The following is a 72,089-nucleotide window of genomic DNA, read 5'->3' as shown; positions in this document are numbered from 1 at the left end:
TTCTTCTTCCCCTTTCAAATAGCAGCTGTGGGACCCTGACCCAGATTGGGACTGAGTGGAGGGGACACTGTGACCCTGCCATTGGGGAGGTCACTGCTTCAGAGTGCAATTTTTTGGCAGGAAAGTGACAGAGGTGCAAAGAGGTAAAACTCTCTCCATCTGCATGATGATCCTGATTAGAATCCTTCCTCTCCTCAGCTAATAGTGGCTGTTATTTAATAGTTTGTGCATGGAACCATTTCTAGGGGTTCAGTTCGGATTCAAACTGAACCACTGGTCCATGAACCGGCGGTCTGGTTTGTTCAGTCGAACCAGGTCAAACTGGTCTGACAGTCTACAAGTAAAGGGGAGTTCTGCCTTTAAAAGGCCTCTCAGAGTGGCCATGGGGTGGGGGGCAGCTAGAGGGCATGTTACTGCTGCCCACTCCTCTATGTATTACTCCCCACCCCAGCAGCACAGCCCATGTGGTGGCGGCTCAGTTCCAGGCTCTGCATGTGTGAAGGCCACACAAATGGCCTCCATGCATTAGGCATGTGCACAAAACCAGTTTGCCCGATTCAATTCAATTAAACTGGGCATTTTCGATTTGGTGAACCCCTAAACCCAACCCCCCCCCAGTTCGGCTTGAGTTCAAGCCTGTCTGGGGTTTGAAATCTTTTTTAAAAAAATTAAAAATACCCCTAGCTGCCAGGTCCAGGTTAACTTTGCTGCCTCCAGGGGGTGCTTCTTTGGCTGGGGGGGGGGCGAGGGGGAGTCACAACCTGGGCATTCAAATAGCTTATACACATGCACTGCAGCCTTCAAAATGGCCACCATGAGATGGGAAACAGCCAGAAAGGCCTGAAAATGGGTCTAACTGGCTCCGTAAAGACTGTGGGAGGCTGGGAGGGGGAGGGGAACATTTTAGAGACCTCCCACAGCTGCAGCAGCACCTACCAAAGGCAGCAGAGTTAACCTGGACCTGGTGATGAGTTTGTTTGTTTGTTTGTTTGTTTGTTTGTTTGTTTTAGATTTCGAACCCCAGACTAGATCTGAGCCAGCCCAGGGGTTTGGCTTGAGGTCGAGCCGAACCAGGCCTGGTCTGGCTCGAGGGTGAACCTTCATGGTGAACTGGCTCAATCTTGAGCCAGTTAGCAGCACATCCCTACCATGCATGTGTGGAGGCCAAAACTGTGCCACCACGGCAGGTGCAGATGCTGAACCCACGCTGCTGGGCAGGAGAACCGGGATTTAGAGGAGCTTCCAGCACTAGTAAAGTGCTCTCTCACCACCACCACCCCAGCCGTCCTTAGAATCCTTTAAAAGGAAGGATTCCCCTTCACTCATAAAGGGAAATCCTCACTGGATTCCCCTTTAAACGCATAGCCCCTCGAACTGTCTAACTAGTTCAAACCGGTCCAAAATGGACCGGACCCAGTTTGGTTTGAACATGGACCGGCAGCCTTTTTTGAGGCTGGTCCAGTTCAAGATTGAAATGGGTCAGTTTGATTCAAACCAGTTCTGCACACCCCTACTACTTGAAAAGAAACATACACACATACACGATGACTTTTTAAATGTATTGTTTAGATTGGTCTTGGATAACTGTTTTTAAACCAGTTACCTTTGATATCAGGACTACATTTTTTAATGGATTATATTGGGAGGCATTTTGAATGTGGGCACACTGCAGTCTTACACTCATGGCAATATACATTTTTTCCCCTTAATCCATTACCAGAACTTTAAAGTGCAGGAAAAGTCCAGTTAATATTGATTCCCAATGTCCCACCCATGCTTTCTCAGTAAAATCCTAGAATGCTTAGAATGTAAGGCTGTGCATTGTTGATTATATATACGGAGGCTATTCATATGATGGAAGAAAATGGGGCTAGCAGAGGCTTAAGCGGGGTTACTCGCTTAAGTAGCCCTGCCCTTAAACTGGGTTTGTCGTGCGGGCGCTCCAGAAACCCGGTTTTTCTAATCGTGTGTTGCTGCAGCATGGCTCCGCGCCACAGCAAATCACGAGTAGACCCCCGACCAGGAGGATCAAAAGCAGCCTCCCTGCTTGGGGGGTTTCTCCAGCATGCCCTGGACGCTTGCGCAGGGCATGCTGGAACTTCCAGGGACCACGCAACCCCCGATCCCCCCAGCCCCTACCGGCTCCATAACGGAGCCAGCAGTCATGTGGGCGGCTGGTTCGGCCACCCAGAGCAGACTGATTGATCGTGTGCGGGGAGAGGAGGCTAATCCCACTATCCCCGCAATCCCTCTGGAGGCGGGTCTCCTTGATCGTGAGACCCGCCTCACTCTGTCAGTGTCAGGCATTAGTGGAGTGAGTTCGGACATGACAGTAGGGAGCCCCAGTAGTCAGAACCTCCAACTGAGACCCCCCACTGTTGTGTCTAAGCTCTGACAGTGTTCAGACATGCTTGTTGGACATATGTTAAATGGCTAGCACAGCACCTCTCAGATGTTGTTGATGCTGAAAAATGTTGGATTTTCAGTCTAACAGGATTCAACCCAACAATTTGTAGGGAGGACATGTCAGACTTTTCCACAATTTCTCTGTCAGTTCAAATCAAATTGGAACCAACATTTTTTAGGCTTTTGTGTTACAGATCCTGCTTCATCCTTATTTCCTCCCTGGAGATGATGCCACCACTGCCATTGCCATTGATCTAGGGAGGGTGGGGGATCAATGCTGTATAAGGGTCTCCTTGTTCCCAAGAAACTTAGAATGGTGGGTGCATCCAATGCGTTAGCTTACTTTTTCAAGTTATATGTCTGCCTCTCTCCTGATCCACTAGAATGCCCCAGAACACAGTTTTGGAATCACTCATTGATGTAAGGACGGTATACAATAAATAAAAATGACTGTTGTCTTCTGAAATTATTCCTTTCTTTCTGAAGAAACCAGAACCCGTTCATGCTTGAAATGCTGTAAATTGTCCAATTAGGTACAATTAGATGTTCCCTTTTCCTTGCCTCTATGTAACCTAAGCTAGATCTGAATGATTGTTATTGAATTAATTTCAACATACAAGGAGTTGAAAGTCACAGGTTATGTATGTTTCTTAAAATACAAAGAAGAACAATCTTATCAATAGCTCACTGCAATGTATCACTGCTTGCTTCGTGTACCTCATCTAATTAAAACACCTCTTCATTCTACTAAGTGGTTAAACCAAATGGATATATATGGTAATGGAACACCAGAGACGTCTACAAGGAACTATATTTAGTTGGCATAGAAAGCATTTAACTCTTACATTTTAAAAAAATACTTATTTTCTGCCAATCATTGTTGTTGCATGAAAAAGAAAGAAACTTCCAGTTTAACAAAAGTATTCCTGATTGTAGCTTAAATACAGAGCTCATACAGGCAGGCAGGTTAGCCTGGGGTGTGCTCCTTTTCACCCTGTGGCAGTTGTGCAACGAGGATATATTGACAGAGGGACTTGCCCTGGGCTCAAAATGAGACAGGTTTAGCAAACAGGTATCAAAATGTATGAAATATTTTGACTGATAACATGTCATAATTACTAATATTTTAATCACTGTATGGAAAAATGAAGCATGTTTTCCAGAAGGCAGATGAAAAGCCAAGAAACCAGCAACTGGGGTACATTGCCAGCTCTCATACATATTGTCAGTGGGCCCCACTCTCAGTGAACAGTCAGACAGGGGAAACTAGGAACTGCATTACCTACAGTTGCACAATAAGAAGGCAGCAATGCAGAGGGGAGAGGAGAAGCTGAAGGCTGGAGCCCAGAGTGACACAGAATAGCAGCAGTCCTCCAGTGGCCCACTGCCAACCTCAACCAGAGCAGCAATCTCCACAACAGCTGCCCAGAAGCCAGTGCAATAAGCCTGGGAAGAGGAATAACTTGGGGAACTCAGCTTTGCCTGAGCAAGTCAGAAGGGGCAGGAGTAGGAGCCCTCTTCCCCAGTGCAGAACAGAGCTAGAAAGAGGCTGCTGATGAACTAGCTCCTAGGAAGGAAGGAAAAATGGCCAGCTGGTATTGAAGCATCAGTTGGGCAGGAGTGGAAGAGGGGGCACTGACATTAATGCAGGGTGCATGGTTGGCTTGCATGCACACAGCAGTGAGGGAGGGGCCACTGGCAGGAGCATGTCCCTGGGTTGCTGGTGAGCTCCCTGAACCCCTGGTGAGAGCGAGGGAGAGAAAGAAAGCACCATTTGTTTGTAAGGATGTGTATGAACGGGTTTGATGCCTCCTCAGGGAAGCACCAAGCCGGCTTGGGTGCCCACAGCTGAACTGGCTCAGTCGGGGAGGGAGCAGCTCCCTGAAGAAGCAGGTAAGCAATACCTGCTCTGCTGCCACCCTGCCACTTTTCTGGGTACAGCACTTACTCTACCAATGGTGCGTGCAGCTGCAGCGCTGTTCCCTGCAGCCTGTGTGTGGCGTCGGTGCAAAAGAAAGATAAGAGGATGCCCTGGGGGAGGGGCAAGAGTGTGCTGTGGCACAACCCGACATACACACAAACATAGGGATAATGGTGGTTACTCCACTGTCTCCAGCATGAGCTATATTCATATCTCTTCAAATAAGCACTGTCCTGGCGGAAAGTGGAGAGTGGTGTGACACTTCCTGCATTTGCTGCCACCATTTATCTTCAATAGTCTTCTTCCATAATATTTACTGCCCTTGATAACAGGGAATGCTATAGGCAGGAGGTATTACTCCAATAGAGAAAGTCAGATAAATAGGACTTGTTTTTTCATATAAACAAGCAAAACAAAAGTTTATTCTTTCCAAGAAATGCAGGGTTCATAGCACAACCAGTAACAGTTGACTATCATTCAGTCTGTGTGCCTTTTGCCCAGCTACCTTCTTGACAGTTACCTTCCAATTGACTCTATGGCCGAATTCGGACAAAACATGAAACCAGAGGTCCGTTCATCTCTGGTATCGATTGCCGAACATCTAGATGCAGGGAACTGGAGTTAAAGTAAAAAATGGACCCACAGTTTTCCTCCCCGGATTCCATTTGTCACCTTCGGTTTGTAGTGAGTTACTTAAACTGTATTTCAGCAGTGCCTTCATTACATCTGGACCGGGAATACAGTTAGCCTTTCCCTCAACCTGGAGTTGAGGGAGGAAGCTCCTCCCTCGCTCTGGCTCCTATTGGCCTTGCAGGCTGTCCTTCAGGAAAGCAGGAAACCTACACAGCCAGCAACCCTGCCTCTCTGAAATCTTGCTAACTGCATGTCAATGAGACTGCAATAGGCCTGGACACGGATGGGAGATGGGTGGAGGGAGCACAGAACCGTGGACCCACAGACCCGTGCTTTCACAGTAGCTCTGAACATGGCCTACAGCATACATGCTGACATCTATAGAATTCTTCCTGTCAATCTAAGTACCTGGCAACAGTTGCCATCTTTACTGCACTTAACTCCTCAGATCAAGCATCTAACACATTTAGTTAGATGCTTAACTAAACCTATTGGTTTTGGGAGTCCATTCCATTTTTCACAGGTGGACTTTCAAATTATGTCAGTGTGGGGATGTGGCTTCCCAGTAGCATTTGTAATTATGCTGGAGCTGCACAACTGGTCCTCCAGCTTTGGACTGCAACCCCCCATCATCTATGACTACTGGTGACTTTGGGTAGGAGTGATGTGAGTTGTAGTCCAGCAACTTCTGGAGGACTGAAATTGTGCAGCCCTGATGTATGCTGTACATGGTTATATCACATCTGATTAGGGCTTATTGGTCGGTCACTCTAAGGCAGGGCTGCACAACTTCAGTCCTCCTGCAGATGCTGGACTACAATTCTCATCATCCCTGACTATTGGCAACTATGACTGGGGATGATGGGAGTTGTAGTCCAACAACAGCTGGAGGGCCAAAGTTGTGCATCCCTGCTCTAAGTTAATGATTTGGGCTCTGGTAGAATTGTCCAAATGTTGAAGAGATCTAATTAATTTATTACCCTTTATACAGAGTTTGATTTAATCCCTTTTATGTATTGGCTGAACGTATGTTCTCTTCCACTGAGTTTCAGTTAACCTTTTGCAGCTTAAAACAAACCCCCAAACCTTCCACTGAATTGCATCCACAGATACAATTAATGTTTGAGCTGCCTGCAACAAATGAAATGCCATCACTGCTAAACAATTAGCTTATGGATCATCTCCCCCCAAAAAGGCATACATGTTTCTGCCTGTAGTAAGTAACTATACTGTGTGATTTCAATTGTATTCAGAGTAAATGGCAATATTCAGTAAATGTGGGTAGTGCATTCTGGGAAATTGTCACCATCATGATTAATAGCCCTATGAAAAACAATTAATTTGGTGTCCTGTTGCTTGATCAACTACAAAGGCTAATTTTCTCGAGGAAAGAAATATGTTTATCAGCATATACATTTTGATGTTTGATTGGAGCCATTAAGAATGTCATTCACTTTAAAAATGTATCAAAGTATTAACTTAGAGGGATGTTTATCTTTCATTAAAATATACCTACTGCCTTCTAGATTTCCAGAACAAGTGGAGTTGAGACAAGTGTGTGAACAGAGAGAGAATGCATCATTATTATAGAAAGTGTGTGTCTGGGAGGGGGGGGCATTTCTTTGCCACTTTTCTGCTAACACTGGAACAATAAAAGCAGCTTACAGTGAAAATTAAAAACCTTAAAAACAGTAAAAACCAATATTAAACAAATAATGGAGGCAACAGCACTATGAACCAAGCATGTAACACAGCAGGCTAAACAAAAAACAAAAAACACCACATAGGCAACTCAGGCCGAATGCCCCATTAAATAATAAAGGTCTTATAACCTGCCAGAAGGCCTGCAGCATGGTGGCAGATCTCAGGGGTTTCCACAGCCTAGGCACCACTGTCAAGAAGAATCTGTCATATGTCACCACTAGACAATAAATACAATTATCTTTGAGAGTTGGTGGTACTTGTAATATGTGTGATAAGATAATAGGTTTTGAATTACAACCTTCTGTAACTATAAAAGAAATTTCAGTTGTTTCCGAACACGTGTGTTAAATAAAGCAACCCTATCATGTCTTGTTGAAGAACACCAGTTTAAAATAACAAGATAAAGAAGAATTTCTTCCACAGGTAACTGTGGGACGAAAGGGACTTCATTTCAAGCTGGTCCCTAGAAAGAAAGGTATTCATTTGTTCTTCTCTCACTAGAGATGGAACTTATTCTATTTCTATTTTGAGCTACTTTCTTTCTCAAGTTTATTTTATATTTCCTCTTGGTGGCAGAGAATCTTGCTGTTATCGCATTCCCTGGAGATCATGCTGAAACGCTTCTTTGTTGTTGTCATCTTGTAGTCAGTTAAATTTGTGGCTAGTCCTGGTCTCTTGCATAACCTTTCTCTGCTCTATTCTATGTAAGTTAACTGAAGTCCTAACCAAGGATTAAAAGTAGGGATGTGTGAATTGATTCAGATTTGAATCAATTTGACTCAAATTTGGCTGATTTGACCAATTTGAATTCGAATAGAATCTGGCTGATTCAATTTGAATTTATTCCACCTGCTTTTAAAATTAAAGCCTGGGGAGAGGGAGTGGGAGGAGAGTCTCCTTTTAAGATGACAGAAAGAGGTGTCGAGGTTCCAGAACCTCACCTTTCAAGTGCAGAGAGTGCAGCAGGGGGGGGGGAGGTGGTTACCCAACCCTCCATCCCTTGGCAGCCCTCTGGCCACTTATTTCAAGAGGAAATAGGCACAGAGCCACCTTTGTACTGCTTCTTGGTGGTGCCAAATTCGAATCGAATCTCAATCTTCATTTCATGCACTTTCCTAGTTAAAAGGATAAATTTATAAATTTATATAGATCTAGACAGAAGTTAATATATATATAAGGGAAAGACATTAACGTCAGATCCCACTAGTCAAGTTCATGTTAAAGGTGATCCTGGATCTAGAGGCTGAAGAAAGTATGGTACTTGGTTTTCCAACAATTATGCAACTAGGCTGAGCAGAACTGTGAGGTTCCATTCAACAACAACAACTATTTATATACTGCTTTTCCAAAAATGTTTCCAAAGCAGTTTACATAGAGAAATAATAAATAAATAAATAAGAAAGATGCAACTAGGTGGAACAGAACTGTGAGGTTCCATTCAAAAACATTTTGTGGGGTCAATTTTGCTCTGCCCAGTCTGTGCAAGTAACCAGAGTAGTTACTTGCTCAGACTGCACTAGACTGTAGGGGCTAGTCCTTTGGGGGAGAAAATGATTTTAATCCACAAGTTAAATACATACATCCAAACCTTGGACTCCACTCTTGTTAGACTGGCCTCCAGCCTAATCTAATCATGAGTTGAAAGAATCATCTGAACTGTCCCAATGTCAATACACAGCAGTCCCCCGGTGTCAAATTCAGCCCTCCTTTGATGAGCCTCTGAGCCTCTTAACTCTCTTTACTCCAGCACACTGAGGAGTTTGATGGTAAACTGAATGAAAATGGGCTAAGTAATTCCACTTCTATCACTAGGATTAGAGGTCCTTTAAAACTCACTATAAATGTAATAATTATTTATTATATATTTAAGAATGTATATACACCATCTTTCTATACGTCATATTTAATGTGGTAGATGAGAGAGAGAGAGAGAGAGAGAGAGAGAGAGAGAGAGAGAGGCTTCATTTACATGATCCTGGTGATCCTGGTCAAAGAGTTAAGGAGGATCACGGAGTCCTACCCAGCTGATTCTGAGAACCCAGAATTTCCATGCCACCCTAGATAAACCACAATGGCTAATACACATTTAATCAGGATAGCTAACGAGGCACTTCACACACAAGCTATGTGAGGCACCAAGTGGAGTTTTGCAGGGAGAGCGGGTTTGACCCACTCTCCCCTCATTCGATCACTCACCCATCACCAGGTGGGTGGATCACCTGCCCAGATGAGTGGTGGCTTGTTTCCAGCGCTTTTGCACCTGGTCATGGCTCACCTGGCAGCTCCAGGTGTCGGATGCAGGGAAGCACTGCCGCACGACGCTCCACCCCCTGGAGCCCCCGTAATGTACCGCATGAGTCCACGGTGCATTTCTGGGAACCCTCTCCCTCCCTCTGAGTGTGTCTGCCATGGCTGCAAGCCATGGCGGTCCATGATCCAGAAAATGATCTAGAAAATGTGGTTAATGGAGTGCTTGCACCGTTAACCTCATTTAAGGGGGTGGCTACTTAGGCCGCCCTCAATCCTGGTAGTTCTTATGAGCAAGTAAAACCGGATTGGGCTCCCTGAACCTGGTTTTGCTTGCTCGTGAGAATAGCTTCAACCAAGACCAGATCCTGGCTATCCATCCTCGTTAAATGCAGGTTAATCTCTTTGGTTTGACCAGGATTGCCCAGAAATTCTGGATTCTTACAATCAGCTGCACAGGCCTCAGCAATCCTGTTTAACTTTTTAGGCAGGATCATTATGACTGTGTGAACACAGCCACAGATAGAATAGAACAGAACTTTATTATGGTCATAGACCAATATACAAAGAAATACAAACAATGCATCATGTGAATAAAATAAAAAAAGAGAAAAGAGAAATGTATAAACTACTTATGAAATGCATTGCTAAAGATAAGATCAAGTTTTGCAGATTATAAAACAAAACCTGGCCACTATATTAATAATTTTTTCATCTGGGTTAAGTAATAAAAACTTCAAATAAAAATCATTAGAGTGTCCTAAAAACTTAGGTAGCCATAGATAGAGATATACAGATTTCTACAATTTGGTATCTGTTATCACCTGATGTATTCAACATTTTTCAAATTCATTTTTATTGTTGTTGTTTAAAAATAGGTAGAATGGTAGTAAGTATTTTAAGTAGACATTATAATATATATAGATGTTCAAACAACAAAACAGCCAATCATGTGTGTGGGAGGGGTGGAGAGGGGGAGTTTCACTTTGTTCAATGTGGTCACTATGGCATTATCAGTGAAAAGTAGAGTCAACATAATCATGTTCACAAGGTTCAATGGAGAAGGAAAATGTATAATAGCAGCAGGCATTTGTGGTCCAGAAGGCAATTTTCATCTCCATCACTGTCCTATCCTATTTTTAATATCCTATAAAAGGAACAAGGTCAATATGGGCTTCTCAGAAATTAAAAAGTAGGAGATTGATATTATAATAATAACTATTAGGCACTGCAGGGTACAGGATGATACATTGGACGTGTAGATTAATGACTCCACAAAGCATGCCCTGTCACTTCAAGGCTACTTAATTATGACATGGCTTCAGAATGCTAGGCAACCTGTGAAGTATTTATTTTAACTCATAGTTCACGTTCATGGCTGCCTATCCCTATATTTTCTTTCATAAGCACGACTCTAGAGGAGCCTGCATCCATCATTTCAAGACATTTCTCTCTAAAGATGCTGATAAAAAGCACATCAGCAGGCATTTGTGCTTAAATAAATAAATAAATAAATAAATAAATAAATAAATAAATAAATAAATAAATGATTTGGGCCACGACTGTTTGCTAGGATGGCTCTTCTTCTATTCTGAAAATTACTGGAAGCCTCCATGATTGTGTACATATTTCCATCTCCCCTTTCTCATGTTAGAGGCCTTAGGCATAGAAATCGAATTGCAGTCCAGAGTGGATTGCAGAATCCATATTGTACCCTGGAGCCTCACACTACTACACTGACTGGCAATGGCTCACCAAGGTTTCAGACAAGGTCTTGCCAGTGCTACATGGAATTGCCAGAGACTAAACCTGAGGCCTTCTGCTTGCAAAGCATGTGCATTACTTTTGAGCTATAGGCCACTCTCAGAAAGATCTCCTGCTTTAGAAAGGTGGTGTGATAAGATTCAAAGTGATGGTATCTATATTTAATGAGCCTTTTCTCATGGTTGGTGAGAAAGAGCTTGAGGGGGCAAAGGAAGGAAGCCTTGAAAAGTTTACCTCCCCTACAGGCGATCCCCTGGTCTTTGCTGGGCAGGCCGATTGACTGCCCCTGACAATTGCTGGCTGCCCCAGCAGTGCGGAGGGTCAGGGGCGAGGATACATTGAGTGCACAGTGCATTATGGGGAATCCCTCAGCACCGGGCAACCGCAGGCCACTGAAACCAGCCAAAACTGCCGTACGATTATCAAAATGGGGCTAAGGGAGCACTTACTTGATCCTTTAACCTCTTTTAAGTGGATGGCTGCCTAGGCAGGTTTGCTGCTGAGGTGGCATCGGGGTCGGGCATGATCCCGGTGGTTCTTATGCACGGGCAAGACTAGGCTTGGCTTCCTTAGTCCAGTTTTGCCTGTGTGTGACAACAGCCTCAATATGTTTCAGTCACACATCTCATTCGAAGTCTATATTTCAGTCACACATTTCATTCAAAGTCTACCAATCTATATGTTCAAACAAATCACATAATATACCTTCCTACAACTGAACTGGTTCAGAACTCAGGAACGGAACTGAATGATAAGATTTCCTTCTGTATCGGAACTGAATGATAAGATTTCCTTCTGTATTTAGAATCTCCTTGTCTTTGAGAAGCTAGTACGTCAACCTAGCCTAGTCTTCTCCATGCTGTACTATTTTTATAAGTGCGGGAATACATATTATACATACACACGGAGGGAGGGAGGGGGTTCAGTCATGAGATTCTTACACGCACTGTGAAATTGTCCGGGGGGGTGGGTGGGTTGTAACATAAACATTTTTCCAAATCATGTGTAGGCTATAGGTATTTTTATTTTTACTATGTTTTTTAAATGATCTGATTATGTGACTCAAGAAATAATATTTTTACCCTTCAAGTAAATTAATAACTATTACATAACCTTTTTAGCCTAGCCTTAGTGATTCATAAATGGTTTTAAACTCTTTTACTTTTAATCAATTTTAATGGGTCATTTTGTTTCTGTTTTTATTTATGTGAACCACTTTGAACCATCGGGATGAGGCAGAATAAAAATCTAATAAATTAATCATCATCGTCATCACACATAACGCCAAACCGGAGGCAAACAAACCAGAGGTTCTATTTTGTGGTTGTCCAAATGCGTGAAAACATGATCATGATTTCGGTACAAAAGTGACCCGAGGCTTCTTCACTCATTAGAGCAGGCTATGTACTCAGTGCAGCTGCTCCCCACAGGCTCTGCCTGAAATGTAGGCGGGCTGGGGGAAGCCATTTTATTTGTTTGTTTGTTTATTTGTTTGTTTAGCTTGCAACCGTGACTGGCAAACCGGGTGGGGGGGATCCCAGTAAAGCACTGTGCACTCACGCGGTGCTTTATTGGGGCTCTAAGGGGTGGGGTGACACGCAATGGCACATCCTGGCACCCCAACCCCAGGAGCTGCAGCGGGAACTGCTGCTCATCTGGGCAGGTGATCCGCCCGCCCAAGGACTGACAACTGATCATCTATAAGGTAAGCTTAACCCCCCGTCTCCGCAGACAGCCCACAAGCTCTCCTCACTGACCATGAGAAGAGCTCTTATGGCTTCTTTCATCCAGCTTTTTTCAAATAAGGGAAATGATTGGAGAAATGTATGAAATTCTTGTGAAAAATTTCACTAGTCTTTGCAAACCCTTTTGGCTCCCCTCTAATATTTTTCATTCGAGACCTTGAAATTCTCTTTGTGAATTGCACTTGAGGAAAATTTGGGGAGAGATTTCTGTCAATTTGCGCTTAATGCCCGGAGAAATCACAAAATCCCTGAGCAATCACAAAATTTTGGCTTCCTTTGAAATTCTTCAAGTATTCCATGTGTGGAGGAACTTCAGAATTTGCTTAGAATTTTATTTTATAAGATATTTCAGTGATATATTTAAAAATGAGCCCTTCCCAAGAAAAGTGAAATGAGCCCTGTTCTCTTTAGTTCTACCCAGTTTTCTATGGCTAGTGGCAGAGCATGGCAGACAGTTCAGTACAGACTCAAGAACCTTGCTAGTCTATGCGCAGCCTGTATGTGAGAAATACTGCTCATACTGAAGATCTGTGCCAGAGTTAGCAGCATCAGAGTGCCCAGTGACTTCTTGTGTCACCATATCTCTTCTTGACAGAAAGCTGCAGTTCTGCTGTCTGGCCATTTGCAGTGGTGGCAGTGTGGTACAGCAGAAATCAAGCCATCAGCTGCCTTGGACTGCAAGATGCCATATTGACACCAGGAACAAAACACCCTGAGCCACACGTTCCCAGTCTGGGACCCCTAGAATATTACTGTTTTATGCATTCAGAGTAATATGTGTACATCTAGAGGAAGTCAAGATTATTCAGGGTTTTTTTAATTGTCTGAAAATGACATTTTCCTCAAGCATGGAACTAAATTCATATACTGCATATAAGTTGACACCTCTGGTGGTCATTTGCTTCCTATCAATCATGTGTGTAAAGGATCTTGTGAAGAATTAAATGTGTAAAAGCATAACTTCATACATGGGAGGGGTGTCTCCTGCTCCCTTTGCTCCTTTTTGAGTGACTGCTCTGTTTTGATTTCTTTTGTTCAGCACTCCTTAAAATATAATATGTATGTTCTTCATGAGGAAAATCTGTCTTCAGATAATTCAGACAGATGTTCAAATTGCCTAGCAGAAAAACACCAGGTTGTATAAGCTACAAAATACTAATTACAGCCCAGAGGAATATTTCCCTAAAAGTTGACCTCATAAATTTTGCTTAAGGGTTCAAAACTTACACTCCTTTGTAGTTTCTGATTAACCATACTGCATGCATGAATAATAATGGATTGGTTACAGTTACTAACAGTTCTATACTTTTAGCTTAATTTCTTACATTATTCATTGCTTGTCCCCACTCCTCTTTTCTAATGGGTAGAAAGGTTAACTTAGAACATTTTGTTGCAATGTTTTTGACTTATTTGGGACTCAACCACATTTAATTAAAATATAATTATGTAGTTTTTCATTGTATCGGTACACCTACTCAATACATGTGGGCATTTGCAGAGAGTTTTAGTGGGGGATCAGGGGCTGTTTCAGGGCTTTCAGTCCTCTGCTACTAGACCTGTGCGGTACTTCAACCTGTAGGAGCACCAGGCCTTGTATTTTGCAAAGGTCATAGCATGATTACAGTCACACTCTGGCAGAAAATGAGCTTTCTTCCCCAGCTACAACTTCAATAGAGTTGGGCACACAGGTCAAATGAGCAGGCACAGATTGTCAATTGACTAGTCAATAGACCACATCTTATTTGACCACAGTCAAAATAATCCATAAACCCAAGAATGTTATTGCAAGGTGACAGCTTACATATATTTTGTTAGGCTGTCTTTTGGTAGCATTTGCAGCAGTGCAACCAAAGGCAAACCTATCAGCAGAAAAAACCTCTCCTATTGGCCACCTGCTATAACTGCAGACATCTCTAAACAGGAAAACAAGCACTTACGGTGTGGAAATGGTCACAGTCTAAGACCACATATGACTCCTTATTTGATGCAGGCATCAGGGAGTATTTCCTGCATGTAATCTGGCTGTCTGTTCTATTATGTTCCTGTGGACTCAGGACTAGAAAAACAGTAGCTGTAGAAAAAATTGAAGAGGGCTGTAGGGATGCCACCATATGCCACCAGTGCCTACTGTAGGTGCTGAAGTAATAGAAAGGTGGAGTTCCATTGGGTTGGAAAATCCTGAGGGATCAGGTGTTCAAGCAGGCCAAGCTGAAGTTGCCTCTCCTTGAGATATGCCTACTAGGGTTGTGCATTTTGTTTGTTTGTTTTTCTGTTTTGTTTTTGGCCTGAATCCGAAACATCCCCATTTTGTTCTTTGTTCGAAAACAGCCAATTGGAAACACTCCAATTTTGTTCTTTGTTTGAAATTGATAAATTTGAATCCGAAACATTTTAGATTTTAAAAAACACCCCCGGGGCAAAACTAGTGGGTGGGGGTGGTAGTGCCTAATGGGTGGTTAAGCTACCACCCAAATTTCAGAGGAATTGGGCAAAGGGCTGATTTTTGGTGAGTTTTTGAAGTTCAAGATTTTTCCCATGGGGAAGAATGGAGGTTTCAGCAAAAGTATAGATTCACATCGGGGGGGAAAGGGTGGCCCAGAGCGAGTGGTGGTGTAGAGCACATAGGGTGCCAACCACCCCCATGGATTGCTAACCCATGGGGTACTGGGTTCTGTTGTTTCTGAGATGCTTTGAGTGTAGATTCTCTGGTAGCATATGAGAGTGGATTCATGATTTGTCGTAGAAAATCTCATATGCTACAAGAGACTCTACACTCAGAATACTTCAGAAACAACAGAACCCAGCACCCAATGGGTTAGCAACCAGCAACCCATGGGGGTGGTTGGCACCCTATATGCACTACACCACCACTTACTCCTGGCTACCCCAGTGCCCCCCAGGTGGAGTTATGAATCTGCTGAAACCTCCATTATTCCCTGGAGGGGGGAACCTTAGAGACACATAAACTTCAACAATTCCTAAGAAATCAGCCCTTTGACCTATTCCTTTGGAATCTGGGTTGCGGCTGGCACTCCTTGGGGCACTGCCACCTAACCCACTCTTTTGACCCTCAAGCTCCCTTTCTGCCCAAAATCTGCCCCAAAGACATGTAAACTTCAGAAATTCTTTAAAAACCAGCCCTTTTCCCAATTCCTTTGGAATCTGGGTGGCAGCAGGCACCCATTGGGGCACTACCACCTGACTCACTCTTATGCCCCCAAAGCCGTTTTTCTGCCCCAAATCCACCCCAAATAACATCAACATCACACATCGACAACAGCAGAGCTGGGGGGGGGAGGAACAGGCAGATTTCCAATGGTCATGCACATGCACATCCCCTCCCCCCAGAAATGCAATTGATCTACACACAACAGTGTGAAACAAGAACAATGAAATGCACACTGCCCCACGCAGTGTGCACACTGCCCCACTCTATAGCTTCTCCAGTGATGCTTTGGTTGTCTTGGGCTATGGGAGAGCGAGATCATGTCTGCGCCAACGCATTATGGATATGGAGAAACAGATGGACAGAAGCCAGATAGAGGTTGGCACCTATATAGGTAATCAAACATCACTGTCTGGCCCAGCAAGATACCTTAATAAAATATTCGTACCTAGTTTCCGGAGGCTCTGATGCTGGCCCGGTGTAATGCCTTAGAAAGGGCTGTCCGGGAGGGGAGATACTGTAAGATCCTCTATAAGGAGTGTGTCTGCCCTTGTGGTTCTGGGGAAGTGGAGTCAACGGCCCATGTTGTCTTGAATTGTCAGTTTTATCGAACTTTGCGGGAAAGATGTGTAAGTTCTTTTTTAACAGCATACCCCAGTTGTTCTGAGCAGTTCTATCTGGAATTACTTTTGACAGACCATTGGGATGTAGTATCTTAAAACGTGGTGAAGGATAATAAGACTAGGATAAGAAACATTGAGAAGCGAGATATGGGGTTGGATTGAATTAAATTTTATATTATTATAATACATGGAGCCCTCTGTTTTATGTAATGGATGAACTCGGGTGTTATGGTTCTGTTTTATGTTTCAACAGTTTATTATCTTATTTGACCAAGTTCGCTTTTATGTAAAACTTTTGTACTTTGTGTTTTGCTGATCAAATGACCGTAACAATAAAGATTTGACACTGCCCCACTGGCCAATGAGGGTAAATGCACATTACCCCACTGGCCAATGAGGGTAAATTTTACCCTCAAATTTCCTTAAAAGGAAAAAGGAGGCTATTGCCAGCAGATCAGCCCATGCTTTCGCTGGCCAATCTGCAGGCAGGAAGTGCTGGAAATTCAAACAGATGTCAAAACTCAAAATGGAGACTGAAGGACAGACTTTTCACGATTGCAAAATGGAGTTCCAAAACAGCTGAAATAACAAAACGTTTTGTATCCGAAACAGGAATGATTTGTTCCGGCTACAAAATTTTCTGTTTTGAGCATTGGGTATTTTGTTTCGGCTACAAAACAACTGAAATGGCCTGTTTTGTGGACAAAACATCTTGTATCTGAAACGAAATGCACACCCCTAATGCCTACCCATTTTGCTCTGGTGGAAGAAAGCTGGTATCTTGCAGCACCTCTCCACAAGAGCAGCCACGGTAGCAGCAGACTGCCGCCCAGAGCCTTCAACAGGGATGTATCACCTGGCCACAGCACTAGAAGGGCCAAGTGCATCCTGCACAACCAGGTGCACCACACAACAGATGGACAGAAATTGAAACTGCTTGGCTGCCCTCATTATGTTTGCAACAGTGTTGGTCACCATGAACCCTTGGTGAAGGTTTGACTTCCCAGACAGCCATCCATCCAGCTGGCAGCTGACAGCTTATCTGCCATGTGGTTAGTGTCTGGCACCTCCTTTGCTGCATGGTAGGGATGTGCACAAACCTGTTAGGAGGCCCTTTTACAGGCCTCCAAACAGGTTCAGACACTGGGTGGTTCAGAGTCTCAGCTTTAAGGGTGCTCTGTTTGTAAAGGCTCCATTGGGGTGGCAGCATACCTTCCTGCCACCCCGTTCTCTCTTTGGCCGTAACTGCCAGGTGTGTATGCCCAAGAACAGGGCGGCAGGGAGGTATGTTGCTGCCCCAACAGAGCCTTTAAAAATGGAGCACAAGTGGGGGAGAGTGGAGGGAGGGGTAAGTACACCCTCCCCCACTCTTAAAGTTGACCCACCTCTGCCTTTGAACCAGCCCCTGCCCGTTCCGCACACATCCCTACTGCATGAGAGGGGCTGGCCACACCACCAACAGCAGATGTCCTCTCATTCTTCTGTCCCCACCAGTGTGTTGTGAGGGACAGGAAAGAAGCTGTCCTCCCACTGCAGCTGGTCCACAGATCCACAGTGAAGTGCGTGCTTGTATCAGGCGCTGCTGCATGAAGCAGTCCCAATATAGCCTCCCTACATGCCAGATACAAGGAGGACATCGCCCACCTGATGAAGGTGGTGCATGAGGGGATCTTGTAGTTAGGGGTCAGAAGTCAGGTCAGAAAGCCAGGTTGGAAGCAGCCAGGAGCAGGGGCAATCCAGGAGCAGCCTATGGAAGCTGGCGTGCTCAGCCACCTGGAATGGTTAGTAATCTAGACCGATCATCTTGGTAATGGCCTGGGTGATGAGATGAGGCTCTGGGTGATCAGTCTGCTTGTCCACTGACTGCACCCATCATGGAGGAAACTTCCCCTCCTTGGTAGCAGGAGCCGCTGTCTTGCTGCCGCTAGTCAAAAGCACACCTGGCCTATTGTTGCCAGCAGGAACAGGGGCCCGCAGGTGCTGCAGCATCCGCAACATCAAAAGGTGCTTGTGGTCCTTCCCCTGCTGAACTATGCCCAGCAGTGGGTGCAGACAGCATGGGTTGGTCACTATTGCAGAGCTCCAAGTGGCCCCACACCATGCTTCCATTGGTCCAGGATCATTTTGATGGTGGTAGTACTACTGGTTCCTTCTGGGGGCCGCTGCCGCTGCTGCCATCAGTTTGGGGCTGAGAATGTCCAGGAAGTAGAAGTACTTTCTCCTGCTCCTCAGTCTCAGATGGGGCAGTTGCACTGCCAGTGGGGATTGGGGAGGATGGAGAGAGTGATCTGGCTGAACTAGCAGCTAGCAACACCTCCTCTTCTGCGGCTTCCCTGACACAGGAGGACCTTCCCCCCAAATTCCACTTCAGCTGCCACAGGAGGCTGCACTGCAGCACCAGGCACCTACAGTCACACCACAGCAATCAGTGGGGATGACTTGGGGAGTAGGCCCCTCTTGCTGGCCAGAAACATCACCCCCCTCTCTGCCTGGCAATCTGCTCCTGGCTCTTACTCACACTCTACCTGGAAATCTTGGTGATTTTTAAATTGAAGCTCAAACTCTGATGGGGGTGGGGAAAGCATCTTTAAGGTGGGTATTTTTCACACTAGTTCACACAGAGAAGCTTTAAAAATTAAATCTCCCCCAAATAAATAAAGCAGCCTTTATTGGGCGGGGGCCTTTGAGGAAAGATGGCAATGGCAAACCCCTTCTGTATTCTACCAAAGACAACCACGGGGCTCTGTGACCTCCAGGAGTCGACACCAGCAGTGAATGACACACTTTACCTTTAAGCAACAATAGGGTGAGTCGAAGGGAAGGGTAAGGCCTCTCTTAAGTTAACCCACTCCTCCTGTCCTACAGCCCTAATGCCTACCTAAAACTATTCCCTTCCCCAAACTAAGCCTTATTTAAATATTAAGTACTCTAAGTTTTCTAATAACCTGACCGGGGGGAGGGGCTTTTCTCCCAGCATCTTCTCTGAGTCTCTTCTGCTGTTGTCTGGCCAGGTGTTGCTCCCTGAGGCACTCAGGCCATGACACAACAGCTGGGGTTGGGGGGGGGGTCGTCAGGTGGATAGCAGTCAGGCACCCACCCGAACAATTGAAAAAAGAGGTGGGAGGAAGGGTCACCAGGGAAACAGAGAGAGCCTGGGCAGGCTGGTCACCAGAAAGATGTCACAACACACTAGCCTTCAAAACAACAACAGCCCAATCCAGGCACACAGCTGCAGTAGCAGCAAAGATGTGCAGCTTGGAGCTGCAAACAAAACCAAACAAACAGTGAGCATAACACCCCGTTATTAAATCCACTGGGGGCTGGCTGGCTACAAGCAAGAAGAAAAAACCCACAGAAGAAAAAGAAATTAAAAGCAGCATCCAGTTATAGCCACTGGGGCTGCTGATACAATTTATTTTTTTAAAAAAAGTGGGAGGAGAAAAGCAGTTGGTGCTGTAAATTAAAAGGAGTGGAGGTGGGAAGAGAAAGAGAAAAACAGATAAGCCACAGGCACTGTCTGCCACTTTCTCCACTGGGCCAGGCAAGGCCACACACCACCACTTTGCTTTCTTCTGCTGCTGTGGTGCTGCAGTGTCTTCTTCCTTTCCTGATTCATCCTTACTCTTCAGGTGGTACTGGCAGACTGTAAAGGCTCCCTCCCTCCTAGGCCCTTAAATACATTTGAAACTCCCTCCTTTGGCCTCCCCCTCCCTCCCCCACAGCCAATTGGTGGAGCCCATTGTTGTCCAGTTGCCCAAGACAACACTGGATTTGGATCATAACAAGCCAACTAAGAAGCAAGGAGATTGCAAGCCATTCAGAAGCCAGTGCCAGAAAACCAATCAGCAAGAGGGGAAAAGCCATCTAAAATAGCATTGGAATCTCTTGAAATGCGGTCGTTTCATTTCCATCTCAAAACAGTTCCTTTATTTTCAGGGCATTTTGTTTTGATCCTGAAACACTCAAAGTAGCCTGTTTTGAGCTCGAATCACTTTGCACATCCCTAATATGGCACAAATCCATGTTATTCTTGAGGCCATACCTTTGAAATGACTTTTCGATTAGGTAGGCACAAGTGCCATTTTATTGCAAGAATATTGTTCCAATGCTTAGGGACAAATGTCCTGAGTGTTGTGTTCATTATTTGACATTTTAATTTAAAAATACTAGCATGTAGGTTAGGTTGCTTATTTTTCAGCTATTACAGTGAACATTTGAAACTCCCCAGTTACAGAAATCTTGGCATTCTCAAAAGAGACAGATAGTTACTAATGAGGTCCTTAATATCTTGCTTACTCAGCAGCTTTCAAACTGAGAAACAAAACTAAGATGAGAAGAAACTTTGCATGTCAAACAATTGGTACTGAAAATATGCTATTTCTAAAACAGAAAGTGTCTGGAAGGCATTTGAAAATTGTGCCATTTTCTACCATACTTAAAATAAGCAATGATGCATAGATAATAGAGAGAAAATTGGTTCACCCCAAACCCAAGTACAAAACTGAGTGCCCATGAAGATGAAATCTGTCTATGAATGATAGCTAGGCCATTTGAAAGGGAGATTATTTCTATTGTAATGCATGATAATAGAAGTAGTAGCAGAAACCACGTAGAAGAATCAGATCCATATTGTCAGTAAGCTGCACTTAGCAATTGCAACCAGAATGGTTTCGTCATTGATTTGGGTCTGCTTACAGAAAGAAAAATAACATTTTAAATGGACTGGCAGCATGGGCACATCAATAGTTTCTCAGTCAGAATGATAAAAGACCAAAACACTCAAATGAAATTTTACATATAAGTAAAATTGTAGTTCCATTAGAAGTGACTATAGAACAAGCTTTCCTAAAAGTTATTTAGATGGCTATACAAAACGTCTGCTGTGCAAATGACACCTGCCCACTTGAACAAACACACTTTTCTGGGTAAAGTGTTGAGTCAATTTTGACTCCTGGTGCCCACAGACCCCTGTGGTTGTCTTTGGTAGAGTACAGGAAGGGTTTACCATTGCCTCCTCCCACGCAGTATGAGATGATGCCTTTCAACATCTTCCTATATAGCTGCTGCCCGATATAGGTGTTTCCCATAGTCTGGGAAACATACCAGTGGGGATTTAAACCGGCAACCTTCTGTTGTTAGTCAAAAGCGGGAGGGGTAAGTGCACCCTCCCCCAACCTTAAAGCAGCACACACACCTGGCTTCGAACTTCACCCCCCCACCCATTGTTTGAACCTGTTCGGAGGCCCATAAAAGGGCCTCTAAACAGGTCCGTGCACATCCCTAGTTTATCCTTGTTGTTGGGTCCTGGGACCTGTGTCTTCACAACAGTTATTGGTGATGGGGTTTTGCCTGGGTCTTGCCCATCAAGATCTGAGTACTGGCTGTTACTCAAGGTTGGGATTGTGACAAAGACAGACTTTTGTTCATCTAGCCTCTGTTCCTCTGTTGCTCCTTTGGTGAGGTAAGGGAGACCAACCAATAGTCAGGAGGACAATAGAACATCTTGCTGTTTTATTCTTGATTTTCCTGTTTAATTGTATTTTTATTCTAACTGTAAGCCACCTTGATGGATCACCAGTTGTGCAGGCCTGTTTAAAAGCTCCTTCTCAAGTTAAAATGAACCCACTATCTTTTGCAGTGTCCTCTTGAGCTTGTAAGCCAGGTCTTCTTGGGTCAGACCGAGATGCATCTGGTCAAACATTCTATTTCTACCAATGGCCAATCAGCTGCCTCTGGCAATTCCTTTATTTGTGGATTTTAATCCATTAAAATATAATTAAACAATAAGATAAACAAAAAAGTATATAATAGTACCAATGACAGGTGTTACTGTTACTCCAGATGTCACTGGAGGCGATATTGGGCTGGATGAGAAATAACAAGCCGAAATTTAATCCTAACAAGACGGAGGTACTATATGTAGGGGGTCGGGATCCAAGAGATTTATTTATTTTAATTTTTTTTTAAATTGTATATCCCGCTCTTCCTCCAGGGAGCCCAGAGAGGTGTACTACATACTTGAGTTTCTCTTTCACAACCCTGTGAATTAGGTTAGGTTGAGAGAGAAGTGACTGGCCCAGAGTCACCCAGCAAGTATCATGGCTGAGTGGGGATTTGAACCTGGGTCTCCCCGCTCCTTGTCCAGCACTCTAACCACTACACCATGATGGTTTAGATCTGCCTGTTTTGGATGGGGTTGCGCTCCCCCTAAAAGATCAGGTTCATAGTCTGGGAGGGCTCCTGGATACCAAACTCTCCCTGGTTTCTCAGGTTGAGGTTGTGGCCAGGAGTGCTTTTTATCAGCTTTGTCTAATACGCCAGATGCATCCATTTCTGGAGACAAATGACCTTAAAACGGTGGTACATCTGCTGGTAACCTCTAGGCTTGACTACTGTAAGGCACTCTACATGGTGCTGCCTTTGTATGTAGTTCAGAAACTACAATCGGAGCCAGCGTGGTGTAGTGGTTAGAGGGCTGGACTAGGACTGGGGAGACCTGAGTTCAAATCCACATTCAGCCATGAGACTAGCTGGGTGACTCTGGGCCAGTCACTTCTCTCTCAGCCTAACCTACTTCACAGGGTTATTGTGAGGAGAAACTCAAGTATGTAGTGCACCGCTCTGGGCTCCTTGGAGGAAGAGAGGGATATAAATGTAATAATAATAATAATAATAATAATAATAATAATAATAATAATAATAATAGAAGAATGCGGCAGCCAGATTGGTCTCTGGGTTTATCCAAAGGGACCATATAACACCGATTCTAAAAGAACTGAACTGGCTGCCAATATGTTTCTGAATGAAATACAAAGTGCTGGTTATTACCTATAAGGCCCTCAATGGCTTAGGTCCAGGGTACTTAAGAGAGTGCCTTCTCCATCATGAACCCTGTCGCCTATTAAGATCATCTGTAGAGGACCGGTTATGGTTGCCGCCAATGCGTTTGGTGACAACTTGGGACTGGGCCTTCTCTGTGACTGCCCCAGGGCTTTGGAATGCACTCCCTGCTAAAATAAGAGCATCTCTGTCTCTGTTTGCTTTTAGGAGGACCCTGAAGTCCTCCTAAATTTTAACTGAAATTTAAATTTTAAATTTTAATGTGTATTTTTATCTACTGTGATCTCTCTCTTTTTCTGAATTTTAAATGTTTTTATATTATGTTTTAATTTGTACACAGCCTAGAGATCTCTATACTAGGTTATACAGAAATGCAATAAATAAATAATAAATAAAATAATACTGTTGCTACTCTTTAAAAGTTTTGTGGTGGCTATGGGGAAAAATAGAGAACACACACACAACACACACACAACACACACACACACACAACACGCACGGACGTACAACCAGCAACCAAAATGAGTTGCTTTCATCCCTGGAGAGAGAGCACCTTGTCACCAGCGGCATATCTACCACTGAGTAGCAATTTTCTTTTGTTTTAAATTAATAATCAGCAATCCACATTTAACAATTACATCTAAATGTGGCCATTCTTATTTATTCCACCTTTCTTCCTGTACTCCATATGTTTGTAGTCTGCATTCGTCGGTCACCATACTCTATTTTTTAAAATCATTATTAAGCAATTAAGCCCAATAGACCATCCGCCTAATTAAATATGAGCTATAGCTATAGAAACCCAGAAAGAGCTATGGAAATACCTGTTCAGCACTAATTCTGAGCACCACTTAGCAAAACCTTGGCTCTTGGAGAAAGGCTACTACCATTCAATAATTCAGACTTCTAATAGCATCCACAATGTAGTGAAAACTAAGCCAGTGAACCAGTTGCATAGTAATTTAAATTAGGAAGAGTAGCAGGATTAAGTGAAGAACCTTCTGCCTAATGCCATTCTATTTGTCTTCCCTGAACAAGGTTAGTGAAAAATGGTTCTGAATAAACAGGATAGGCTAAGTTCATTATTTTTCTTTTGAGTGGCTTCATTGTATTGTTCTAGCAATTAGAGTCAATGCCACATTTGCATTGTTCTCTGTGCTGTGGTGGCTTTGTTAACAGAAGCACACAATGCATTTTGTTCTTAATGCAATTTCCAGAAAATACTGATACAAAATGTGCATCTTGCAGATGCCTGAGCATTACAACCTTTCTAAAATTAAGATACAAGATTACATTTGTATTCATGGTAATTTACTTACTTGGGAAAATATAGGCATGTTACAGAGATAAGAACTACTTCACACAAACTGGAAACATGCTTTTCCCTCACAGTATAAAAACGAGAGATGTACTGTAGGGTACCCCGACTCTGTTACCAGCAAGTAGTGGTTTTGTGAGTGCTTAGTATGGAGTCATGTTCTGGCTAGCAGCATTTCTCATTAGAAACTAGACACTGATGGTGTTCTAAAATCATATTTGTTACTCCCAGGTGATGAATAAGAGTCAAAATGATGGAATAATTCATGTGAAAATGATGTAGCCCTAAAATTTCTTGTGAAGCACCCTTGGGACTTCAGAATTCCTCCTCTTTTTCCCTATAAAAACCAGCACACAGCTGGGAGAGACTTCTGAATGGCTAATAGGAAGCCATATAGTGGTGGTGGGGCTGTCATATCCAGGGCCTCCTCAATGTGGGTACCCTCAGGAACAGTGGGTGCCCCTAGAAGTCTCCCTCTTCCCATCACCTCCAAATTTCCAGAGAAAAGCCAACAAAATTGCTCCTTTAGCTCCAAGGAGAGGGGAGGAGTTATTTTGACAACTTCCTTTCTGGAACTAGAGGGGTGGTAGGAGGCATCAACCCTGCTGAGGGGCATCCACAGGAATAGTGGGTGCCACTTGGGGGGTTCTCCCTTCCTGCAGCCCATCTATTTCCAGAGGCAACCTGTCAAAATCAAAATATGAAATCCTCTGCTCTCCTGGGAGCTCTAGGGAGCACAGAAGAGCGATTTTGACAGCTTGCTTCTGGAAATTGGGAGGCAATGGGAGTAGGAAACCCCCTGAAGGGCACCCACAGGGATAGTGGGTTCCCCCTGGGTGATTGCCTTCCTCCTGCCACCCCCCAGTTTCCAGAGGCAAGCTGTCAAATTTGCTCCCCTGCTGACTTGAAAACTCCTGGATCAGGAGCAATTCTGATAGGAGGGGGGCAACCTTCAAGTGTCACCCACAGGAATAGTGGGTGCCCTGCAGGTAGTCACCACCCTTCTGCTGCCCCCCCCTTCTGCTACTCCTCAATTTCCAGTAAGTAAGCTGTCAATATCTCTTCCCTACTGACTTGAAAGCTCCTGGGTCAGCAGAGAAGTGATTTGACAGCTTTCTTTCTGGAAACCAGGGTGTGGTGGGAGGGGGCACCCCCTTGAAGGGCATCCATTATTGCTGTGGGTGCCCATCAGGTGGTTTATCCCTTCTGCCATCCCCAAATTTCCAGAAAGAATGCTGTTAAATCATTCCTCTGCCAAGGAATAGTGTAGGCTTTGTGCTGACTGGCCACTCCTTCCCCCCAGCTCTATGACCAAGATGGCTGCTGGTAGACCAAGAGCAGCTGCCAGCGGTGTAGAACACAGTGTAGCCACACAGCTGGAAAGTGATGTAGGAGGTGTGTGCTTCTCCTTCTACCTCACTTTAAGCTGGGCAGTTGATCAGGGCTACCCCGGGTAGTAGCGATGGGATTGGAAATGATCCTGGGGCTTCATGCGACCAGCCCTACCTGGACATGCCCTGTCCTACCCAGATAGGGCTGATTGTGAGAATGACCTCAGTGGCTGACACAAAGAAGAAAATTACGCTAAGTAATCCGATTGAAATTAAAACAACAATGCCTAACTTGTTTTTAATTTCAGTGAAATTACTTTGAGCAATTTTCTTCACACTGCCAGCCACTTTAAGCAGGTGATAGGGACCCTTGTGCCTTTTAAAAAATTAAATAACAAGCAGCAAATTAGGTCACCCCATAGATCAGGATCTTAACATTGGGAAAAGAGTTTAACTCTCTGTGGCTGCCAGACTGTGAGGAGCCCAGGGAGGGGAGGGGAGGGGGTATCCCTATGATGCATCACACACTTCCCACTGCCTGGGCACATGGGTGGGGAACCATCTGGGCATGTGGGGAGCACACCCAGCACAGGAGGAGCAATTGTCTGTGGGGAAGGTCTGCCTTCCTCACAGCCCACTCTGGAGCCCTTCTCGCTGCTTGTGAGAAGGGACTAAGTCTTTTTTCACTCTCCAGCAAAAATCTGGGGTTGTGAGCTTGGAAACTGTGAGGTCCCTTTCCTATAAAATGGCTTTCTGCTACCTGCCTACCTACCTACCTACCTACCTATATTTATATTTTTCTATCTAAAGCTGCTTGGGCCTCACTCATTCACTGACATGAAACTCCCAGACCAAAACAAAAAACATCTATCTCATTTTTTTCAGGTAGGTTCCAGACCTCACCCATGCTACCAACCAACCATACTACCAACCAACCAAAAAAGGCACACTCAAAAATCACTACATCCCCAGAAAATGTGGGGAAACTATCCCACTGAAAAACATGGACAATTAAACCTCATAGAGATTGGAAAGTCTAGAGGCACAGAAAGAGAAAAGAGGTTGATATTTGCAAGAATGCTTGCAAACTGCAAGCCCTTTTACTAATACCTCTGGGGTGCAACCTGGGGTACAACCTGACATCTCCAAACATGCCCATTTAATCTGTGTACTTCATACTAGCAGGCAGGTAAGCATGTCTTCATAGAAGACAAAGGAGCCAAAGCTCTCAGTTCTACTTTGGAAAATAGCCGATCACTGTGTGACTATAATTGTATATAATTATATTTATTAGAAGGTGCTAGGTTTCAAGCAGTAAATACAACAAAGGACGCCTGGGAACCACAGAGAGAGGGGAGTGATAGGCCTGCATCTGTGAAAGGTTCTAAATACATGATTGGAAAAATACAGTATACTCTACCCACATTGTTCTGTTCATCTGAATTTGTTTTCCAAGTGGGTATAAAAACCACAGATATACTAAACACACATTTAAAAGTATCATCTGAACTGGCCCATTGTTGTATATGGAATGAAGGGTTTGTAATGGAACAGTACAGGCTTCCTTGTGCTACTCTGTGGGTGTAGTTTTATTGGAGTGCCTAGTGTAAAGTGAGGTAAAGTTAGGAGCAGATGTTATATCTCTGTCTGCAAGCTGGTTATATTTTATTAAATATTGTTTTAGTAAAAGAGAATGCCCCTTGCCTCCTTTGAATAGTGGCCAGAAAGCATGGCCATTTGGGGCATGGAAACCTGAGTGAGTATTCCACCCCTGGGAACCATTGGGAAAGAGTGAATGTTAAAGTCAGTGCAATTTGGCTGCAGAGTTGCTGTCACCAATGTAAATCTGTGCCCAAATAAGTGGCATTAGGGGACTGATATGCAGCATGCTAGACATGAACCAGATGCCGCTAAGCAATATCAGTATAACTCAATCAGTGCACCATTGTTGCCCTGTCTGTCCAGGGCCAGCTTCAGAAGGATGACAAGGTTGGACATTTGCCAGGGTTTCAAGGACACTACCAAACAGTGTCCTCATTCACAATTTGCATGTACTACTTAAGAAGTATCAGAGGCAGCATAGGAGTTTGTTCAGTTTACATATTACTGGTTTCCAGTTCAGAGGGGCCCCTGAGGGTCAGCCTAGGTTTTTTTGGTGGTAGACACATTTGTTGATCATGTTTCTGCACCATTCATATATAAAGTGGGAGGTGGACATGTGAGTGAAAGAAGCTGAACTTCTGTCCCTGCTGTGGTGACAGAAACCTTCCCCTCAGCCTGATTCAAATACTGGAAGTGAACTGGGCTGAGAGAGAATTATGTGGTGGTGGATCACAGGGATACACGGCTGGGGAGCATTCCATTCCTCTCACATGCATGCCCCTTTAATTTAAATAAAAATAAAAATGTTACAATTGGAACCTTTACCCCACTTTGTAAGACACAAAATAAACAAACCTGGCTGCTGCCATTATGCCTAGTTTACTCCTAAGGCTGCCTGGCTCAGTGGCTCCACAACTCTGGTGCAATACTTCCCCTATCTTTACAATCAGGATGTTAAATCTCTTTCTGATGGATTTTTTTGAAGTAAAAACTGTCAATATTTTACACTGCCAACTACATTTTCAAACTGCCCCTCCTACAGTTTGTCAGTTTTATTGTGCTCCCTGTTTTTTCTTTCTTTTCTCTGCTCTGCCACTTCTCCGAGAACCTTATTTATGTTTAATACATGTGCTTAAGGTAATATTTAAAAAGACTTATAGGTAATAGTAACAATAGGAAGACCATGCTGTTTTTCTCAGTAGTAATCTGGTTCCGTCATTGTGATATACTACTTGGCCTTCGGTCTCCTGGTTTCTCCCCTCAACAGGGGGAGAAAAAGATCATTGCCTCATAAAACAGCTCAGCACTTCTAGGTGCTGTTATGGTGTGTTGTGTAAATGATCCACAGATTAAGTACTCCCTCTGAAAGCATTGACATGATAGATTATAATGACTCTGGAAGAGATATTATGGTCTATCATGTTGACTAGCTTCAGACAATGGAAGTCGGCTCAGAGGGATCCATTATGTTTCACTGGGAACACAACTGAGATTCTAGAATGCAAATGACCAAATCTCAGATTACTGTGGTCAGCGCTACAGGCCTAATCTTTATAATCATCCAGACAACATTGCCACATAGGTAATAATGCAGTTTTCAGAACATCAGTGCTTTACAGAACTCTAAGGGAGGACGTTGGTTCATTAAAATGTCTCAGGGTAGAACTACAGTGATGGCAAGCTAGGAAACCTGGTTGCAGTTTCTCTGCTACAAACTTGTGAGTTTCAGCAATTTTCAGTACAAATAGTGGGGAGGTGTGTGTGTGTGTGGTGGGGGTGAGATTGCTTAACCCTTCTGCCTGCCTGCTACTTGGAGAGGAGAGCTGGTCTTGTGGTAGCAAGCATGACTTGTCCACATAGCTAAGCAGGGTCTGCCCTGGTTGCATATGAATGGGAGACTTGATGTGTGAGCACTGCAAGATATTCCCCTTGGGATGAAGCCGCTCTGGGAAGAGCAGAAGGTTTCAAGTTCCCTCCCTGGCTTCTCCCAGATAGGGCTGAGAGAGATTCCTGCCTGCAACCTTGGAGAAGCTGCTGCCAGTCTGTGAAGACAATACTGAGCTAGATAGAGCAATGGTCTGACTCAGTATATGGCAGTTTCCTATGTTCCTATTTTCCTATGTACTTCCCCCACTGCACTCCCTCACTGAGTCACTTCTCCAACTGGTATGGCAAACATGTGCTGGGAGCCCAAGCTTGGGGGAACAGAAATGTGCAGGCCCCCCAAAAAAGTGGCAAGTGAAGCAGGGATAAGCACCCCTCCTGCTCCCAGATTCTTCACATTGGCCCACTCTGCACTGGTGAAATGAGAGCTGGACTTCCTAGACTTTATTTGCTGCCTTCATTGTAATCCCACTCTTAGATTCTTTCCACGTTTGCTTTGCCAATTCAAACTACTCTTTCTTATGTATATAAGCCTGCAGAGGGATTCTTAGCTGCCAAGACTGTATCTTGAGAGAAGCAGGTTGTAATTCACCTTGTTAGGTGAGATTTTGCACTAGCTGAACACTTAGGGGAGAAATTCCTTGTCTTAATAGACTGTAGAATATTTTTTGTTTGAACTGTTCTGTTTTCTCTAGTAAATAAAATCCTGTGGTTTTACCACATACCAGGTCAAGTACTATGTAAAAGAGATAACTGAGCAGAGGTTATGTCCAATAAATATGAATATACTTGGAGGCACCTAATGTGGCAATTATGCTGTGGTGTTCTGCAGGATTCTATTTTGTCTCCCAATTTAATATGAAACTTGAGAGAGGTTGTCCAGGGATTTTAAGTGAGGTGACATCAACATGCAGATCCACTCACCCTGATCTATTTCAGCTGTAGCTTTGGACATGCTGAACAGGTGTGTAGTATCACTAATGGGCTGGGTTAGATATTAAACTGAAAGTCAATCTAGACAAGATGGAGACACTCTTGACTAATGGCTTATTGGACCATAGAATCAGTATCTAACCTGGAAGGAGATTGTAAAGGTAAGGTAAAGTGTGCTGTCAAGTCGATTTCGACTCCTGGTGCCCACGGAGACCTGTGGTTTTCTTTTGCAGAATACAGGAGGGCTTTACCATTGCCTCCTCCCGCCCAGTGTGAGATGATGCCTTTCAGCATCTTCCTATATCACTGCTGCCCAATATAAGTGTTTCCCATGGTCTGGGAAACATACCAGCAAGGTTTCAAACCGGCAACCTTCTGCTTGTTAGTCAAGCATTTCCCCACTGCACCATTAGGTCCCTCTTAAATTATCAGGTTTGCAGTTTGGGGTGCTGTTAGATTTGTACGTGGTGTTTCCTTTGAAAAATGTTCAGAAACTTCGGGTGGTACAGAGCATGACATTTTAGTTGTTAATTGAAGCTGAACATCATGAACAGTGTTAAAAAATCATTGCTCAGTTCTGGTTTGTTTCCAGGCACAATTCAAAGTGCTAATGTTTAGTAGGGGTGTGTAAAGCAGCCCTGCTTTGATTTGAGGTTTTGGAGGAGTCCCCACTTTGCTTCAGGGCTTTGGAGGAGGGCCCCCCCTTCTCTTCTGATGGAACTCTTCATCCCAACCAACCCTCACCCTAAAAAGTACTTTCGAGACAAGGCAGGGGCAGTAGACAGACAGTTTCACTCTGTCTTCACTCTTGGCAGGAGGGAAACAGGCAACATCTTCTGCAGCTTTCTTTTACTTCACCTGAAGTCCTGGAAATGCTGCAGGCACTTCTGGGAATTGTAGTCTTTTCCTGAGGCTGCAGCAATGGCAGGTCAAAGCAGGCCAAAGCTGAATACTTTTAAGGGTTATAGGGTATGGAGGGCAAAGGGATGCGCGAAACATTTCAGGTACTAAAGGTTTTGTACTCGAAATGAGCCATTTGGGGTGTTTTGTAGACAAAACAAAATGCCCATTTTCCAAATCTGAAAGTGTTGTACACAAAACAAAACATCCCTGTTTCGGCTACAAAACATTTTGTTGTTTCGGACCTCCATTTTGTGGTGATCTCTGAGTCAGTCTCCATTTTGTGTTTGACTTTCCCACCCTTCCAGCCTTCCGATCGGTGACCTAAAGCATGGGCTGACTTGCTGATGATTCCCTCCTTGTTCCCCATTGGCTCTTTTGCCTCTTGCCACTCTTTACTGACCCCACATTGGCCAGGGGAAGGGTCAAAGAAGGGGCAAGGGTGGGGCGGAGTTCAAGGAGGAGTTTAATTCATTCAACAAGTTAGTTACTCATTCACTGTTCTGCCTTACTGCCTCATTGAAGAGAGAGAGAGAGAGAACTAGTTTGCATTGCATGGCAAGCCTCAAGTTGTCATGATGATGCCATACCATTGCTTATGCCTGCCTGCCTTGTTGCCAGCCTGAGCCCAGCCTGCCAGCCTGCTATGGCTACTGCATGCCAACTTGGGAATGGATTTATCTGCTGCATTGCTTTTTTGTTCCAGAATAATTTTTTTCACTCCCTTGAGAGATGTCATGCCATTGCCTATGCCTGCCTTGTTGCCAGCCTGAGCCCAGCCTGTAGATTCTCTGGTAGCATATGAGATTTTCAATGACAAACCATGAATCCACTCTCATATGCTACCAGATAATCTACACTCAAAACATCTCAGAAACAACAGAACCAGTACCCCAAGGGTTAGCAACCCATGGGGATGGTTGGCACCCTATGTGCTCTACACCACCACTTGCTCTGGGCCCCCCCGGTGCCCCCCCAAGTGCAGTTATGGGGCAGATGAAACCTCCATCAATCCCTATGGAGAAAAACCTTAAAGATGTGTAAACTCCATTAAATCTTTAAAAATCAGCCCTCTGCCAAATTCCTTTGAGATAATTTTGGCAGCTTCCTTGCCCCCACTGGGCACTACCACCCACCCTACTCTGCTTTGGGCCACCCCCTTTCCCCCCAATGTGAAGCTATACTTTTGCTGAAACCGCCATTATTCCCTATGGGAAAAATCTTAAACTTAAAAAATTCACCAAAAATCATCCCTTTGCCCAATTCCTCTGAAATTTGGGTGGTAGCTTCCACCCACTGGACACTACCACCCTCATCCACTAGTTTTGCCCTGGGGCCAGTTTTTAAAAATCCAAAACGTTTCAGATTCAGGTTTTGCAATTTCAAACAAAGAACAGAACTGGGGTGTTTCAGATTGGCTGATTTTGAACAAAGAACAAAATGGGGGTGTTTTGGATTTGGGCCAAAAACAAAATGGGGGGGGGGGGGACGCACAACCCTAAAAGCAAAGGTTCAGAGGGGCGGAAAGGTTGTCTCTGGTTTGCTTCATTCCAGCCCAAACTGAATGGTACTTTGCTTCAGAATGAAGGAAATAGGCCTCTGAAGCTTATCACAGCCCTATTTTTAAGCTTTAAATCCCTAAAAGACCTGAGATGGTGATATCTGAAGGGCTGCCTTCTTCTGTATGAACTTGCTTGTCAGCAGAGATCTTATTTAATTTATTGGTTTACTTATTTACTTGCCTACTTTATTTACTTGAAGTGTAAGCACTGTAAGATATTCCCCATAGGGGATGGAGCCGATCTGGGAAGAGCATCTAGGTTCCAAGTTCCCTCCCTGGCTTCTCCAAGATAGGGCCGAGAGAGATTCCTGCCTGCAACCTTGGAGAAGCCGTTGCCAGTCTGTGTAGACAATACTGAGCTAGATGGATTTATAGTCTGACTCAGTATATGGCAGTTTCCCATGTTCCTATTTATTAATTTCATATACCGCTTTTCCTTAAAAAAAAAAAAAAGGAAGTCAAGCTGGTGTACCATGAAAAATAGGCAGTTAAAAATTACAATATACAATAACCAAACTAATCATTTAAAATAAAAAATACACAACCAAGTGAAACAGAAAATATGCACAGCAGACCAAAAGAAAGACCACAAATCTTCCAAGTTTAAAATGCTAGATGGAACACCAGAGTCTTAATTTGACTGCAAAAAGACAACAAAGTGGCAGCCTGGTGAACCTCAGAGGATGGGGCATTCTAAAGTATATATGCCATCACTACTACTACTGCTGCTGCTGCTACTGCTGCTGCTGCTGCTGAGGACTGTCATGCTCTCACACCTTCAGCTGCAAGTGGTTATCAGAGAAAGGCCCCTGTCTGTGTGGCACCCTTGTGCAGAACTCTCTCTTGGTGTTATTTTTTCCTCAACCTCAACATTATGGAGTAGCATCCACAGTTGTCCTTAATCTGGAACAAGAGTCCTCACTTTGTAGCAAGCACTCCTGTTTCAGATTAAGGACAATGATGTGTACTATATCCACTATCTTTTAGGTGTCGGGTAAAGTATCTCCTTTTTGCTCCAATTTTCAGTGGTTTCTAAGATCCTTGCTGTGATTGCTTTTAGATGTGTATGACTGCTTTATTTGTATTCAGTTGTTTTATTTGTATTAGGCTGTTTTATTTGTTTTTATTTTGTTTCATATTGCTTTATTGCTTGTGGGAGCCACCTTGAGGGTTTTTTTAAAAGTGGAGAGATGGGGTAGAAATATTTTAAGTGAATAAACTGATTGCATTACAAAAATCCCACAGAAATGCATATAAATATACCATTGCAACGGTATATAGAATGTAGACAATAACATAAACATGGGGGGGGGGCACCACAGTTTAAATCTTCATTACCTACAAGTATTCTAGTGGAAAGGTTCAGTTTTACCATCTGCAGACAGGCAATATAGGCTCTAGCAAGGAGGGAATTGCTAGTGTTGCCACCCACAGCTCTTTTGGAGAAGAGTGTTCTCCCCCTATGGACTGCAAAAGGACACCACTGGGCTTTGAGAAACTAGGATCAGTCACTAGAAAATATTTATATATCACTAAAATGATTTAATCTATTGCTACAAAAGAGCAATTGGCTGCCAACTTAGAGTAATGTTTCAACACTAGCTGAACCCGCACAGAGCATCTGTGCACTAGGACTTTGTTGCTCTTCTTCCCCCGCATCACAGCCCCTGCTTTATTGCTCAGTGTCAGCCACCCACTCTCAGCCGTCCCCTCCCCACCACTCACTTGCTCATTCTCCCCTTCCCCACTGCTCGCTTGCTCACTCCCTGGTCAATCACTCACTCACCCCCTTCCTACCGCTTGCTCACCCCCTCCCCGCCGCTCGCTCACTCACTCACTCACCCCCTCCCTGCCACTCACTTGCTCACTCTCTCTCTCTCACTCCTGCTCGCTCACTCACTCATCCCCTACCCACTTCTCTTCCCTATCTGCATATGGAATCCCCACTGGCCAATCACCACGGTGCTTCTGCTCTGTTACCTCCAATTGGTAAAGCACTGTGTGGACAGGGTTTGCCACATACTACCTTAATGTATTATATATAGATTTTTAATGTTGTTTTCATATGCCTACTGAGCCTTTTCTTCTCTGGACTAACTCTTTTCCATTTTCTTTCTCCATACTACTTTTATTCTACAGCTAGCAGTCTGTGCTTTTGCAGACTGAAAGAAAAAGGGCAACAAATAACTAATAACCCTCAGTAGGAAGCCAACTTAAATGTTAACAAACATGGATATGCAGGCAAATCCCAAATCAACCAAACATGCTGCCATGTGTGAAAAAATTAAAACTATTTTTCCTGGTATTATGGCGTTGCTGGCCACTTGACACATGATGGTACCTTCCACATAAGCCACTTTGGAATGTACAAGGCCACACAAGGTGCAAATCCATCCTGCATTCATATGAAAGCAATATTTGTGTTAATTGCTCTTGTGTAATGTGCTATTTCCATGATGGCAACATTTTTCAACGTACTTCCTCTGCAGAAATAGCAAATATAAGCAGCTTTTATAGTGGAAACAAGACAGCAAGGATGCACATAATATGACTGAGACTGTAATATTTGGACAGGGACCTGCCCTGAGGGCTTAGCTTAAGGATGAGGGTGATACAAATGTCTCTGTAGAATCAGCAGTAGAGGAGGACATGCTCTGCTGTTTCAACTTGCCCAGAATCACAGGGGAACATGCGTTCTGATAAGGGTGTCTTTCTGTATTTCCCTTCTAGCACAGCTGAAGGAAGGGTAGCACAGTGGGCTAAGGTGATGGCCCTTCTGTGTTTTGGGGCTTCCAGCTGCATGAGGTATACAGCAGGAGATTCAATATCTCAGTCTTTCCTTGATGAGGAAGTCTGGGACCCTGCCTAAATTGGTTTGGCTCTCTATGCCTGTTAGGCATTGTTTGATTGGTGTTTTAGCGTGTTCGTAGCCCATGGGAAGTAGGAGGGGAGGGGAGAGCCCCAGGGGTGACATTTTTGTCAGAAATGTCAATTTCCAGGTGGACTGGTAGTGGTAATGTAGTGTTAGGGGGACAAGACCCAGTGGGATGAGGGATAATCTGAACTAGTTGTTGAGTATGGCTATCCTAACTCTGGCCTCCACTTTCACAAGACCTGCCTCTAGACAAGTGGCTTGACTACAAACAGTTTAAGGGCTGCAGGTATGTAGTGTCCTCCTTTTGACTGGAATAATTTTAGGATGGCAGTGGTGTCCCTCTGTACGTTTTGGACAGCATGCGAGCTGTGAGCTTTTCTGATGCCAAAGATGTGGAAAACCACCCTCAGTTTTTAAAGCATGAGACCTGCTTGATTTTGTTCCTGTTTATATGTCAGGAGTGTTTCTTGGGTCTCTTAGTGAAGATCATGATTATGGCTTTGTTGTTGTTGTTGTTTACACAGTCAGACCGGTGTTATTGACTGGTTTGTTTTATCCAGACATCGAGTCCTTCCCAAGGACCTGGGATGCCAGAATTTTATTGTCAGTGTTGTTGCTGCTGTTATAGATATCGTTGCAGAATATAGGCTGTTCCCAGTAAAGTTGCTTTTTGTAATTGGCTGATGGTGATTTCTGTGGCCCCTATGGTGTTGAGGTGCTCTTCAATGTGCTTTGGAATTGTACCTAGAGCACCAATTACCACTGGGATTATTTTGGTCTTCTTCTGCCACAGCCTTTCAATTTCAATTTGGAGATCTTTGTATTTGGTGATTTTTTCTATTCCTTTTTCTTCTATTCTGCTATCCCCTGGTATTGCTATGTCGATTATTTTAACTTGTTTTTCTTTCTTCTCGACTACAGTTTTATCTGGTGTATTGTGTGGCAGATGTTTGTCTGTTTGTAGTCGGAAGTCCCATAATATTTTTGCATCTTCATTTTCTACAACTTTTCCAATTTTATGGTCCCACCAATTTTTGGCTACAGGTAGCTTGTATTTTTTGCAGATGTTCCAGTGTATCATCCCTGCTACTTTGTCATGCCTTTGTTTGTAGTCGGTCTGTGCAATCTTTTTACAAAAACTGATTAGGTGGTCCATTGTTTCATCTGCTTCTTTACAAAGGCGGCACTTGCTGTTTGTTGTGGATTTTCGACTTTTGCTCTTATTGCATTTGTTCTTAGTGCCTGTTCTTGTGCAGCCAGTATTACACCCTCTGTTTCTTTCTTCAAGTTGCCATTCTTAAGCCACTGCCAGGTCTTGGTGATGTTTGATTTTCCAGTTATATTGTGCAAATATTGACCATGCAGTGGCTTATTTTTCCATTTTTCTGCTCGGCTCTTGACTTGTTCTTTCTTGTAGGCCTGCTTTGTTTCATTGGTGTTGAATAGATTCTCATTATTGACCATTTTCAGTGCAACGTCTTCACTGTCCTTGATATATTCTGCAAGGCCTCTTTTCTCCTCCTCTACTGTTTGATGGACTTGCAGCATTCCTCTTCCACCTGAGCTGCGAGGGAGGTATAGCCTATCGACATCACTGCGGGGATGCAGAGCATGATTGATGGTCATGATTTTCCTGGTCTTACGATCTAGCATCTCTAGCTCTGCCTGGGTCCAGTCTATTATTCCTGCAGTGTATCTCATAACAGGTATAGCCCAGGTGTTTATGGCTTGTATGGTGTTCCCACCATTGAGTTTGGACTTCAGGGTTTTTCTAACTCTCCTGATGTATTCACTTCCAATTTTTCTTTTAATTTCAGTGTGTGTGATGTTATCAACCTGTAGAATGCCCAAGTATTTGTAATGTTCTTTCTTTTCCAGTATATTGTTGTTGTTGTTGTTGTTATTGATTCAATTTCTATACTGCCCTTCCAAAAATGGCTCAGGGTGGTTTACACAGAGAAATAACAAATAAATAAGATGGATCCCTGTCCCCAAAGGTCTCACAATCTAAATGAAACACAAGATAGACACCAGCAACAGTCACTGGAGGTACTGTGCTGGGAGTGAATAGAGCCAGTTACTCTCCCCCTGCTCAATAAGAGAATCACCACGTTAAAAGGTGCCTCTCTGCCAAGTTAGCAGGGGTCTAAGTATTGGAGGCGATTTAGTGCCATTCTTGGAGCATTAACCCCTTAAAGGAAGGTTATTACCAGCAGCCTTGCTGAGGTGCTAACCATTTCCTTCACTGTCATTTTTTGCTCTTCAATTAAAAAAACCTAACCTTGCTTTCAAAGAATGTGTCTGCACTCTGTTGTGCCCTTCTGAGTACAGCTAGGTCATATAGTGTTGCCAAATACAGTTATGTTGCTAGAAAAATTCAATCTGAAGTTATCAAAAATCAATAATCAATTATTTGAGACCCTCTGAATCTGATTTACATATTTAGGTACTTATTTAGTTATTTTAGCTTTTTTAGCTATTTTAAAATGTTTATATTTTAATAACCAATTTACTAGTACTATTTCTCTTGGAGATTGATTGTATGATTCCTATCTCATTCTGGTCAATGACTGAAATAAAGACTTGTACTCTGAGGGACATATCATCTTGTAGGAAACGGATGAGGTATAACAGGCTCTGGTCAAATGAGGAGGTTTCCGGTTTTCCTCACAGTTTGACTTGTGAGAAGGAATCAAATGCAGCTTTGAGGTTTATAAAAGCTGTGTAAGGTTAACCCCTGCTAACTTGGCAAAAAGGCACCTTTTAACGTGGTGATTCTCTTTATTTAGCAGGGGGAGAACAACTGGTCCAATTCACCACAGCACAGTACTTCCAGTGACTGTTGCTGGTGTCTATCTTATGTTTCTTTTTAGATTGTAAGCCCTTTGGGGACAGGGATCCATCTTATTTATTTATTATTTCTCTGTGTAAACCACCCTGAGCCATTTTTGGAAGGGCGGTATAGAAATCAAATAAATAAAATACAATAAATAAAAAAGGGGAGATTGTAGTGTGGGTGGAATATTCCTCAGTTAGATGCTGCAGAACTAGACACTGGTCAGTGGTGGATGATCCCTCCCTAAAGCTGGCCTGAACCTCCACAAGGAGGTTTTTTTGGTCCAGGCAGTCCCCATGCTTCCAGTATAGATGTCTAGCATAGAGCTTACTGACTGTGCTGAGCAGGCTGATGGGTCTGTAGTTTTCTGAGTCATCCTTTCTGCCTCTTTTGCAGATGAGGACAATGACCACCAGTCTCCAGTCCTTAGGCATATGGCCATGTGTGTCAATAAAAGTGAATAGGAAGGCCAGGATAGAGGCTCACCACACTGTTGTGTTTTTTAAAATTAGCTCCAGGAGGAATTGGGTCATCTCCAGGGACCTTCCCTGGTCTTAGTTAGGAGAAAAGGTTCTTGATCTTAGCTGTCATCACTGGTGGCCACGTGGTAATCTACATCATGCTATGGGCAACCGTGTTCACAGCTTCATCTTCATACAGATCATAGAAGTGTTCTCCCAAAATCTCTGGTGGGATGTAGCTGTCCAGATGTGTCAGGCCATTGCTGCAGAGATTTGCTGTAATGTGCCAGAATGAGGTGGAGTTGTTGGATCTGACTGCCTGGAAGTGTTCTGGGGTAAGTAGTTCAGTTATTGCTTTGTCTAGGTGGGCGGACCATTTGGTGCAGCAGGCTCTTCCCGCTGGTAGAATGTGGGGTTGGTATAAGTCCTCAGTGTGGGGCTGCTGGGTGAAGGGCTTTAGTCATAAAGAGATTGAAAGGTGCTTATTGTCAAACTGGGGAATAACCTCAAACTGATCAGCAAATGGGAGCAAGCTTTCAGAGACAATTGCATAATCAATGACACTCATTCTGGACCCAGTCCAGAAAGTGAATTTGGCAGGGTAATTGTTTTTGAAGGAGCCATTTAAGATAAAGAAATTAAGTCTGGTAGTCATTTGGTTCAGACAGAGTCCCACATAGTTTGACTTCCTGTCCTTCTAGTGGTGGGTGAGAGGGAGTGTTTCTGCTTTGGGATTAGCACTGGAGTTGCACATATAAGGTGTCATCATTGGGACCCAGCCTAGCATTGAGAGTACCCAGCCTAGCATTGTGAGCAACCTCCCAGCACTATGTGTGCATTGGGACTGGAGAAGAGAAGGTTAGGGATGTGCATGGGACCAGGCAGGGGAGGCTCAAAGGTGTGGGGAGTGCTGCTTTAAGGGTGGAGAGGGTGTCCTTACCCCTACCACTGCTCTTCCCCTGCCAGTGCTTGGTTTTCTGAAAGTTCATGGGGCGGCAGCATACCTCCCTGCTGACCTGTTTGCCCTTGTTTACAGGAACTGAGCGGAAGTATCTGGCACGCCAGATACCAGTGAAGGCACGCCAAATACCAGTGCAGGTACGTCAGATACTTCCGCTCAGTTCTGGTAAATGGGGGGAAATGGGATGGCAGGGAGGTATGCTACCACCCTATGGACTTTCAAAAAACTGAGCACTAGTGGGGGGAAAGCGGGAGGAGGGGTAAGTGCACCCTTCCCTGCCCTTAAAGCAGCATCACCCGCCTTCAAACAGGTGGAACCACCCTCTGTTCTAACCGGTTTGGAGGCCCATAAAGGGCTTCTGAACCAGTTCCATGCACACCCTGGGGGGGGGGAAGTAGTTTTCCAGTTCAGAGCACAGATTTCTGACCTGAGATTTCCAATGTTGTGGGGAGGAAGGTTAGTCAGTAGTTGGGAGCAGTGTCTACAATGAAATGTCACATCCAGAGTGTAATGCTTATATGGAGGGAGTCTGGTTGATGTTGTGCACAAGGTGGTAGGGATTAGCATCCTCAGTCCACCTTTGGGGCAGTCCACCTGGCCCATAATCATCGACTTCTGCTCCTAATGAGTAAGAGTGGAATCTGTTAAGTGTGAGATCCACAGTTGTCCAGGTTTTCTGCACTATTATGATGTTGTGTTGGGAGATAAAGTCTGTGAAAGAGATGTCTCTGCAGCTGGCATGCCAGACTGCCACATTCCAGGACAGAAAGGAAACCTTATGCTAGTCACTTGGATGTCAGAGTCTAGTGCTGCAGGCTGGAGCCAGTATGGGAGTTTCCAGTGGGTTATCCTGGGTAGAGGTGGGCATGACCTCAGAGTCACCGCGAGTATTCATGTGGTTGGGTTTGGAGGCAATCAACTCCAATTGCATTCTAGGGGGTGCATTAGGCAACTGTGGCTCTTGTAAAAATGGGAGTGGTGATGTGCGTGCTTGTTCTTGCACTCTCGATTCAGGGGGCCCCAAACCTCTCTCTGAGCATGCAGACTCCACAGAGGAAGCCATCAGCTCCTGCAACTCAGGAAAGCAGACTGGGGAGATTAATGCAGTGAAATCATCAAAATGGAGATAGTTGGCAAACAACATTCCTGGGCCCATGGCAAATGAGGTGGTGTCTCTGTGTGTGGTGACTGTTGATGCTGGGGTGGTGAATGTGATATGTGGTCCCCTTCCTCTGGGGTAGCATTGTCTGTATGAGAGGTCATAGGTAGGAGTGTGCACGGTTTGGTCCGGGCACAATAGAAAAGACCACCGGACTGGTCCGGCGGTCCGGAAGGGCAGGGGGTGGTTACTTTAAGTGGGGGGTGGTAGTACTCCCCCCCCCCCCCGCCGCTCTTCCCCCTCCGGTGCTGGTCTTTTGAAAAATCTTCTTGTGGCGGCAGAGTTCCTCCCTGCTGCCCCTGCCCCCGTCGTTGTTTGTAAAGGCTTAAAAGAGCTGAGCGCATACATCACGGCGCGCGCGGCAGCGTCAGAGATGAGCGTGCGCGCTGCGGAGGGCGCATGCGCGCCACTAGCGCTCATCTCTTTTAAGCCTTTACAAACAACGACGGGGGCAGGGGCGGCAGGGAGGAACTCTGCCGCCCCAAGATTTTTCAAAAGACCAGCTCTGGAGGGGGAAGAGCGGCGGCGGGGGGGGGTGTTTAAATACTACCACCCCCCACTTAAAGTAACAGTCCCCCCCCCATGCCAGACCGGGGGGGGCACCGGACCATGCACACCCCTAGTCATAGGTAGCTTCATCTTTGGTAGATCCCCTAGAGTGCTTCATCTTTGGGGGCTGCAATGTCCATATCTAGAGGCTGAGGAAGTGGTGGTGGAGGCACTTCCCCAATTCCTAGATCCCCAGGGCTTACAGATAGTGGTAGGGGCACTAGGGATGTAGCAGGGGGAGTGGGTGCCCCTTCCTCTGAGGTTGCTGTAATTATGTGGCTGGCCTGGGATTCTTCATCATCAGAGCGAGACTTACATGGAGGGAGGCTTACATGTAGACTGGGGCTGGGCAGGCTCAAGAGAAATTCACTCATTGTGTTGAGAGGTACAGGGGGCAGGTGCTCAGAGTTGTCCATTTCATTGTCACTGTCTGAACCTAATGTAAAGTTGGAAAAATGGACCGACAACTTCTGTCTTGGCATGAATGGGGTTGCAGCCTGAGCATTTAGGTCGCTCTGTGCAAATGCATCTATGGTTTTGAGTGCCTTAGGGGTGGCCTTTGTGGGATAAACATCCATGTAACTGTCAGTGAATTCAGGTTCTAGGCAGGAGAGGAAGGCTAGTAGTGGCTGTGCTTCCTTTCAGACAGCAGCAAATTATATCACCAGTTCAACAAAATCTGAATCTTTGGATTTTTGGATTTCACTCTCTTCAGGCTATGAGTTTACCTCATAGAAACTAGAGGTAGGTAGTTTCTCCTACCTCTTATAAGCGAGGTAGGAGAAACAATATTTTTTGCTCTCTCTGGAAGCAGAGGCCGGACTGTGCAGTCTCTGAAAACCCTTATGGCTCTGATGGAGAAGTTTTAATGGAGAGAAGCTTGAGAAAATGAGAGCAAGACATGCTAGAATTCTGGATGGCCCGGGAGGAAGTGTAAAGATTCCAATGTGCCTGGGTTTGTTAATAAGGAGTTGTCTTGGGGGAAATGTTATTGCCTTGTTAGACAACCATCTTTGGGCATTAATGTGATTCACTGCAATATGCAGCACTACCTGAGATGTTCGAAGTACTCATGAGGAGCTGACAGGGTGATTCATTGTAGAGGGCTCTACTGGCAAGCATGAGGGCTCTACTGCAAGCATGAGGATTTGGCAGAAGGAGCACAGAAGGGAGCTGTCAGGGTGTTGCCGAGGGCAAGTTCAGCTGAACTCCCCCCCACCCCGCAGTTGCCTTGTTGATCGGTATATGTCAAAGGCATGCTTGAGTTTGTCCACTTTTGCTGCAATGTTGTTTAGGTATCCTAGAATTTGAATAGTTGTTTCTGCCATTAAGAGTAGAAATACACCACTTAGGTGTCCAGTAAGGAGTTTACAGTGGAGGCAGGAGTCATGTCTGGGACTTTTGGGTCCCCTGTTTCTCTGTTCCAGGGGGTTTCATGGGTTGGAATTCTTGGATGGTGAGAGAGAATCCTGATGTAATGCTGTCTCCCTTATAGCAGGCTCTTTGGGGGAAGAGGGAGGGCTCTCTATGCCTAGCATCATGAATCTGTTCTTAGTGGAGATTGCAGAGAAATTACTCACAGCTCCTTTTGGCTCAGTGGGGAGGAGAAAGGAGTTGATTTTCAACTACTTCCCAGCCTTGGCGGTCACTATGGTGGTCACTGTTGTGGCTGTTCCTGGTTCTTTTCTTACCTTTGTTCATTATGTTTTTGATTGGAAATTTCAGCTCAGAAGGGAGAAGGCCATTTTAAGGGCAGGAGCTTGTGAGTGGAGCTGCTAGCTTGTCACCATCTTGCCCCCCTCATTTACTCAGAAATAAGCCCCAAATAAATAAATGGGGCTCCCCCCTTCTAAACTGAGGGGCTGGGAGGAAGGAAAAACAGGAAGGAAAAACAAAAAAAAACCCACCTTCTTGCCTAGGATCTCTGCTGGTCCTGATAACTGTGTGTGTTTACTCAGAAGTAAGCTCCAGTTGATTCAATTGACTTACTTTCTAGTAGTTTATTCCAAGTTTTGCTGAGGGACTTTGCTTCCCCCCTTTGGTGGGTGAGAGAAATAGGGCAGAGGGATAAAACAATAGCCCAACAAAGGAATGGGAGGGGGAGGAATGGTTGTTTAATGATACAAGTGCCTGAATATTCATAAAGTAAAAGGGTGCCATCAAATCAATTTTGACTCCTGGCACCCACAGAGCCCTGTGGTTTACTTTGGTAGTATACAAGAGGGGTTTACCATTGTCTCTTCCAGCGCAGTATGAGATGATGCCTTTCCGTATCTTCCTATATCACTGCTGCCCAATATAGTACCAGCGGGAATTTGAACCGGCCACCTTCTGCTTGTTAGTCAAGCATTTCCCCACTGCACCACTTAAGGTGGGTAGAATGTTCATAGACTGTTGTTTTTAGGCACATGTGTTAAGAACCAGGAAGTCACTCACTAGAAATTGCCAGGACTTGCCCCTTCCAAATTTGGCTTCTGATTTCTCAGTGGGCATACTGAGTTATGCTCTTAGCTAACTTTCCCTTAGCTATTTTCTCTGTTTATAATGGGGATTTTGAACAATAATTACTTTTTAAAAAATCACTAGATTTTTTTAAAACCAGCAAAAAGCACCAGCCTAGTATGGACCTGAAATTTGGGGGAATGCTAAAAAAAAAATCAAACATTAAAAAATATACATGATCTATGATGAAAAAATGTCACTAACACCCTGAACTCTTTTTTTTAGGAGTTAACAACCTAAACTGCTGTATCTCAGCCATTTTGCAATGGATTTGTACCAAATGCGGAGGAGAGGTGTTTCCTGTCCCTTACTCGCTGTGTGCAAAGTATCATGGGGATTGGATGAATATGTTTGATTTTATAAGCAATAGAATGATCAGGGCTTATAATAGAGTGTTGAAAACATTTCTCATTTTATCTATACTTGCACAACTGTGTCAGTATAATTTGAGGGTCATACTATGTTACATTAAGCATGTGCTTAATGCTGATGGACTTGTGTCCTTAATGCTGATGGACCTGTTTCTAGCAGCTGGATCAGGGGCCCCCATGAGTCACGTTTATGGTCTGGGCCCAATTCACTATGTGCCCAATCCAGATTAGCACCCCCCAAATGCTTCTTGTCATGGGGGGAAAGCACCCTTTGGCAACAATAGGAGCTTTGTTTCCTATGGCAAGTAGCAGCTGTGAAGGGCAGTACAGATTGAGATTGTGGCAGGGACTAGGTTAAAGTCCCTCTTTCTGCAGGCCATACTCCTGATCCCCGGTGGGGAAGGCAAGCCAGCTGCTTTTTAGTTAAAAAGAAACAAGTGTGTCAGCTTTAATCATGTGCTTTGACTCTGATATAATGGAATTGTAATGCCTGATAGTTAAGAGCCATGAACAATCATGGGGCATCTGATTTCTACAGCTGAAAGAACTGGAAATGTTATTATTCTTATGGATGGATAACCAGACTGCCTGTGGACAAGTGGGAGATACTGACAGATTCAGGGTGACCCACAGGTATGTCACTGTTCAAAAAATCTGAAGGAAAAAAACCCTAAGGAGACAAAGAAAAAACCCTTCTCCCATATTAGTCAACAGTATGGAATGTTCATGGAAGTGGAGTGCAGTTAACCAACAACCAGGTGGGTGGAGCTAGTGGAATTTTGTGGCATGCAAGGTGGAAGTATAGGGATTGAACAAAAAGAGTGAGAAATTGCTCAGCTTGAATAATACTCCCTCAAGATAGTTACAACTCCTACTTCTGAGGGTGAAAGATTTGTGAATCTCTTTGGTTTTCTCACCTGCCATTTCACAGCTTTGTGTTTCTGAGGGGGAGGCAGTTGAAAAAGAGCTGGGACTGAGCATCAGTGCACCCCCCAAACCCACCCAGAAAACAGGGGTGAAATAGAATTTGAATATGAAATAAAACCCAACTTACAACAGAGACTCCTGTCTTTGTTGCTAACTTTAGCTTTTTCACCATGTTCAGCCACAGCCCCAGATAACACCTGCACACAAGGGATACACTGCAACAGTTTTTGTGGGTCTGCATTTGTATAACATATTCTGTAAATGTCTCTCTTCAAGTCTTGAGTACAGCAGTGCTAGCCCTAATGGGATGCAGGGGGGAAACCATACTATGTCATCAAATTATGTTTCTTTATTCTTCCCTGCTACCAAAGTACACACCAGAGGAGAGGGGAAAAATTGGCTCCATGTAGTACTATTCTAGAAGAAATTTGCAACCCATGTGCTAATTCACAAACTGCTATAAAGGTGTTTTCTCTTTCCATGATATAATGTAGAATGTCAGAAATGTCACTTTGTAAAGAGACTGATCCCCTGTAATGGCCCTTTAGTTGCCCACATGGTGCTAGATCAGCAGTACAAGAATGTCTAGGGAAATGAACAAAAGCAAACGGCAAAAAAGGAACTTTGGGAAAAGGGGAAATCAAGAGTGAAAACAAATTACACTTTAAGTGATAGGCATTGACCTGATAACGCTCATCCCTTGTGGAAACCAATCTAAAAGCTCTGTGACTAAGAGGTATGCCCAGTGCCACACTGTAAAAGCTTACAGGAAAATGTCAGTGGGAGAATTTTTAAAAATGATCCATAAATGATTGCAGCTTTGAGAGTGAAACAAAACACATTTGGGGAGTGTTAGTTTTCATTTTCATTAATGCACAAAGTTACTATTGTTGGCAGTAGATTCATTTACAACCTGATTTTAACATCCACTGAAACGGCTGCCGTGCAAGCGAGCCATGACTACAATGAGATCCAGTCCTAGGAAAGCTAACCTGCATCTGCTTGACTGTGGTGTAAGTAGGGTTTAACTACCTTCCCTGTTTCCAGCCTTTGGAGGGTACCAACTGGATGCCATGGATTGTGCCTACTGATATGTTATTAAAATAAAACAACCAGTGAAATAAGCATTGACTTGAACAGAATTCTTTTCACAAAAACCTCTGAGCAGGAGCAGTCATGCTGGGCAGCCTATGGGTGGAGGCGTAGCTCAGAAGTAAAACATCTGCTTTGTATGCAGAAGACCACAGGTTCAATCTCTGGCATCTTCAGGTAGGGCTGGGAAAGACTCCTGCCTGAAACTTCAGATAAGCTGCTGCCAGTCAGTCCTTTTTCTTCTTCGGAAAAGCTGCTGTCAGTCAGCACTGCTGCCAGTCACTGTAGACCAGGTTTTCTTAACCTTGGGCCCCCAGATGTTGTTGGACTACAACTCCCAGAATCCCCAGACATAGTCTTTGTGGCTGGGTATTCTGGGAGTTGTAGTCCAACATCTGGGGGCCCAAGGTTAAGAATCCCTGCTGTAGACAATGCTGAGTTAGATGGCCCAACGGTCTGATGCATATAAGACAGCTTCATATGCTCCTGACTTGGTATTTCTGTAACAGTCCGAGGCAGAGCTTGCAGTGTTCTGCAGTGTTCTGTGAAGATGGGCCCCCAGGAGTACTGGGGGCACCCTTGTGCCCCCCCCATTTGCCTCCATCCTGTGCCACACTCCTGCTGCTGCCACACTTCTCCCCCAGCAGTGCCACACTCCAGCTGCCCGCTTCCACTTAGCATTTGGCAACCCAGCAATCTGCCTTCTCTTTCTTCGCCTCTGCTGACTCTGGCTCCTGCCCCCCTTGAGGCTCTTGTAGTGCTGAGGGCAGAGAAAAGAAACAGTGCACTCAGTGTGTTAAAAAACAGCCAAGAAATAGAGGTGGGTACACATGGGTGCCATTTCTCAGCTGGCTTTTCACAGACTCAGTGCACTGTTTGTTTCTTCTGCTGCCAGCACTACAAGAGCAAGGGGTAGGGGCAGGAGCTGAAGCTGTAGGTGGTGCTAGTAGCATTGCATGTTGATGGAGGAGGATAAGGTAGTGGGCGCTGCTGGTAGGATGGCACTGTGGTGGCAGCTCTGTGGTGGCAGTGGTGGCCCTTGCTGCCACCATCCAAAAATAAAATGTAATTATTATTTTTATGGCACCTAATAGTTTGCAAGTTCAAACACTTTTTAACTAACCACAATGACAGATAAGTGGGCAGGAGGAGGTCTTCAGGCACACAAGCATGAGTTTCATTTGAATGTGACGTCTTGGAAATGAACTGAGCAATTTCCTTTATCTTTAAAGCCCTAAATGACTTGGGAACCAGTAAGGGCCCCTTAAGGATCACCTGCTCTCAGTTGTATCTGCCAAACTGACTAGGTTAGCTGAGAGGGCTCTGCTCTGCATGTCAATAACTGCTGAAGCTTGGTTGTCAAGCATGTGGGACTGGGCCTTCTTGGTGATTATCCCCAGGCTGTGAAACCCACTCTCTAGTAAGAACTGTATGGCTCCTTCACATCAAATCTTTTGGCAGAGACTGAAGACTGCCTTTTTCAATCAGCCTTTGACCAGTGAGTAGTTGTGCCCTGACTAGGGATGTGCACGGAACCAGTTCAGAGAACCAATGGGTCCACCGGTTTGACAGCAGGGGGTGTCTTGCTTTAAGTGTGGGGGAGGGTGCACTTATCCCTCCCACCGGCATCTGTTGTTTGAATAGCCTATTGGGGCAGCAGCATACCTCCCTGCCGCCCCATTGCCCCCATTTTCTGGATATGACCAGAAGTTGCTGACACACCTTCTCTGGTCATATCCAGAAAACGGAGGTAACGGGGCGGCAGGGAGATACACCGCCGCCCTGATGGGCTTTTCAAACAACGGAAGCTGGTGGGGAGAAAGTGGCAAGAGGGGTAAGTGCACCCTCCCCCGCTCTTAAAGCACCACCCCTGCCGCCTTCGAGCCTCCCCGCTGCGGTTTCGTGCACATCCCTAGCCCTGACTTCCTTTTAGTTCATTTTGTAGCTCTGTGCGTATGTTTGCCATTATAGTTATATTTTAATGGTATATTTGTTTTAACTAGTTTCTTTTAAAAAAAAAATCTTCACCACCCTGCAATCCCAGGATGATGAGACTTATATGTAACCAGGGTGTTTAGCTCTAGCCAGTGCACCTGGTTTCTTAAAAAAGAAAAGAAAAGGGTGGGGGACAGAGGGAGGGGACTATAACAAAAAAACCACACACCAATGTTTGGAATGTTCAGGAGAGGAAAGGGGGAAATGGTGGAAGTCAGTTGAGAAGTCAATGGTCACTCAGGAGAGGAGGGAGAACTATAAGGAGAAGGGAAAAGAAGAAGAGAAGAGAGAGAAGAACAGGAGAAGACAGAAAGAAACAAGGAGAAAATGGAACGGAGTGTAGCAAGCATCTGGGCCTCACCGCAACAGTTTCACATTATTATTTTTTTAGAAGAGATGAATCTTCATGACATCATGCATATGTCCTAAGTCAAGTATTTTAAACTGACAGTAGAAAAACTTGGTTTGAATTTACATTTTCCTGACCATTCCCCTATTTCCTCTTATTAATACCTTGAGGTCATTCACACAATCGAAAACTGTGTTCTACCTGGGTTTGGGAAATGTGTGTACTTGCAATTTTTGATTGTGTGGAAGCAAGGTTAGAGGAAAACCTGGGTAGAAGTGATTGTGTGGAAGCAGGTTAGGAGAAAAAGCTACCCAGGTTCTACACGCATTTCCCAAACCTAGGTAGAACACAGTTTTCGACTGTGTGAATGACCTTGTATGTTTTCTCTGATGTAATACATTGATTAGTAAATATATTTATTATTTATGCTATTGTTTGTATTTAGTTCGTTGTATAGGAACCAGGGAAAATTAAATACAGGCTGGGCCTGGAATAATTATTACTCCCTACCCACAGGGGGGGGAAAAACCTCAGGACCCCCTCAATTAGGGAATAATCCCCTAAGGGCTACATATATAAATGTGAATAGATTTTCCTAGCTGAGGTGAGAGAATAGTTCACATTGCCAATCCAATCCATTTTGAACTTGGTGAAACTCGCTTACCACTAGCACATACTGTATTTCCATTCTCTGTTAATAGCCTGGCATGCTGAGCTGATGCCAATGAAAAAATGGAGAGAAAGGGCTCTATTGAATCCTGTGCACTACATGCAAGTGCTGCATCTATACTAGGATGGATCATGCCCCCATTTTGGGAGTTAATAAATAGTTTGGTCTATCCAACACTGAGCACAAAAGTCCAGCTAGTTAGGAACTATGAAGCCCCACTAATTTCAGTGGGAAATGTTTACGCATGTGGTTAACTCTGCCACCGGAATTAATGTGACTGTGATGTGGTATTTTGACCAGACTAAATCTCAAGAATATGGTAGCTTTGAATTTCATTGGTATGTGTATGGAAGCATTTCCAGAAGCCAACTTAAAGCAACTAATGTGTAGGAATTTTTTGGATCATAAATAATCTTTTTCTTCAATTCTATGACAAAAGGACCAAAAGAAATAGTAAATTGTCCATCATCTGGCATGACTCACTCAGCAGAAGAAGAAATAAAAACTACTGTCACATTCAGCATCAAATCTCATTGAAACCCTGGTGATCACTTCCAAATAACTTGACAACTCTGATCAGCTTTTTGCATAAAAACCATGATAATCTCTTATTCTGATGACCACACTAATTTGGAGCTTAGATTCCCCAGGATCTGAATAATAATGTTTAATTAATAGTAACTGAAAGGAAGAAATAATGACACTAATCATGCAAAATAGGATAAAATGCAGCATTAGATGAGTGATATATGGCATCAGAAAGACATAAATTTTATTCTGACATCTTTTTCTCTGTCTCATTCCCTCCCTCTCGTTCAGGAGCAATACAAATTTGTATGCTGTAGTTCTAGATTTACACATGGGCCACATTCACATGTAACATGGAACTGAGGGTCCAATGGACCTGCAGTGCCACCCACCACCCACCCTTGATGTGCTAACCTGTCCGTGTTCAGATGTAATCACCAGGACCAAAACTTCAGTCAGAAAGACTGCAAAGAGGAGGGGGACCTGGCTGCACGGGTGGGGGTACTGGCTGCCAGGTTTCCTCCTTTGCATGATGGACAGTTGTGTCAGCCAATTGGAACAGAGAGAGGAAGGAGCTTCCTTCCCCCAACTCCATTCTTGGAGAAGGCTGCCTCCAGTTCAGTCTTTGGATGTAATGACTCCGAACTCAAACCTCAGGTAGGAGCAGTGAAACTCCCTACAACCCAAGGGCTCAAATTGGAGTTTGGGAAGGGAAACCTTGGATCACTTTTTCAATGTGACAGAGGTTCCATGCATTTGGATGTACAAGAAATCCAACCTCTGCCCCATTTAACTCTGATTTCCCATTACGTGCAAATTCATTGAGTGAATGAGGTTGCTGAACCCTTCTTTTGAGAAATGTTAGTCATCATAACCCTTCAGGTATCCATTGAAATTCCTCACATATTTCATCTGAGGACAAAACTTGAAATTTTCTTCCAATTTTTATTTAGGCTAAATTTAGTAGCAACTGTTACAGAACAACATTGCCCAAGAAATGTACAATCCCTAAATATGTTTAACCTTTTTTCTTTTCTTCTATATCTCATTCTATCTTTAGCTCTCCTGAAAACTCTTCAGATATTTTGCTTGTCATTTGCTTTCAACTTTCAATGGAGGCAAAATCTGTCAACAACCCAATAATGTATGAAATGTTCTGAGACATCTAACTAACCCAGTGAAACATCTTTTCTTCAGGTGTTATATCTAAGTTTCCCCAGATTTGGAGCTCTAAATTTAGCTTTGGGTGAAAATCCAATGGTAACCATAATTGGGGGAAAAATAAACTGTAATCAGAAGGAAATCAAACAGCAACAAAAAGTATTAAAGAATGCGCCTTACTATGACTGAGGATAAGTCTTTAAAAAAACACACCTGAGAAAGTCAGAAAAGCAACAAGGGAAGGCATCCAATGGAAGGTGAAATCTATAATGGTAGCCCCATTACTTAATGAAAACTGAAAAGGGCATAGGAATTATGAAGGTGTTTTTGCTTCAGACTTTCATCCTGTACTAAAAGGTGCATTGTGAATAGATCATTAACATAATTAGTATTGACAGGAAAGGAGAAGGATTGAAAGCCAATAAGAAGAAGAATAGGTTAAAGCTTGGTGAAGTCATTCATTAAAGTGATCAGCACTTTGCCTTCAGCTAAAGAAAAATAAGCTGCTTATAGTTACACATGGACTTCTGCCCTTTACACCAGGCCTGCACAACTTGTGACCAATCAACCAACTGAGCATAGCCCACAACCCATTATTATGACTCACTAGGGACATGGTAAAACTTCAGTTTATGCTGTCTGCTTTAGATTACAAAGCAAGGAAATTGTAAAACACCTCCCAGTCCCCAAGCATGGGACTGAATTCAGGTTGGTAGGCTAAATGCAGATTGTTCGGTCACTAACTGTCCAGCCTGTTCTACACATATATTTTCCCTCTCAGTTTGTGGTTGTCTGTGAGCGGTTCCCTCTCAGTGAGCGGTTTTCCCTCTGCCTCTGGGTACCAGTTGCGGGGGAGTAACAGCAGGAGAGAGGGCATGCCCTCAACTCCTGCCTGTGGCTTCCAGCAGCATCTGGTGGGCCACTGTGCGAAATGGGATGCTGGACTAGATGGGCCTCGGGCCTGATCAAGCAGCACTGTTCTTATGTTCTTATGGTATGCAGAAGTTTTATGAAGAACCAACCATGGCACCATCTGACATTTCAGTACAGGAATGGGCAAAGAGAGCTGATTCACAGTAAGGCCTAGTCTGGACATGTACAAGATTAAATTGAGGGAAAGCAGCATATTTTAAGAGCCTTTGTTGTGATTACTTTTGCATACTTCATAATAACCAGTGCTGTAAGATCTCCTGAGAATAATCACACTCTGGGTCAAACTACACATTTTTATATTAAATGAATCAGAATAGCTCTGTCTTTTTTAAAAAACACCAGCTGCAGGGGCCCCCAATCCAGATCTGAACTGTGTGGCAAAGGGCTAACTCTCTCTCTGCTGTGACCCAGTCTGAATTGGGCCTCCCAGGGCTATTTGCCCTGGAAGGGAAGTGTAATTAGCAATAGAGTCAGCTTCCCTCCTGCAGCAAATGACACTGTGTGTGTGGTGGTAAGGGCAACTGTAGGGAGAAAGAGTTAGCCCCACTCCCTACCTGATACAATCTTGATTCAGATCCCACTTCCCTGCAGATTTTTTTTAAAAACTCAAAAGATAGAGGTACAGTTATGTTCTAACCTCACACATGTAGTTTTGTTGCCATGTCCACCTATTCCATTGCACCCCAGTGGACCCCTAGACTAAATCTTGGCTCTCTGCAATGATTTTTATACTACTGTTTCTAGTAATGAGGCCTCTGCCTGAGTGCCTTCCTCTGACTCAAGGAAAGGAAAACAGTCATTCTGGCCAGCTGGTTTTTTGTTGGTTTGTTTGTTTTTGTTTTTGAGTGCCCCCAGGTCAGTAGTGCTACTGAAAAAGGACTAAGAGATACCACTCTGATAGTCATAGCCCCAGAGCATACACAGAGAGCCCCAGAATTATTATTTATTTATTATTTATTTAAAATATTTATTCCCCACCCCTCCAGTATACTACAGCTCAGCGCAGCGCACAACAATAAAATAGATACAATGTAAAATAAATGTAATAAAATTAACCAAATTAAGTAAACAGGTTAAAAGTCAGGCTAAAAACCACAATCAGTATTAAGTTTCAAATTAAAAGTTATTTTAAAATCTAAAAATTGAGAGTTACAAACACAGAAAACTAAAGAACCTAACATATATAACCAAAGATTATATTACAGACCAGACAAAGCTTTGGATCACTGAAATTGAAATTCAGTTCCCCCCTCCAAAGAGTGGACATTCGGATAAGCCAAGGAACTAAGGGCATCTCCCTTCTATAGAGAAGATTTTTAGATGCAATCAAGTGAGTCATGCTAAAAATCAGTGTCTCCATTCCCCTTCCAGATTACCTCCCTAGGTAGATGCCTATTCAGGACACCTATTCGGCCTTTTGTTTTAAGAGGAATGTCTAAAAGAACACCTTTAGGAGTCTCCTCGCCCCCCCCCTTGCAAAAAACAAGAAGTTCATCAACATTGGGATCAGAATTCTAGAAAGTGCTAAGCCTAGCTGAGGAACACAAACCCTGCTCTTAGGCTTAGCACATCATTTCTGTATTTGTGGTAAACTCAAGTTCAGCATTGGTTCAGCCTTCAGTATTGGGTTAGCCTGGACCACTAACCCCCATTTGGATGTGCCTTGCTGTTCCAATGGATTGAGGTTGCCCTTCTCTAGCTAACCTAACCATCCACCCACTGAAAACCCAGGGAGAGAGTGTATTTTGTGGAGATCTCAAGCCAAGAATCTCTGAACTGATAAACACTATTCTAAAATCACTAATTTCAGACCCCTCAGTTCTTTGAAAACCAAGAACTTAGTTGCCCAGGGATTCCGCTTGCTAGGCCAATGTCCCATTTCATCACTCCAGGCCAAGTCAAAGGGGCTAGGCAGGTAGCTATAGAACCCCTCCCCCCATTTTATAGTGCCCACAACTATATCCCCTGTCCCTCAGCACTAACCTGTGAATGTGTGTTATTAATTATTTTATTATTATTTCTTGTTTACGCAGTCAAACAGGTGTTATTGACTGGTTTGCTTTATCCAGACATTGGACCAGGTCTCACGATTCATGAGACCCGGTTTTGGGAAGTGAGCGAGAAGAGCGGGCTAAGCCTGCTCTCCCTGCTCATGAGTGGGGAAGGAGCCCTGGGCAGCCAGATCGGCTGCCCACATGATGGCCAGCTCCGAGATGGAGCCGGCAGGGGCTGGGGAGCTCAGGGGCCTCACGGCCCCCAGAAGCTCCAATATGCCCGAGCTGGGAGGCTGCTTTTAAGCCTCCCGCCCGGGGGTCTACTCATGAGTATCCATGCCGCAGAGCTGCGCCGCAGGTACTCATGAACAGATAGCCCGGGTTTGCGGAGCACTCGCTGCGCAAACACGGGCTAAGGGGTGGGCTACATGAGCGGGTTAGCCGCTTCAGTACCACCGGGCTCGGCTGCGAACCTGGTGGTTCTTACAATCTCAAATAACGGGCTAGGATTTTCCTAGCCCGATTTTTGTGATTGTAAGAATAGCCCCACTAAGTCCTTCCCAAGGACCTGGGATGGCTGAATTTTATCATCAATACTGTTGGTTATTATAGATATCGTTGCAAAATATAGGCTGTTCCCAGTAAAGCTGCTTTTTGTAATTGGCTGATGGTGATTTCTGTGGCCCCTATGGTGTTGAGGTGCTCTTCAAGGTCTTTTCGAACTGCACCCAGGGCGCCAATTACCACTGGGACTATTTTGGTCTTCTTCTGCCACAGCCTTTCAATTTCAATTTGTAGATCTTTGTATTTGGTGATTTTTTCTATTTCTTTTTCTTCTATTCTGCTATCCCCTGGTATTGCTATGTCGATTATTTTGACTTGTTTTTCTTTCTTCTCGACTACAGTTATATCTGGTCCACATTACGTGGTCCACTGTTTCATCTGCTTCTTTACAAAGGCGGCACTTACTGTTTGTTGTTGACTTTTCTACTTTTGATCTTATTGCATTTGTTCTTCATGCCTGCTCTTGTGCAGCCAGTATTACACCCTCTGTTTCTTTCTTCAAGTTGCAATTCATAAGCCATTGCCAGGTCTTGGTGATGTCTGATTTTCCACTTATAATGCGCAAATATTGACCATGCAGGGGCTTATTTTTCCATTTTTCTGCTCGGTTCTTGACTTGTTCTTTCTTGTAGGCCTGCTTTGTTTCATTGGTGTTGAATAGTTTCTCCTTATTGACCATTTGAAGTGCATCTTCTTTACTGTCATTTACATATTCTGCAAGGCCTCTTTTCTCCTCCTCTACTGTTTGATGGACTTGCAGCATTCCTCTTCCACCTGAGCTGCGAGGGAGGTATAGCCTATCGACATCACTGCGGGGGTGCAGAGCATGATTGATGGTCATGATTTTCCTGGTCTTATGATCTAGCGTCTCTAGCTCTGCCTGGGTCCAGTCTATTATTCCTGCAGTGTATCTGATAACAGGCATAGCCCAGGTGTTTATGGCATGTATGGTGTTCTCACCATTGAGTTTGGACTCTAGGATTTTTCTAGCTCTCCTGATGTATTGACTTCCAATTTTTCTTTTAACTTCAGTATGTGCAATGTTATCAGCCTGGAGAATGCCCAAGTATTTGTAATGTTCTTTCTCTTCCAGGTTCTTGATATTGCTTCCATTGGGCAGTTCTATTCCTTCTGTTTTTCTTATTTTTCCCTCTGTTCATTATTAATGCAGCACACCTGTCTAGTCCAAACTCCATTGCTATATTGCTACTGAATATACAGACAGTGTTTAGCAGTGATTCGATTTCTGCCTGGGACTTTCCATACAACTTCAGATCATCCATGTACAGCAGATGGTTGATTTGACTTGATTTTTTAGATGTTTGGTATCTGAGGCCTGTTTTGTTTAGTATTTGTGAAAGTGGGGTCATGGCGATTACAGAGAGGATAGTGAGTCCCCTTGGAAAATACCTCTTCTAATGCTAACCATATACATATATTATTCGGAGAGGGCTATGGTTTCACTGTAATCCCAAAGGACATTCTGTTTGTGGAAAAGAGAGGATCTTGCTCTTGGTTTATGTAAAGCTTTACATTTTCTAGTATACATTTGTTGCAAGTATCTTTCTAATCATTTGCATTTTTCATATTTTAATGTGTCTGTTTTTCTAAAAAGCATTTTCAAGCCTAATTTCGTGCCAGCTCTTATTCAGAATCTATTTTCAACACCAATATAAGACCTCTGGGATATATAAAGTAATAATGAAGAAGAGATCATGTGCAGAGTGCCTTTTCATCTCCCTTCAAATAACCCTCCCATCTGTGTGCAGCCTCCCAAGTTTCTGGAGTTAATAAAAATAATTTTGAGCACTATGTAGAAGTTGGCATTTTATTATTGTGACTGGTGAACAAGAAAAATGAAAAATATGAACTTTTTATTATCTAATTTTAGCTATGTCTTTGTAATATAACTTATGACAGGTAGGAGGAATACAGGAATAACACCACAAATGTTATTTGGCTTAATTACTCTATAAATTTCAAGTTTATCTGATTATAACCAAAGTTTAATAAAACAACAGGTCACAAAATTACTTTTAACATATCCTCAGGGATTGTTTCTAAAATTAGGTGTAATGAACAGTAGATTTCTAGACGTCTAACCATGGGCTGGATACCAAATGACAAGTTTGTTGGTATATAAAGGCATTTTGCACTTGCAAGGGTTTTATTATTAGATTTAGAATAGAAAACCAACTGGACATTTTAAGAGTCTTCAGCTCACATGGAGATGGCCCTGATACCCCCTTTCATGAGCAGCCATGCTTACAATGGCCAAATGTTTGTGGCAGTAGCACACTGCTTGTCACCCAGGGTCTGGGTTATAGAATCTTCCTACCTTGTCTCATCCCCTGAGCTGGAGGCAGTAAATGAGACACAGATGTGGTTCATTCTCCCTCACCTATCACCACCCCAGCTGCCTTGCTGTCTCCTGGCTTGCTCTGCTGCAGTGTTAACCCAAGGCACGTGGAATGGTGTTCACCAGGTTGGGGACAGCAGTCTCCAACCTGGTGAATACCTACCCACATGCCTTGGCTAACACTACAGTGAGGTGAGCCAGAAAAGAGTAGGGTGAGTTAAGTGAGAATGAACCACAACTGCTGCTCATTTATTGCCCCCATCCCAGTCTTGCCCATACCATCTACCTGTGCTTGGTCTAATGCTGAAGCAAAAATTGTCAAGTTAGAAAACAGGTGGTGAGGAATGAGTGAAATTCAGGCTGTGAAATGAGTCTAAATTGGGGTTCCCCCCCCCAAAAAAATCAGGGAATTTACTGGTGGTAGTAACAGTGGTGCTAACTGTGGCAGAGCTACTGCAGAGCTTCTCTCAATAGCTACTTCCTGGCAGTCACAATTTTGTCTTAGAATGCCCAAGACATAGAATCCAGAACATTCTTGCTAAAATGATGGCTGCTAGTGGGAGCACATTTATTTCCCAGATTTCCCCAGAATGATGTTAAGTCTAGGGCATTCATTGGGAGAATGGCAGCCCTAAGGAGGAATTGCTAGAGGAGCTCTACCACTACCACTATGTAAATAAAATAAATACAAGAAAATCTATGCCACTGTGACATCATCAGTCACTAGTAGTGATGAGTGATTTGAGGTGCCATTTTCCCCTCATGTAGGCACAGAAAAGTCCCCTTTAAATTTGAGACACCTGCAAGAGTAAATAGGTGGGGTGGAGCTGTAGTTTAGCAGTAGAGGATTGGCTCTGCATGCAGAAAATCTGTTTTTCAGTCCCTTGCAACTCAAGGTCAGGCTGGGAAAGACTCCTGTCTGAAATCCTGGAGAACTGCTGCTCGGCTGAGTAGACAATACTAAGAGCATAAGAACATAAGAACAGCCCTGCTGGATCAGGCCCAAGGCCCATCTAGTCCAGCATGGTGTTTCACATAGTGGCCCACCAGATGCCATTGGAAGCCATGGGCAGGAGTTGAGGACATGCCCTCTCTCCTGTTGTTACTCCCCTGCAATACTGAGCTAAATGGACCAATGATCTTTCTTGGAATAGTGCCGATTTTTCTGTACCTGTGACTGAAGCCTTTGAACATTTTCAAATGCAAAGATTAAATAATCATTGAGCCTCTTTCATGCTATTTATGTTAAATTGGAAGAGGAAGCTGAATTGAGGCATCTATAATGCAAATAAACCTGTAGGTCAACTAATTATTAATTTCTAGACTATTTATATACTGCTTTTCAACCCCCCCCAAAAAAAAATTCTCAGTGGCAGTAGCATGGCAAAAGGTATTAGAAAATGATTCCTGCCAAAAGTGTTCACAATATGAAACCAAACAAAACAATCCACAATGGAGATATCAATAAAAGCTCCTGGAGACAAAGATGCTGGGCTGAATATGGGTAGTTGCTTTCCCACTACTGAATATAAGAGATCCCCCACTTTAAAAGTTATGAACTAAATACGGACAGTTGCTCTCCCACTACTGAATATAACAGATCCCCCACTTTAAAAGTTATGAACTGTTAAAACATAGGGCTGAAGAGAGAAGGAATTACAGGATGCAGGATCTACCATGGAGAGAACCTCAGTCTTACAGAAGTAATAAGGAACATGGAAAATGGGAAGTCCTAAAGAACCAGGGAAAAACAAATCTGATTATAATGGGAAACAAAACTCAAATTGGCAAGTCATGGGAAACAGGAGAAGGAATAATTTTAACAAGGATGGGGAAAAACAAAGCCAACCGACTGATGGGAGGTCATCAGATTGTTGGGATATGCAAAACATTTGATCAAATTGATCTGAATTTGCATCGAATTTGAATCAATTTGACTCAAAACTGCTTGAACAGAATGGGATTTAGTTGAATCGATTTGAACTTGCCTGAATTCAAATTAGATATTAATTTGAATCGGTTTGAACAAATCCCATTCTGTGCAAGCAGTTTTGAGTAGAATCGATTCAAATTCAATTCAGATTCAAATCAATTGGGTCATTTTTATATATTTTTGGTACATCTCTATCAAATTATTTCAGCATATTGGCCAATATAGAGGTCGCAGTACAAGAAGAGGTGGTGTGCACCAATGAACCTCTTGATGGACTGAACCAAATGGTATCCAATAAGAATAAAGTGCATTAAGTCCAGAAATACCGCAAGAAAGCAAATGGGATGGAGGGCTAACACAGGGACCAGAAATATAAATATCATAGAGTAATTAAGTATTAACAGAATGTTGCTTAATGTAAATTAGAGTAATGAAGATTACTCTTACTTTAAAGAACTTAAAGAGAGAGAGTAAATTCAGACAGTTTGTCAAAATCCAGTAAATATGGAGAAAAATGAAAGAACTGAGAATAAACATACATACTAGATATCTTGAGAAACTTTCTTTGGATTAGCAACTACATAATACTGAGAAACTCTTTTGGCAGGAGGAAGAGAGAAAGTCAAATGATGATGAATGCTGTCCAGAAGAATTGGACAATCAGATGGGTTGTATAGAGATAGATAAAGTGGAGAAGAAACAACAATCACCTAAGTCACAAAACTGAAAACAATTGCCCATGGACAGAGATCATTCAAAATATGATAGGAAAAGACCTAGGACTGAATCTCAGGGAGCAAAAGAGACAATGAAGGTTGAACAACCAGAAAGTGATAAAGAGAGACCACCAGATGAAAAGAGCGAAGATGTCATTCTGACTGCCTTCTGCTTTTTAATTGAAGGGGAGGGGGTTCAAATCCATAGGCCTGCACTCAGCAAAACATGCAGGGGGCAGAATCAATAATTCCAGACAAAGGACAGAAAGAATAGGTATAAAGATAGATTGATATGGACAAGGATAAACAGTTTCCATGTCAGAATTTGGAAAGAAACAGCAAAGCTATTCTTGGGATTGTATCTTATTTTATACTAGTATTTTTAAGCCCTATAATAATGGGCGCTAGCCTTTTATTTCCCCCTTTAAGTGTTTCTCATTTATTGTCTTTTTTTAGTGTTTTTTTTTTTAACCTGTCACCCCTCTCCCGGCAGAGGCACCTCGCTCGAGGAGTAGGTGGAGGAGGAGGAGGAAGGAACAATTTTTGCCCAAGAGGCGCAGAGAGAAGGAAGCAACCTTTTCTGCTCAGACAGCGTGGCGTGGCTGGCGGGAGGGCAGGCACAACAATCGCCCCACACTCTTCCTGGTTTGGGCTCCAAGAGCAGCAGCACCGCCGCACGCTTCGTTGCCCCACCAACCGTGCACGCATCTACACCCACACACCCCTGCACTCCGCCCAGCGCCGCCACTGCCCGGTGCCCTCTCGGATGCAGCCTAGCCAGGTTGCTAACGCAGTCCACAGCACGCCAAGGTGATCACTTCCTGGATTTGTCCTCCCTCCATTACTCCAACCCAGCGCCAGTGCCGCCCCCGGGAAGAGCGAGCGAGCAGTGTGTGCAGCTCTTTCCCTGCTCGCGCCTTCCCTCTCCCCAGCCGTCCCACGTCGCCCCCTTACCGGCGCGGATGAGCAGATCGAGCTGGTTCGTGGAGCCCTCATGCAGGGAAGTTGCTGGGAGGGAGGGAGGGCGGTTGGCGGCGACAGCCGCGGGGGCATTTTCATGGGCCGTTTTGGCCCTTAAACGTGGCGGGGGGGTTGGAGCAAATTACAGCTGGGAGGGCGGGCGGCCGGTTGGCGGCGGCGGCATTTACATGGGCCGTTTTGGCCCTCAATCTAAAAGAACTCGGTCTGTCCCTTACTTTTGAAAAAAATGGCTGCCCGTATCTGGGCAGCCGTATCTTTTTTGGCAGTACTGAGAATGCGCTCCGCGCATGCTCAGAACTGCCGAAAAAGACACGGGCAGCACGGCCGAACACTCTAGCCTTTTATGATATAGGATTATCTTCCTCTCCATCTTTTTTGGGAAATCTGGTCAATCCAATTTGGAAAGGACAATCACTGGACACCACTTTCAAGTTGCCTGTTGTTTACATTTTCAAACACACCTGTTTTGTAATTCATGAATAATTTCAGTCTGGCAACCTGGAATTGCAGAGGCTTTAATGATAGAATCAAATAGGATGTGGCAATTTTACAGATTTAAATTTTACAGAATTAATGAACTCCCATTAGATATCTAGGCTCTGCACATGATTGGTGTGTAGAACCTAATAGGGTTCTGCAGGGAGAGTGGATCAAAGGGCTAGCTGATCAGGGGGCTAGCCCGGGGTGGTCAGATCAACCACCCACATGATTACCGGCTCCATCATGGAGCTGGTTGGGGCTGTGTGGATCAGGGGCCACCTGGCCCCCAGAAGTCCCAGAATGCCCCACACGAGTGTGAGGGGCATTCAGGGGAGACCCATGACACTGGGAGGCTTGTTTTAGCCTCCCAGTTGGGGGTCTCCCCATGACTCTCCATGGTGCGGAACTGCACCATGGCAACTGAACGACTTGTTTCTTCAGCGAGATGTAGGAGGATAAAGTTAACTCAAAAAAATATTCTTGGAAGGAATTGACGCTTTGGGGCTCTGATGAAGAATGTTCGAAATGGGCTGGATAATTTCCCGGGTTAGCCCATCAGTTTTTGTTTCAGACAGATACTCCTGCACAGATCTGCTGATCAGAATTTGCAGCTCAGATTTCTGCATTTAGAATTCCTGCAATTTTTTCTACAAGCAACAAGATTTCTCTACACCACTTGATCATCTGGATTTTAAGGACATACGTCATTCTGTACCATTGGCACTAATTGTGCTTTTTGTGCTTATTTAGCTATGATTGATGTGATCCATATATCATGATCTTTTGAAGTTATGTCACTGTGTACATTCAAATAATAATGGATATTTTCACAATACTGTAGTTCTTTGAGTTTTGCTATATTAATACATATGGTTAGTTTGTCTCATGGATAAGAGTTGTGAATGTGGTGTACAGTTTGGAAGTGTTACCATTGTCATTAGTAACCATTGATTCATTGTCTGAACCACAAGACTTGCCTGGGATCCCTTAGCCTGCTTTTGAGGGGTCGTGAGAACAGCCTCATTGTTTTGAGACAAAATTCCTAAAGAGTTTAGAGCCCAAGGAGGACGCATAGAAAGAAATGTTATCAGGACCCATAACTAGTGAAGAAATCCTGACAGCTCTTGGAGACGCTAAACCAACACCAGTCCCTGGCCTGGATAGGCTGGGATACTTCTACAAGTCATTTAAGAATGTGCTGGTTAATTCAGGTTAGTTAGTGTATACTCAAGCTATATGGGGGGAAAGAGGACATTTGACAACATTCAGGTCTCTTGCATCTCTGGGAAATGCATTGAACACTGTATGATCAAGTGTATGTTACTGCAGAAGGTAACCCATGGAAAGTGCCAGAAGCTCAGAGATGCAAGAGACCGGAATGTTAGAGAAAGACCGAACATTCAGTTGAAACCTTCAAGCACGGGATGACAGAATGTCCCCTTTCAAAAGCAATATGGAAGAAAGTTGCGAAAGTGTTTGACTGACCTGAGATTCAAGAACAACATTGGGAAGAGGTTTGTTTTGGGAAAGACCGTACCAAATAGTTAAAGGGCCCTAAGTGTAGGCAGGGGAAGGACAGCAGATGGAAGACACCTTGGTCTATGATTAGAATTATAAACCTTTTTGTACTATGGGCTATATTATTTCAGATGGTTAAGGAAAAGGACTGCAGGGAAATAAATAGTGAAAATGAAAAGTTTGGTACTAAGAGCTCAGTAATGGTTATATTTAAGAAGGTCAAAGTGTTGGCAGGGTTTGAAAAAGAAAACATGTTTTATTACAGAAGGGTATACTGATGGAAAGGGATGGATGGGATCCCTCCACCCATCACTTTAAAGAATGCAGGTGTTTAGTGGGACAAATTCACCAAGTTGGTTTAAATTATTTCTTTCTGTTTTAATGTATAATTAAAATTTTGCATTAACTTTTAATGCAAAATAATATGTTATCTATGAAAGAAAGAAAAATAAAAGTATATTAAGGGTTCTTGCAGTCAAAATCGGAAATACGTGTCAATTTCTTACATGTCAAAATGGAATTATAATTCTTATAAATTGTGTAATTTGTAACTCATTATTATGTAGAACATTGTATTGTATTGCTGACTGTTTTGCCCTAATGAAAGTCTAAAAGTCACTTTAAAAGGTGCCTCTTTACTCAGTTCAAAGGGGAATGATTTTACATTCATGTTTTTGAGTGGATGGTATAGAAATAGAATAAATGAATGATTGCAGAAACACTTTAAGTTTCATGTATGAATACATCCCTTTCTGTTCTTTTTAACTGACCCCTTCTTATTTTACTACAGTGTAGATGGAACTAGTTTATCTACAGGGAAAACAGTGCCTTAGTACATGTAGCTGGATTTGCTTAAACAGGGGGCCCTCATTATCTATGGTCCTGGCACCCGCAGTTCCTCATATCCACGGTCAGGCTAAAAAGACCTGACCTTGTTATCCATAGCTTTAAAAATTGGTAAAAATTTCCTTTCCGCAGTTCCTGGGTGGCCCCAAGACTTAGGATGTCATTTCTGGCCTCCATTTTGCTACATGGAAAATCAAAGGGATTGGGCAGATGGTGGGGGGGGGCATTGCTGGAGTACTGGAGACCTGGAAAGCATGGTACAATGCTGTATTGCTCTTATTTCTGCCACCTCCCCACTTTTTAGCCCTTTTCTAACCTCGAGGAACCTAACCCCCCAATTCCCATTGACTCAAGGAGGCTATTCACACACACAGTGGAAACCGGGCTAAGGGAGTCCAGCGCAGTTCCCACCACCCGTGTGAACTGGTGGGAGCCATGGAGCTTCTGCTGGCAAGCCCACTTAATTCCGCTCCCCTCAAGCGCTCTGCTAATCCCATTGTTTTGGTCATGTGCTGCCACAGCACGGCTTTGCAGCATGGTGACTCATGAGGAGACCCCGATGGAGAGGCTACAACAGGTCTCCTGACTTTGGAGGGCTCTCCCGAATTTCCTGTGCAGTCACATGGGGCATTCTGGTACTGATTCCTGCCACCCCAACTGGCTCTGTGACGGAAAGGGGAATTTTGTGGGCGGCCGATCTAGCTGCCCAGGGCAAGCTGCCTGCTCAGTCATTCATTCGATTTGTATACCGCCCTTCCAAAAATGGCCCAGGGTGGTTTACACAGAGAAATAATAAATAAATAAGATGGATCCCTGTCCCCAAAGGGCTCACAATCTAAAAAGAAGCATGATAAACACCAGCAACAGTCACTGGAGGTCACTGCTCAAGTGCAGGAAGAGTGGGTCCAGCCCATTCTCCCCACAGACCTCCTTATGGCACTTCACACTGCTTGTGTGAAGTGCCTCAAAGTCTTTTTATTTCCAATTTTGTTATCTGCAGTTGTAGGCCAGAATGGAACCCTGATGGATAATGAGATACATGTATGCCCAAGTACATGTAACATTACTCGTTAAACTTGCATTTCCTTTTTCTGTTTTTTTTCTAGGCCCCCCCTCCCCTCCTCTCTCTTATTTTTGTCTCCCACATTATCCAAATGTGGCATCCTACCAAATGTGTTACCCACCTTGAATTCCCTAAGCTGCTACAGCTACCCAGAAGCATCAGGGTAGCAAATTGAACAGTTGACAGCCCATAGCAGCTTAGGTTTATGATTTTTTGACAGGAAAATTGCATGGAGAAAAAGGGTGTAAGTTGAAACACCCTCTATCCCATGCTGTGGTCCCAGTCCAAACTGGACTCCCAGCAGCTGCTATCTTAACATTGTTTTAAAAGCCAAACTAGACTAAGGCCACATTCGCATGTAATGTGGAACTGCAGTTGAATAGGCCTGCAGTTCCACAAACATTACATCTGAATGTGGGGAACTGCAGTTGGGCGCAGTAACAAAACCGATGGTTCAGGATTGGGACTCCAGGCTGCTGGCCCTGGAACTAGTGTTGAGGGAGGAAGCTCTTCCCTCAGCTCCAGCCTCATTTGCTGTGTGGGCTGTTCTTCTGCCAAGAAAGAAGCCCACACAACCAACTCCCTGAACTGTCTTCAGTCTCACTGACTGCAGAGAAGCAGCTCTCCTGAATGTCTGAATTCAGATGGAAGAACAGGGGGTGGGGGTGCGGAACCGACAGTCCACTGGACCTGCAGTTTCATGTTACATGTGAATGTGGCCAATGGCACATTTAATTTCACATTTAGTTTAGCCTTCAACTGTACATGAAGACTTCTGTAGAAACCTTAGAAATGCCTTGGGGAAGAAATGGTATACACAGTGTTATAAACAGGAATAATAAGTCTCCTTCTGTGAAATCCCCCCCCATAATTTTTGGGGGTGCTAAAATGGGAATAAAAAGTGTCCCTCTGTGAGATCCCCCCCTAATGTTGTGGGGTTCTTCCTCCCCCCACCCTTTTAAAGTAAATTGCTTGGTTTGCCACACTATGTAAGACAAAGTTCTCCTTGAGAAAGGCATCTGGTAAATCTCTTTTCTACAATATAGACTTCAGTTGATCCCTAGCTCAGCAGATGAAATCTGGAACACTAAAATGCTTTGCTTCCTAAGGGAATGACAAATCTGGTCTGAGAATAGAGACAGACCTGCCAGCATAAAGCAAGCCTTGTGGAAATCACATGGACCAACTCTGTGGACAGACAGTCCAAATTACTGACTCTGGTGTTAAAACCACCCAATTTTAGAACACTGGTGTAAAACTGGTTATTTGAACAAATTAGATTTGAATATAATATTCATACACCAACTCTAAGCACACCAAGCCAATCTACAGCCCAGTGATTTCAATGGAATTTACTTACTGTGTTTTCAAATGTACATGTAAAAAGAAAATATCAACACATATCTATATTATGTACATATTGAGGCTCCGCCCATGATCGGTGAGAAGAGCCTGGGGAGGGTTAGTGGGGAGAGCAGGCTTAGCCCACTCTCCCTGCACACGAGCAGGCAGTCTGCTCCAGGCGGCTGAAGCAGCCACCCACGCAACTGCCGGCTCTGTTATGGAGCTGGCGGGGGCTGGGAGGATCGGGGGCCGTGCAGCCCCTGGAAGCTCCAGCATGCCCAGCACGAGGGCATGCCGGAGAGACCCCCGAGCCGGGAGGCTGCTTTTCAGCCTCCCGGTCGGGGGTCTATTCGTGAGTTGCTGTGCCGCAGAGCTGCGCCGTGGCAATTCATGATCAGAAAGGGCGGGTTAGCGGAGTGTTCGCTCTGCTAACCTGGGCTTAAGGGAGGGCTACTTAAGCGGGTGACCCACTTAAGAACCACTGGGCTCACAGCGAAGCCCGGTGGTTCTCACGATGGTAGAAAATCGGGCTAGTGGAGGCTAGCCCAATTTTCTACCATTGTGTGAAAAGCATCAACTTCTGTTAAAACAAGAAGTTTCATACTTTTAAATGATATCTTTGACTAACATTTTATTTTGTGGCTGTAATTCTGAAGGCATAGGAAACTTTGAGTCTTTCAGGGATTCTCAATTGCCCTCACTCTAATGTGATTCATTTGTCTTAGTGACATCAGGCATAGCTTAATCTTATTGGCTATATAGTTCTATGATGTCATCATGCCCTGCATGTGCTCTGTAATTTTCTGAGATTATATGAGGAAACATGAAATGGAGAAAACAAATATGGCCACAGAAGTGGCAGGAGAAGCAGAAAATATAGACATCCCTCACTGTTCTGGCAAAATCTCACTGTTGGCAAATTCACAGTTGGTGAGGTGAGGCAATAAAGTCTATGGGAAACTGGGTTAGGGGAACCATGACCACAAAAGCCCAAAAAATAAAGGAAACATGGGGGGGGGGAAGCTAAAAAAAAAAAACACCCACAAAGAAATTGTGTAATATTGCCAATTTTCACCATGGATGAACAGACTGAATTTCTTGGGAAAAAATTCACGCCCTCCCCCCCAAAAATTGGCAGCCCTGGCCAGCCGGATTCCTACATTTATTTGGATGCCATGATATGCTTCTGTTCAGCAAAACAAATAGACATGTAAACAGGAAGCCCATGAGAAAGGGGGAACTGTACCTATCAGGATTTGTATATGGTGTTTTGATAGATCATTTTCTGATGCCCTTTAAATATACACACTAGGAAAACATTTAATGAGGTGGGTCTCACGATCTGACCCACTTTTGGTGAAAATGCGGGGAAAGTGGGCTAAGCCTGCTCCCCACAGGTGATCTCTGTAGGGGCCCTGGGCGGCCATATCGGCTGCCCACACGGCAGCCCACACGGGCCCTGCAAGCTCCAGCATGCCCTGCACGAGTGCGCAAGGCATACTGGAGAGACCCCCGGAGCTGGGAGGCAGATTTTTGCTTCCCCTCCGGGGGTCTCCTCATGAGTAGCCACAGCACGGAGCCACGCTGCGGCTACTCACGATCCGATAGCTTGGGTTTGTGGAGCGCTTGCTTCACAAACCTGGGCTAAGGGGCGGGCTACCAAAGAGGGTTACCCTCTGGAGAACCTCCGGGCTCGCAGCCGAGCTCGGTGGTTCTTATGATCGGGAAAAATCGGGCTAGTCAGAATAGCCCCAATAGAGATCGTCTGGGGGGAGCGGGCTTAGCCCATTCTCCCTGCATCGTCAATCGTCAGAATAGCCCCAATAAATTATAACTATTTTTGGTATGTTTTGGGTTTTTTAAACATGTATAACTTCCCTTTCTCTAAGGGGCTCAGAAAAGCCCTTAGCGAAAGGGGAAGAAGTAAGTTCTGTGAAAATAAACTTACCTTTGTGATATGTTCTATGAAATTGGCCACCCAACTTCATGGCTAAGCATGAAGAGCCAATGTGGTGCGGTGGTTAGAATGTTGGATAAGGACCAGGGAGACCTGAGTTCAAATCCCCATTCAGCTATGAATCTCACTCAGTGACTCCAGGCCAGTCATTTATCTCTCAGCTTACCCTACCTCACAGGGTCATTGTGAGAATAAACGTACCTGTGTTCACCACCTTTGGTTCCTCGGAGCTAGAGTGATAAGCAAGAATTGATATCCAAGACCAATTCTAACACTCTAGCGTCTGTACCACACTGAAGACGCCTAAGAAAGGAAAATGATAATGGGCATGTCTTGCAGTTATTTACATTCTTTTATATATGTGTCACCAGCATGTTTCCAACAAGCACTGAATTAAGGTTTTGGAAGATGAAGTGTTCCTCTTCTGGAAATATCCTTAAATATTGTTCTTATTTAGCACTTGGGTAATATGGTATTTACTGACTCCAAGACATATCTGGCAGAAATGTTGCAGGAAGATCTCATATGCATGTTTGGTTTATATGTTGATTCAAGGAGAAGTGATGCCTGTAATATGTTATCTTGAAAGAGTATACAATATTGTTGCCTGAACTGCAAATTGATTTAAATCCCTAGTATTTATTAAACATATGAAAACTTAAAAGATACACATTCCAAATGAATTTCAGTCAGTTCACAAAATAATTCTAACACATCTTGCCTCTAGGAATTCATTTTGTAGGGTGACATCAATGGGAAATCATTCTTTCTCTTATTCATTTGGGTTGATACAAAAATGTATTATTTTACATGATTTAGTGACTGAGAACAGTAGCACTGTGGGCTCCTTAAATAAATGTAACCTAACCCTGTTTTAGTCTCTGATTTTAGCATGTTTTATTGAGAGCCAGTGTGGTTACAATGCTGGATTATGAGCAGGGAGACCCAGGTTCAGATTCCTGCTGAGAAGTTCATGGGATGCTCTTGGGCCAATAATTGATTTCTTAGCTTAAACTACCCCACAAGGTTGTTGTGGGGATATGGGAAAAGGCATGTGGACTCTCCTAAACTCCTTAGATAAAAACATAATAGTGTGGGGGTTTGTTTAACATTTGGATATAATTGTTTTATATTGCTTCTTCCCTAGTGTGATATTATATGGTAATGGGCTGGTTTGGGTGATACAGCTGAGTTAGCCCTGTCCATGTGTGATTAGGGATATAAGCATATACATTCTTTCTCCCTCCCAGTGTACTCTTTCAGTTTTCATAATCTCACGTGGGGCATGGTTCATCTGAACCACCTCCTCACACACAATATTATGAATAATACTTTGATATAGTATTTAAATGATGAGTACAAATATGAATATGATGAATATTGTTTTCCCAAATTATTCTTCACATAAAGCAGGAGAGAAACGTTAAGAGAATATACAGTATCTGTCATTAAGTCATTCTCAGCTGTTGAATTTTTGACAGTAAAAATTCGAATTCATATTCCCTCAGGGCACAAAGCTGTTTCTGTGCTGTACCTATAAAAGCTTCATTTGCAAATCTAAAGATTATCCTTCACCTGCTCAATTTGCAAATTAAGAGAAGGGTGATTAGCAGTTATTGGCACCAGTGCATGACTGGTGCAATTCTCTAACTTCCTATATATCGCACTTCATTCCTTATTCACTCTTGGGCATGGGACGTGAACTCATCGCCGAGCTGGCCTCTTTCCCCATCATTGCAATATCTGCACACCAGCAATGTCAGCAAGCCTGGAAAGAACAGTAAGAATGGAGAAGGAGCACCAGACTCTGGGCAGTGACCCCTTTAAAGCTCAGACACTCCAGGAATGGAGGATGAAGCCCAGGAGTAGCCTGAGTTCCAGAATACTTAAGGGTTTTGTTTGCCTTCAAACAGTGATGAGTCAACTTGTTCCCTAAAAGTTCTCCAGGGTCCTTCAGCTTCAGCTTCGTGGGCAGCTAGGACAGGAAAAGACAAGACGGGACAGGGACATGCAGCAACCACTTGAGAAATTGTACTTATCTTATAGAGGCTCACTTGTCTTTGCTTTAAAATGCTTGAATGTTTTGCCTTAAGGAGGAACCCTGAATATATTTCAGAGTGACCTCAGTTTGTGTGAAATTGTGGTGTCAACCCTAAGGATGGGCTGAAACTCCCTGAGAAATTTCACCTACCATCTAGAAATTCTTGTAAGTTTCCTTCAACATTCTCAGATTTTTGCTTCGAAAGGAGCCCTGTCGTTCACTTCAAATTTCACTTTGTGTCAGATTTCATTGCCAACACATGGGATGTATGGATCTCTCTGAGAAATTTCACATGCCCTATAGAAACTCATATGGTTTCCACTGAAAATTCTCAGATGTTTCTCCTTTTGAAGAATCCCTGAAATTCGTTTCTAATTTAACTTTTTTTTCAGAAAGTGGGTGCCAGCTATAGTTGTAATATGTGAAGCAGCTCTCAGACTTTTCCCTCAGCAGTCAGAACATTCCATGACATCATCCTAGCTCAGAAAATGGCTGCAGTGGGGTGAAGGGCAGTATCACAGTAGCTCAGCTAATAACTAGGAGCAGGGGCCATGCACAGTATCTAGGGGGAGACCGTATAATTCAGAAGTAAAGCATCTTTTTGCATACAGAAGAGCTCAGATTCAATCCCTGGCATTTCCAGGTAGGCCTGGGAGACAGAGGTGTGCAGAACTGGTTCTGTCTGAACCTGGTTCGAATAGAACTGGCCCGGTTTAGACTTGAACCAGACCGGACCCCCGCAAAAGTGTGCCAGTCCAAGTTCAAGCCAAAAAGTCCCCGGTTCTAACAGAACTTGTTCAGAACAGGTTTGGCAGTTTGATGGGGAGTGCTGGAAAAGGGGAATATAGTGAGGATTCCCCTTTGCAAGCAAAGGGGGAAACCTTGCCTGCCAAAAAAGGACTCCTAATAGGGGCGGTGAAAGGGCACCTCATAGTTGGCCACACGGCATGGTGGCATGAGAGCAACGGTGTGGCTTCTCTACACCCTGCACTGGTCCTGGCACTCTGGGTCTTATTCCAGCCTCTGCACACATGCAGAAACCATTTGGGTGACCTCTGTGCATGTGTGGAGACCATTTGCATGACAACACAAATTCATGTTGTAACGCAAATGGCCTCCACGCATGCAAGGAGGTCATACAAATGGCCTCCGTTCATGTGCAAAGTCCAGAACTGGGCCGCACCGGAGAGCCAGGCCTGGTCTGGGGGGCGGGTCTGCAGGAGCTGCACCACCGCCACTCTGTGCAGCCAACTACGAGATGCCCTCTTGCTGCCCCTGTTAGGAGTTCTTTTTAAGCAGGCAGTGTTTCCCCCCTTGTTTGTAAAGGGCAATCCTCACTGGATTCCCTTTACAATCATGCCCCCTTGAGGCAAATCGCATTGTATCCAAACCAGTTTGGCCCAGTTCAACCCTCAGACTGAACTGAGGGCCCGTTCAACTCAAACTGGCTCATGGTCCGGTGGTCTGGTTTGAATTCTGGCTCAAATTTGAACCAAACCACCGGAAACGCTTCCATGCACACTCCTAGTGGAAGACCCCTGTCTGAAACTCTGTAGAGCTGCATTCAATCAGTATTGACAGTATCAACAACATAGCTAGATGGACCAGTGGTCTGACTCAGTGTGAGACAGCTTCATGTGTTCACAACTGTATGTGTATATATAGAAATGGAAGTTGTTTAGTTCCCAAGGTTCTTAATTTAATTCAGAGTTCTGCATTTCATTCTTAATCTGCATTTCAGCAGCAACCCTGACACTAATGAAAATTTTCTATATCCATCCTTTAAAATAGTACAAAGGGAGAGCTTTTTCCTTTGAAAATGTACAGCTTACTTCCAAATGACTGCAAGCAGAGATCCTCTAACTCAGGGGGAAGTCAGAAAATATGCAAATATCCTCTTTAAATTCCTCTCTTGTAAGGTAGGTTGTTCATGTCAGGATGACCTTGTTCCTTGAAAGAAATTATACAGGAAGGAGGTGTTAAGTTTCAGATAATTTCAATTCCAAACATCTCAGGGTGCATAAAAGTACTGTAGATGTTCAGTTATTAATTTTATGCACAGATCAGACTAAATTGGGGAGGGGGGGTAAAAAGATTATAAAATATATTCAGATGTTCTTAGATGTCTTTATTTTGAAAAGAGTTATAACCAGCAGCTTAATTTATAAAAGTATCAAGTGAGATTTTGTAAAGTATGCTTATCCAGTTTATAAAATGAAATTCTTAAAAATCCAATTGACATTAAGAACAGGTATAATATAGTGGTTAACAGCATGAGCAATGAGTGCAAACACCACTGTTAAAATCGCAGTTCAGCCACGAAATTATGGAGTAGCTATAAACATA

This window comes from Hemicordylus capensis, chromosome 5 (assembly GCF_027244095.1).
Source record: "Hemicordylus capensis ecotype Gifberg chromosome 5, rHemCap1.1.pri, whole genome shotgun sequence".
Lineage (NCBI taxonomy): Eukaryota > Metazoa > Chordata > Lepidosauria > Squamata > Cordylidae > Hemicordylus > Hemicordylus capensis.
Note: the sequence above shows the minus strand (reverse complement) of the source record.